Source organism: Pleurodeles waltl, chromosome 12, assembly GCF_031143425.1.
Source record: "Pleurodeles waltl isolate 20211129_DDA chromosome 12, aPleWal1.hap1.20221129, whole genome shotgun sequence".
Lineage (NCBI taxonomy): Eukaryota > Metazoa > Chordata > Amphibia > Caudata > Salamandridae > Pleurodeles > Pleurodeles waltl.
Window position 1 is genome coordinate 535,567,752 of NC_090451.1, and position 72,089 is coordinate 535,639,840.

Here is a 72,089-nt window from a genome sequence, read left to right on the forward strand (position 1 = left end):
GTTGCTTTCCTTTCTTCTGCTCTACTTTAATAGCTTGGAATGACAGAAACTATGCACTAAGGGTTTAAGTGGTTTGTGGGAAAGTTGATGGTTTGACCATGTATTATATGGGGTAAAATACCCCCTGCGTACATAAGGATTTTGCAAGTCACCTTGAAGTTCAAACCTTATAAACAAGCATTGGCAAAGCCAATAGGTCTCGCCTATGCAATTTCTATTGCCTTTGCCAATGTGTTTTAGCCATGCTGTACACTAGTAAGACTACTATTCAGCATGGCTCAAAGTTAATGGCATAAAGGAGAATGATGTGTCATCGACTGGTGTGGCATAGTGTCATGGAGCAAGTAGAGTGTCCTAGAGTGGAGCAGTAAACTAACTTTAAAGGAACAAGGGTCCCTTGAATAAAATGCAACACAACTCCCATAAACAATGATATTAAAGTAGTATGCAAATTGAATGTTTCATGCATTTATTCAATCAAAATATAAAAGATCGAATGTAGTGGAAAAACATCAACAGGGGAAATCAAGAAAGACTGGTATTCGGGCATTACACAAGTTATCTGGATGACTCAATGTCACCAATAACAAGAAAAATGTAAAAAGTAACCTTTATAGCACAGTGGTTTGGAGGAGGCTGGCCTGGTTTGTAGTGGGAACCTATGGTACGTACATGTTATACCAGGTCCAGCTATCCAGTATTAGTGAAATGTAGGCAGTGTCTAGAAGCCAGGCTCTCTAGGGTTAGTGTGGATGAGCAGCCAAGGCCTAACTAGGAGACACGCAAAGCTCATGCAATACCACTGTAGTAACACAGTACTCACACACATGAAAGAAAATACTCAGTGTTACAAAAATAAAGGTACTTTATTTTAGTGACACAAATGCCAAAAATACCATAGAGACTATACTCCCTTAGGAGGTAAGTAATACACAAATTATATACACTAGTATGCAGAAATAGGCATAAAAACAGTTAGAAAACAGTGCAATTAGTGAAAATCACAATAGTTGGAAATTGGCCTGGGGGAAACACAAACCCTACACTAAGAAAGTGGAATGCGAATGTCGGTTTCCCACCTAGGCAAGTGTGGTGTGTAGATGGTCGCTGGGAGTATTAGAAAACACTAAAGGTAAGTAATAGAACCCACCTCACAGCCCAGGAAAGCAGGAGTAAATCACAGTAACTGTCCTAGAACACACATGAACACGAGAAAGAAGATAATGAAAGAACCAGAAGATACTTCAAGACACAAAGGGTGGATTCCTGGACCTAAAGACCTGTGGAAGAATGGGACTAAGTCCAAGAAGCACAGAAGAGTCCAGGGAGGACAGGAGCCCGTGCTAACCCGAATCAAGGTGCAAAAGAAGAACCTCTGGTGAAGAACTACAGTCAGTACTGCACCTAAGAAAATGGATGCGGGTTCCTGATTGGTGCAGATGATATCCCACATAGGATGGAGGATTGCAGTCTGGTTTGCATCGCTGGATTCCGCCAACAAGCCTTGGGACACGCAAAGCTCACAGTTAGCGGAAAATGGCACTGACCAGGACCAGGAGGGACCTGGTGGACTCTACCCAGGAGGAGGAGTCAGAGGGGGCTCTCAGCAACTCAGAGAGCCCACAGAAGACCAGCCAGCGCACACAGGAGTCCCCCAGCACAGGGACAAAGGAGTTGCAAAAGGAGGACCACGCAGTACAAAAACAAAGGATCCCACGCTGCCAGAGAACCACTCAGGAAGATGTGCATCACAGGAAGGAGTGCTGGGGGCCGGAGCTACATTGTGCACAAATAATTTCACAGAAGGATGCCAACAAGCCTTGGCAACTGAAAAACACGTGGTGCACAGAGGTACTGTCCTACGTGGGAAGGCAAGCTCTTACCTCCACCAAAGTTGGGACCACTTCAGTCCACCACCTGTGATGCAGGATCCATGCAACTCGGCAGGAGAGGGGACCCACGCAGATAGTTGTTGTTAAAGAGAGGTGCCTGCCGAAGCAGGGGAGTGACTCCTTCAGTCCAAGGGAGATTCGTTGATTCTTCTGAAGACAGGCTGTCCTCTGAGGATGCACGACCGGGAAACAGTTGCTGGCAAGAGCTGAGGATACAATGTTGCAGAAGTCGTCTTTGCTTCGTTGTTGCAGTTTGTGGAGTTCCTGGAGGGTCCAGATGCAGTTTCATCGGTGAGAAGGTGAAGTAACAGATGCAGAGGATTCCTGCTGGAGTCTTGCAATCTGAATCTGAAGAACCTCCCAAAGGACAGACCCTAAATAGCCCTGAAAAGGGGATTGGTCAGCTAAACAGATAAGCACCTATCAGGGGACGGCTCTGACACCACCTGCTGGCACTGGCCACTCAGATGCTCCCAGAGTTCACTGCCAACTTGGAATCCAAGATGGCGAAACCCAGGGACCCTCTGGAGGACATCTGAGCACCACCCCTGGGGTGGTGATGGACAGAGGAGTGGTCACTCCTCTTTCCTTTGTCCAGTTTCGTGCCAGAGCAGGGACTAGGGGTACCTGAACCGGTGTGGGCTGGATTATGCCAGGAGGGCACCAAATGTGCCCTTCAAAGCATTTCCAGTGGCCTGGGTAAGGAAGCTACCCCTCTGTGACGGGCTAAAGCCTGTGCGCCCGCACATGGCTATCACTTGTGCTGACTCTGCCCCTTACTGAAGGTAAGTAGCTTGTTCATCTGATAGAGCCTTTTAGCCGCAGATTCCTTACCTTAGAATAGATACCCAAGCAATATTGCTCCCAAGGTGGGACTGTGAAACCGACATGCAGGACTGAATGGGTGAAGTGCCCATCACGGCGGACCTGACTATCCAGGTATTAGTGCTTGGTGAATGTGTGTGGTGAAGTCCTCGTTGCTGCCTGACAGATGTCCAGCACTGGGACGTTGCGCGATAAAGCAGTGGTCACAGCTTTGGCTCTGGTGGAGTGAGCTTGCAAGCTCACATGGGGTTGCTTCATTGCCAATACGTAGCAGATCTTAAGCCACAGAATGATCCAGCATGATTTGGCATTTTTCTACAGTGCCTTCTCCTTTTTGGCTCCCACATTTTCCATGAACAGTTGGTTCTCCACTCTGTTTATGTGAGATCAAGGTAGAATGACAATCTTTTTTTGAGTCCAGACGGTGGAGTCTCGCCTCCTGTTTGGAGGGGTGTGTCAGAGCAAAGAAGGTAGATATGGCAATGTTCTGGCCTACATTAAAGGGTCACCATGTTTGGAAGGAAGGAGGCTTGTGTCCAAAGAACCAGCTTGTCCAGGTAGAAGGCGGTATAAGGTGCACAGAGAGTGCCTGCAATCCGCTGACCCCTCTGGCTGATGTTATAGCCACCAAAATGGAAGTTTTCTTTGTCAGCATCCTAGTAGGGAACTACTGTAGAGGCTTGAATTGTGCACACATAAGAAAGGTGTGGACAAGGTTGAGGTTCCACTGAGGCATGATGAATGGCATAGGGGAAAACATATGGTAGGCCTTTAAGGAACCTAGCTGCAACAGGTGACTGAAAGAGATAAGGTTGGTCCAGCAACTACAGTAATGCAGAGATGGCAGAAAGATAACCTTTAACTGTACTCAGAGCAGAACCCCCTGCTGAGTCAAAGACAAAGTGGACAAGAGAACCTTGGTTATAGGTGCAGAAAGGAGATCAACATTGTGGGAAGCACACATGACCTAACATTTTCAAAACAGTAGGTGTATACTGACTTGGTGGAGGGACGTCTGGCTGTCAGAATAACATTACAGACATTGGGAGAGAAATCAAAAGCTGTCAACTGTAGCCACTCAAACTCAATGCATGACATTGGAGGCCACACAGATTCTGGTGCAGGACCCTCCCTTGCAGATGCGACAGAAGATCATCTTGAAGAGGCAGCCTGACTGGAGGACCGATAGTCATTGTCAGCACGTCGGGATACCAGACTCTCTGAGCCCAATACAGACCCTCAAGGATAACTTGGGCCCAGTTGTTCCTGATCTTCTTGAGATCTCTGGACATGATAGGTAATGGTGAAAGCTCCACTAAAGACGAAAAGCGTCTGTGAGCAAGAGTCGCCTTGGAAACTCCAGAGCTCAAAACTGCTAACATTGCGTATTCTTGGCGGTGGCGAAGAGATCTAACCAAGTCTCTCCCCACTGCTGAAAGAAACTTCACACCACTTACGGATGGAGTCGTCATTCGTGATCCGTTCAGCATCTTCGGTTGAGTTCATCTGCTCTGGCGTTCAGAGAGCCCGCCACATATTGAACCACCAGGTAAATGCCCTGATGTTCCAGTCATGTCTAGAGAGTAGCCTCTTTGAACGATCCAGAGGACCCAGCAATCTGTTGTCACTGACCACTGCGTATCCTGCCTCCCACTGGTGCGCATGATGGTCGGAGGGCAAACTAAAGAGGCTTGGAGGCAGCGGCTACCAGGGGCCTGGTGGACTTACCGACAGCTGTCTGCCTGTTCCATATTGTCTTTGGGACCCGTGCCTTGACCACAAAAAGATTGGGAGACCTGTTGGACATGGTGGGTGAGAGGGCATGTATGGTTGGAGACAACTTCTGAGGCCACAAAAGGGGCAGAAGGCAGATTGGGGTTGGTGAGGGGCCATAGATAAGCCTAAGGACTTGGGCATAGCTGTGCTGTCCTTGAAGCGCTCCAGCACTGAATCCTCCTCTCCAAAAAGGCGAGAGCCATCGAAGAGCATGCCCATGAGAAAAGCCTGAACATCCCCTTAAAAGCCAGTCGATCTCAGCCACGCATGGCGCCGAAAGGCCAGTGGTGATGAAATCGATCTGCCCAGCAAGTCGGTTGTGTCGAGCTCACACTTTAGAGTGAACTTAACTGCATCCTGCCCATCAGCAATAGCCTGGGTGAGTTTGGCTCCGGCCTCCTTTGAGAGGATAGGCAGCACTAGTGTAAGTGAGTCCCACATTGTAAGGGATGAATGGTCCAATAGGGATGCAGTGTTTACTGACCGCAGTGCTAGGTTGGTGGAAGATAACATTCTCTTGCCAAAGTTATTCAGCCTTCTGGACTCCGTATCTGGTGGAGTGATATGGAGTGCGTTGGGATTAATTCTGGATGTGGATGCTTGGACCACCAAGCTCTCTGGGGTGGGGTGCTAGGTAAGGGAACTGGGGTCCACAGGAGTGGGGCAATGCCAGCAGGCAACCGTCATATGCACAGGAGTCCCTGTGCAGGGCTTGGACCAGATCCTGAGTAGGACATCTGTAAAGGCTTCATTGAAGTGGGGTAAGAGTTCAGAAGGGAAGACTCCTAGCTGAAGCATTTCTGTCAAGATGTTCATCTTACCTGCCACTGTGGGCAAATGAAGGTCTAAGACGTCAGTCACCTTATGAACCACCATTTGAAAAGAGGCTTCCTCCTCCGTAGCCACGGTGAGGTTTCTAACCCACTGACCTCTGTCAGTTCCTCGTACAAGTTGTCCTGTTCCTCATCTGGGAGCAGGTAACCATAAGGGTCTACAGACCACTCGCATTTGTCTTCCTCTCCAGGCCTATCAAACAAATAAGGCAGTGTCTCCGCGAGAAACATGGACCCGGTTGGTGCTGGAGTGGGCATCGGATGACGACCATCCGACTCTGTGTCCAAGTCGAGCATATCGATGGGGGCACTGAGGCAGGGCTCAATCTTGCCGCCGGCTCTGCTCTGGAACTAGCAAGGGATTCACAGGTCCCACTGGCACAGAGAGCAAAGCCGCTGATGTTGACCTAGTAGGGGCCACTCCCATATCCGAAGGTGCTCTAGAGGACGGGCGCACCCAAATATGAGGCACATGGCCTCATAGTTCTACTTTAGTTGGATAGAGGTCGCTGCGGACACCACCTATGGCATGCAGGTGTACTGCTTGAAAATCTTCTGAATCCAGTTTGATGCTTGGGGATACTCTAAGGTAAGGAATATGTGGCTATAAATCTCTATCAGATATCATTTAGAATTAAATATTTTCTTAATCTAAATACATGAAATTCATAATTATTTTTTAAGATTTATTTAAAATAATCCTTCAAAAAGTAAAAGGTTGATATTTACTTTTTATATTGTAAAACTTGCAAAAGGCTAGGTACAGAATTCATTTAAATGAATTTATTTTTTAATTTAAAATAATTTATTAAACCATTTAATCATAAAATATTATTTATTTTTTTATTTATACATAATGTTTGAAAATTAAATTTAATTTATTTATTTTTTAAAAAGCTCAAAGTGAATTAATTTATTTTCTCAATTTTTTTTATAGGGTGCTATTTTAAGTCCCTGTCTCAACTTTTTTATATGGAAGGGTGTTGCGGTAGTAGTAGGTGGCCATGTGTGGCACTGGGTTACTCCTAGTCTGAACTCAAGTACATTTACTATTGTTTTGGGCCCTTTTTGGTTGTAGTAACTTTAGAATTACAGCTTGTGAATAGCAGTGGGCTTACTCTTTGGTGGTTAGGTGGGTGTCCCTCTCAAAACCCCTACTTAATCCATTCTAAACCCCTCCCATTTAATAGTAAGTTTTCCCCTTTTTTAAGCCACTCCTCAAGTCTCTTCTACATTTACTACTAAGTAGTAAACTTACATGTATTAGGAACTCCCTATAGAAAACACAGGAGACATGGAGCAAGAATTTACACTTGTAGGTTTGTGAATTGCATTTTGTGGTAAGTACTACTACTGCAGTACTACTTTATGCACCACAAATGCAGATTGCTAATTATTGGACCCTATTAGTTGCAGCAAAGCCCAACAGAAAAGCTAAAGAGACCCATGACTGTAAGCTATTAAGATAGGTAGAACACCTGGATGCACAAACTTGTTTCAAAACGCTTTAGATAGTGCCATGGCCAGAAATCTTTGAGTTTTTCTTGTTTGACAACTATTCTGGACATACCTAACATACCTTTTGCCCTCAAAGTAATCAGGGTCCCTCTAAAATGCATGGTTGCAGCCATGTGAAAGCAATTAAAAGTGTCTACCAGATTTCAAAACATTCAATTTACTTGAAGTCTAGGAAGATGATAATGGTGGACTGATATTGAGGGAATGGTGAATCAGTTTGCTAGGCTTCCTGAGAGCAAAGGAGAGCTGGCATAAATCTGGCATTTAAGAATATAAAATAGATTTTACCACAGGAGAGGGAAGGTTGTAATCTATATAGCTGTCTCAATGGAAAGCTCAAGAAGGTTGCCTTCCTAGACTTTCTTCCTCCTTCATTGAGCAAGAGGTTACACATGTGGCCGTAGGCTCAATCAATATAGCTCATATATTCATCATCTGCAGGTTCAACAACCCTTGTGGCCAAAGATCATTTACAGTTTGTATTGTTTGCTTCTAATATGTACAATAGTTATTTTACTTAAAAGTAGAGAGGGGTTCCTGTAGGCCTACAGATCAGACATCTAGTTTAACAGTGACTTTGGCGCTCTGTAAAACTGGCAAAAGGCACTGGAGAAAATAGACTGACCTTCTGAACTTCCTTACCGAATTAATTGGTAAATAGACTCTAAACCACGGGTCCCAAAATGCACTACTTCTATAGCCTCTAAAGAGTGAAAATCGTTTAGAACATTTTATTTTTGCATACCCCAAAATTAATGAAGTTACTCAAAGTAGACTTTTTAAACCCCAAAATGATACTGTGACCATTTCAGAGAAAGGGAAAAGTGGCACGTCTCTCACCACCATACTCCACACTTCTACTCCCACTGAGTTGTAGTAAGAGTGTTAGGAGTAAAGACAAACCTGACAGATAGGCTTCAGCCATAGGGTCCGGGGTAATTTGCCTCTGATGTCCCAGGGCCTGTCCTATTAAGGCTCTACAAAGTGGGCCAAGTACAATCACTTCAACACTTGACTCTCAGTGGTAGGAATGACGAGGAGTCACAAGCATTCCAGGAAGGCAGAACTCAGTCACCTGACAGCGCAATAACTGACTGTGAATCCCAGTACTTCTCTTTTATAAAAGGAAAACACTCAAATAAGGAAATAGTACACACTACAACATGCAGGTGCAAAAACCACTGGCGTAGAGACACTGTACCCAAGGATCATGGTTCCCTCCTTCCCACCTTTCCCCTGCCTGCCCCCACTTAAACTGAGGGTTGGCTCTGTTGTGGCAGGTGGCAGGCACAGGTGTCATGTTTTTAGAGTTTGGTCACTCAGCAGTTTCATTTCTCATATTACTATCTCACTAATGCAAGCTCTTTGGGAGTGCCTGTCACAGGGTGGACTTGCAGCAAGGGTCTGAGTCTCAGACTCTCTGGGATGAGATGTGCCAGCTGCAAGTGCTTTGGTCACACATGCAGTTTTTGGAAGCAGAGGCCATTACCTGGAGTCTGTCAATTGCTTTCTTTCACTGTTCAAGTCCTCAGAAACAGAACCCATCTATAGATTGGCATTACCAGCATGCAGCTCTTTAGATTGGCATCTTTTTATTTGGAAAAAGAGTCCAGTTCACATAACAAGGAGGCAGAGGGTTGGTGAGGAATCTTCACTTAGATAGAGTATCAACCAGAATGATCATTACCGAAAGTAAGTAACTTGTTCTTCTGATGGATACTTTTAACCACAGATACATCACTTTGAGAATAAATATCATAGCAATACCACTGAAGGTGGTGGATCTGTGAACTGGCTCACACCAGAAAGTCCTGGAGGACTGACCAGGCAAAATACCCCTCTTGACGGACCTAATTGTCGTGGGAGTAGTGAATGTATGTACAGATGTCCACAAAGCTGCCCGAAAAATGTCCAGAGGTGTGCTTTGTCCTCACTGTGCCATTCGACTCAAGATATATCTCACTAACGAGACCTATGTAGATTGAAACTGGTCTGAGGTTGCTTGTGGTCCATTCTGGAGCGTGCCTTGCCTGGCAGGTCATGACAGACTGCCCTTTGTCTAGAGTGGCAAGGTGGGTGAAAAACGATGGACTGGGTGATTGGAAATGGCTGCGATTAATTCAAGCATTCCATCCATCACCCTGTTATTGTAGCAGTTTGCAACCAAAATGATAAGGACAGGCACCCAGTATGCCAACACAGTGGTATGAGCTTTGGCTTGGGTGGAATGAGCCGATAAGCCTTTTGGGGGGTTCTTCCTAGCCAGTGCACAGTGGGTGTTAATGCAGAGAATATTCTATTGAGCAATGGTTTGTTTTTGCATTGCCTTTCCCTTTTTTGCTCCAGAAAACTCTACAAAGAGCTGATTGTCCACTGGATTTTCTTTGTGTCAATATAAATCGTAGTGGTCTCATAGGGTTCAAACAACTGAGTTTCTCTCTTCTTCTTTATAGGCATGAGGTGGAGCAAAAAATGCCCGATGGATGATAGCCTGTCTGAATTGAAACTGAGTCACCACTTTTGGTAGAAAGGAAGCTCAGGTCTTCAAAACCAATGTTTTGGAAATAACATTACATAAGGTGGGTTGACAGAAAGAGTCTGCAGCTTGCTCACATGCCCAGCCAGTGCCTTGACAATCAGAAAGACCTTCAACTTGAGAAGTCACAATAAACAACTCAAAAGGGTTGCATATCAAAAAAGTGAGGACTATGTTCAAGCCCCTCTGTGGCATCACAAATGTTTTGTTCAGAATAAATGTTGCAAATCGTTCCAAAAATCTCACAACAACAGGTGATTTAAATAAAGAGGACTGACCTCAAAACCAAGAAAAGCCAAAAGAGTGAATAATTACCTTTTAACAGTGCCCAAAGCCATCCCAGGAACAGAGAAAACAACAAAACTTCAGACAGCTTTGTTTGCAATGGGTCAATTTGACGGTTGTTGTACCAGTCCACAAGTTTGTCCCAACAACTGACACTGATTTTGTGAAAGAACACCTTGCTGCATAGATCATATCAGTGACCTTAGGGGCAAGATAGAAGGAAGTCAACTGCTGCCACTCAGTCTCAAGCATCCAGATGCAAATTGTGGGGGCCCAGGTGCACGACCCTGCTCTGCTGTTGTGACAGAAGATCCTCCCAAAATGGGAGCTTGATCAGGGAAATGATGCTCATGCCCCAGAGTTCTGGGTGCCACACTATCCAGGGCCAAACCAATGCCACTAGGATGACCTAGACCTGGCCATTATTGATCTTCTTCAAAACTTGGGGACAGGAGAGGCAGTGGTGGGAAGGCATACAGCGTTCCCAAGCTCCACTCCAGATGAAAGCCATCTCAGCGAGAGAGCTGCCTTGGAAACTCCAGTGCACAAAAGTGCTGACATTGCGTGCTCATAGAACTCACAAAAACATCAAGCTGGGATTCTCCTCATTGCTGGAATATGCACTGTGTCACCTCAAGGTGCAACTGCCATTCTTGATTCGCTAGGTGTCTGTGGCTGAGTTCACCTGCCCTGGCATTTAGAGATCCTATCAGGTGGCTTACCATCAGAGAAATTCCTTGGCTGTCCAGCCACATCTAGAGGTGCACCCTCCTAATACAAGGCCCAAGACCCCAATCTGCCCTCTTTGTTCCAGTACCACATGGCGGCAGTGCTGTCCGTGAGCACCTGCACCACCCTTCTTCTGATGGTGGGCAGGAATGCCTTCAACGCCAAGAGGATTGCCCTGAACACCAAAAACTGATGTGGAGTTGAGTCTTCCTCTGAGACCAGGGGCCTCTTCACCATTCCCAGATGGCCTCCTAAATTCTTTAGTGGTGCATTGTAATCACCATCAGCTCTGGGTGTGCTAAGGAGAGGGGTCTGCCACTGCCCTAATAGTGGTCTGGTAGCCACCACGGCAGGTATTTAGCAGTCTCCTCCAAGATCTATATACCATACAACAGTTTCTCCTAATGCTGTGCCCCCTGGAATGTGAGGTCTCACTGCAGAGCCAGCATCTGACATTTGGTATGTTTGGACACAGGATGTAGGAGACTTACAATCTTAGGTACCTCAGAAGTATGCATGCTGAGATCCAGGACCAAGGCAGAAACACTGGCATCATAGCCCAAATGTCCTGAACTCTCTTCTCTGGAAGAAAGGCAAGACACTGTACTGTATCCAGAATAGCTCAGATGAATGTGAGTGTCTGTGAAAGAGTCTGGTGGGACTTCAGCACATTGATAGTGAACCACAACTATGGTAGGAGGTTGGCCGTCGTACAGAGGTGGTTGACGACTGCCTGGGAGGAGCCCACCTTCAGCAGCCAGTTGTCAGGGTATGGGAAGACTGGTACCTCTAATCTGTGAAGTTGTGCTATAACCACCGCCATCACTTTAATGAACAACCAAGGGGGACAGGTGAGACCAAAAGGTAGTACCCCTCTGTGAACCACAGGTGGCTCCTGTTAGCCTACAGGGTGGGGATATGGAAATAAGCATCCTGCAGGTGCAGAGCCATTCACGAGTCTCCAGGGTCTAGGGCAGACTGGACCTAGACTAGCATGAGCATCTTGAATTTGTCCTGCCTCAGGAAGGCATTGAGAGGGTTTAGGTCCAGAATATGACAAATGCCTACAACCTTCTTTGGTACAAGGAAGCAGCAGAAGTATCACCCAGCTTCTGCTTCCAAGGCTGACCCCTCTTTCTGTCCCTTTGGCCAAAAGGGCCTTCACTTCCTTCTGCAAGGTAGTTAGATGGTTCTCAGTGATCTTAATGGTGGAAGGTGCGGCTGGGTAAAAAGAAATGAGAGTGTTGTCCCGATGGGGAATTTGGAGGACCTACTTGTCTGAAAGGATGGCCTCCCACCAATGGAGGAAATATTAGATCCTCCCACCAACAAGGTGCCTGCATGCCTGCAAAGACACACTAAAGTGGTTTTGAAGATGTTGGGGCAGTGGGGGACTGAGCAGTACATTTTTCCTGCTGTCCTGGGTGTTGTCTTTGAGAACTGCTGCCTCAGCCACTAAGGGGATAAAAAGCCGGCTGAGCAGTGCTTAATTTGCAAAGATTTAAGTGCCAGGGCCCTTGTCAGGAGGCCACTGCGGTTTGCACCACCCATTACCCCTGCCAGTGCCTTCAATGACAGAGCCAACATAACTACTAACCATTACGCCCTATAAGTGTGATAATTCAGACTGTTCCAGGCCTCCAAAGCTATAAAATGGTTTATGTGGTAGGTATTAATCATTTTTATTGTCTTTTAAATTAATAAACAACTGCTATTGAGCTCATCTATAATTTAGACAAACAGTGCCACCAAGAGGCAGACTGTCATAATTGCCGGTGTTGACAATTAAGAGCTGGTGCCAAGCACCAGAAACCACCAGCTCAAATTAAGCTCTGCTGCTGAGCTTGTGGAGGGAAATGGCATTGAAGAAATTGAAAGCCCCAACTGTAGCCATGGCAAGAGCAAAATTGATGGTGGAATCAGAAAGACCCAAGGAACTTGCTGTGGCCCTACTCTCTTAAACCATTCCATGGGTGAGTCTGCCATTTTCACCAAAGAGACGTGAGCCTTCAAATTGCATGCCCATCAGGAATGCATGGGCATCCCCCAAAAAACCTATAGACCTCATCCAGGTGTGATGTCGGAGTACCACATTGCACCCATTAATAAACCTAATCAGTTGTGTCCAAGTCAGAATGTATTACAAATTTCAGTGCATCACAACCATGCTGGATAGCTTAAGTAAAGGACGCCAGAAGGTGGTCCAAAACAGCCGGTAAAACGTGTGCCACTGTGTCCCAAAGGGTATGTCAGTAGGCTGAGAAGACAGCTGGCATTTACTGACCTCAGAGCAAGACTCGTGGAGGAGAAAATCTGCCTGCAAAATGACTCTACCCATTTTCACCATAAAGCTGCTGTCCTGGTTCGGTACAACAGTCCAAAGGTGCACAGCCAATAATCAGGCCCGTAGGCCAGAATGAGTCCAATAGCCCTTGTAATCATCATAATTTATACTTTTTTCAACAATAATTTTAGACGTCTTTAACCAACTTGATCCATGTTCAATCCGATTTGCATAATAAAGACACAAACCTCCCTAAATTCTTTGTTCCTTTTTAGAGTTGGTCAAGGGACCTCAGCAGGTCCAAGCTTCATTGGCTCATCAGGCACCTCCGAAGAAGGAACAACTGGCTCAGTAATTTGGTCAGTCTGTCTGAAAACATGTGAAGAAGAAGTCACAGTGAACCGCTGGCTTTTTTCTTTTTCCATTCCTCTTTTCTTAAGTCTGTGTTCAATCAGGAGAACCTGGTCCAGAGTTAAAGAAAACTAGGAACCTAGCAGGAACTCTTACCAGCTCTCTAACTCCACTTTTAACCCTACTCAGATTTTATCATCTGAGTGCATTCCACCCACGTGGTCTCAGCAGTGAGCTGTAAAACTGAGTACAACAGGTAGGAACTTTGGAATTTGCTTGAGAGATTTCACACAGGGTACCCTCAGCAGAAGTGCACAATCTAGTCTCTCAAACAAACAGTAGCGTAATTATTCCGGCAGGCATCTTCAATTACAACTACAGGAGTTGCCCCAGCCAGAGGTGCACAGGTCAAGGAACACCACTCTTAAAAAAATTCAGGCATGAACTTTAGTTAGGGCTATAAAATGGTAGTTTGATAAAATCCTCAAGTTGCTCTTTAAAAAAAAAAAAAAAGGGGGGCAATGTTGAACTCCTCTACAATGCAGGTATTATTTGTGTTTGAAGAGATAGTTGGAAAGGGGCATGTTGTAATTTAAGGCCAATACTCAATGCCCACCTTAAAGAGACTAGTAAGTAGGCCATTTGATGGAGATGCTCTCCCTGATAGAATTCCTCTGAATAGTTTAACACAATGTTTCTTATCGGGGACAATTTCTTGACTGAAAAATAAATCTACTTAACCCCATTCAGTGGACTTACTGACATGCTAGAGAGAAATTAGTTTAATCCATGCTTCCTGTGAAACATTACTCCCATTACTTGAAGACTATGCAACTTCCATATTAGTAACTAAGGACCAGAACTCCTTAGGTTCAGCCACTTTACAAATTTTAAGAACAGGAATCATTATCCAAAGGGATCAGCAAGCAACAAAGACCGGAAAATACTTGGTCCTAATAATTACATACCATACAGCACGCACTCCTAAAATTTCAAGTAGATCTTTGGCTTCACATTGTTCCTTCCATAAGCTAAAGCCCTAGTTCCCAATTGTATTTGCTTTAGCCTTTCAGTTTCAATTGTATTATTGTGATATGTAATAGGCTTTCCTTTGGTAGATATATTGCCTGGCTTTACAATTTGGGATACATGATCACTCCCCACCACAACACTTTCTCGAAAGGAACCCAATGCTGTAAAAGTGGAAGTAAAAAATGGATAGTCAAAACCTAACCTACGAACGGGTGTAAAAAGATTAAAATTTATCAGTACAACTGGCCTTACTGTTGTATCCTATTTCCTGTTGTTCCCCTCTCCCTTGGTATCTCCTTTTCTCCCCCCACCCACCATTGTCTTTATCTTGAAACACTCCATTGGGTGTGGATGAGTCACCACACCCAATTAGAAGCACATGTCTACACCACACCCAATTAGAAGCACATGTCTACACCTGCTCACATTAGCAAACAAGCATTGATAAAACCAATTGTGTAACACAGCACATTATGTTTACTTAGAAACATGAAGGTTTAACCAAGAACAGAGATATGATTTAACCCTAATCACTGGGGATGCTGACAGATAACACAGGAGGCACCTTGGGAATTCCGGACAATACTGAGGTGGTATGCACCTATGACACACTTTGTGAGGGTCCATCACAGACATCTGTTAGAGACAGTCCCTACACAACTTGAATCTTATTGTCATAGAAAGTGATATTTGTTCTTGCACACTGGTACATTTTGACAACCTTTGTGGCTTTAAAGACCAAAGAGAAGATCTGGATATGTGTATGAAGGTTCAGAAAGAAAGGAACTAACATTAGCATGCATGGGTGCCACTTACAGACAGCTCCACTCACCACTTTCGGAGCAAAACAACATCAACACAGAGTCACACAACACCACCTACATGGGACCAGCAGTACTGCTTTAGAGTTTCCAGATACAGTATGATGCCTGTGGAATAGTCAGACGGTAAGGAATCTAAGGTTATAAGTATCCATCAGAAGTTCAAGTTCACAGTGGCACTGACCACTCAAACACTTTTCAGGATGGTGTCACAATGCTTACCATTTCAGGATCACAGTAGTGCCATCCAATTAGGCATATGTCAGGGCAGTGCCATAGTGGGGACCACTTAAGGACAACTTCAAACTTACAGCAGCATTATCTGCACCAGCATTCTTTGAGACAGTGCCACCGTGCTGGTTGACTGGGTGAGAGAGTCTGCACTCTGGTCCTGGACAGTCATCTGAGTGCTCTGCAGAGCACTTCCTTCCCTGGTCAAAAAGAACTTGGAACTGAAACAACAAGTGGGTGAGCAGCTCTCAGTTTATACAGTCAAAGCAGACATGGGATGTATATTCTCTCTTTGCACTCTCAGAACCAGTGTGGGTTGTGCTTTCTCCAGGTATTTTTACTGGCCGTCTTATCCAGATACAGCCTTTTTTAGCGGGATGTTTCCCAGAGGAAGGTCTTCTCCGAGTTGGACCCCCCAAAATATATGCACAGAGAGGAGTATGTATTCTGCACCCGGCTGTGAACAGCCACTCTAAACAGTGAAAAGGAAATAGACAAAAGGCTGGCTTCACCTAAAGGACCTTCACACTTACAACAGTGACTGCAGTCCAACCCCTCACTTGCACCATTTGTGCAGTGGTCAGGGAGACTATTTAGTAGCCACTCTCAGCAAAAGGACCCAATCAAATTTCTAAAGGGAACCCTTTGTCCTCTCTCCTCACTTCAATGTCTAGGTCTCCTCCTTCCAGCTTCAGGGATGTCAGCAATACACTTCCACTGTCTGAAAAAAACAACTGTACCTCCCACTTGTGCACATAAGTAGTCCAGGGGCTTCGAAAATGGAATGCACATGTCTTTATTACCCTGATTCACTTGTCCACACAATGCATGCATCACTCAGGTTACACACATAACATGCACTGGGACATCAACCCTAGGACTCAGGTTAGTTCACTGATACAGAACTTTACATGAGTGGGCCAATAGGCCTCCACTCCAGTGACACAGATAAATGGTCTGGTCAGAAATACTGGTTCAAAAAACATGATATATATATATATCCACCACCTTTCTGTATGCTAAAAGCATGACATGGATTGTAATCCACTGACAAACAAATGAGGGCATGCTTGGTGTGCCCCCCTCAAGGTTCAAGGCCTCACACAGGTCAAGGAACAGACCTAGGCCTTCACCCACACTAGATTAGCACGAGGCTTGGACAAAATCAAAAACTAAGATGCCAGATACTCACTTTTGGGCACTCTGGGTAGGGGAAAATTACTGTACATCATTTAACAGACATTCAAGTTTCAATTGTAGTCTATAGAGTGAGGAGAAGTTTGCTCTTGTTCAGTACTTATATTTTTACACACACTGGCAAACAATGCTTTAATTCAGATTTCAGAAAGTGCATGGAAGCTAATGCTACTATGTCTCTCTACCTCCCTCTTCATACAGGAAATCATGCAATCATCTGTTCCTTCAAGACCCAAGCAACTACAAACCTATTCCAAATGGACAAAACTAATATCAAGAGCACCATACACTCAGAATGCTCAATTTATTGAAGATAACTCCATAATTTCCTACTTCTTAACAGGATTACCTCCAGAAAGAGGCACAGAATCTGCCCTAGTCGCTATCTTGGATGACCTTAAACACAGCAGACCACAATGAGGGTCACTGCACTACTTCTCTTGGACTGCCTTTGACACAGCTGATTATGACACTGTAATCCACAACTCAGCAAAGCAGGCATAGAGGGGACTGCTCTCAACTGGATCACACTTCACATTCAAAACAGAACAAATGTCACCCATACTCCTCTTTTCTCATTGAAACTCTACACGATAATAGCAGGGGTCCCTCAAGGCTCTGTCATCTCACCCATGCTTGTCAACATCTACCTGAAGGCATTACCGGCAATGATCAATGAATTTCAGCTCATATGCTATAATAATGCAGATGATATAGAAATTCATCTTAAACTGGAAAGCTCCAAAGACATTGGAAACTTACAAATCTTCACTTGCCTCCAACTTGTTGATCAGTGGATGACATGGAGCCATCTCAAATTGAATGCATCTAACACTGAAATACTCACCTGAAGCGATTGAAAAAAGTATGATCAACTCCCCACCTGGCCTGATGATCTGGAACCACCCACTAAAGTATCCAAGGATGGAAAAAAAACTTGAAATTACTATGGACTCTAACCTACCAATAAATGCCCAAGTGGGTAAGTTAGCAAGATCAAGCTTCAATACCATGAAAACTTTGTGATGCATCCTTCCCCACCTAGGTTTTCCACACAAGGTCCAAGCTACTATCTCTCTTTTACTTTCTAAACTTGAATACATTAGCCTCTACAACAGATCACCTTTATCAACTACGAAAAGAATACAACGAGTTCAAATCTCCTCAGCCAGACTACTCCTACACAAAGACACAAGCCCACATTTCCGCTGCCTTACAGCCCTACATTGGTTACCGGTTGCCATAAGATCCACTTTCAATCTGCTTTGTATCACCTCCAAAGCAATACGTGGAACAGGACCATTTTTCATCAGGAAGAAATCCAAAATAAATACAACAAAGAAACCCATGCTATAGATCTGCACCCCGCCTCAAAATACCAGCATACAAGAAAAACATGGGGGGGCGGCATCTTTCTCTGTTCCAGCTGCCAAACTTTGAAATTCATTACCCCAGTCAGACGATTACTCAAGAGCTGGCTCTTTCCCCCCACAAACACCATATTCAAAATACGTATGTACATCATTAGTATGCACAAGACACCAATGGTGCATATACCTGTTTGTAAACATGTATACTAGGATTATATGTGCATATTCAGATTTGTGCATTCCTTTGTACAAATGTGCACATTACTTATGAATGAAAATCGATTATTTGTTATATTTATGCTAAACAAATGTACAACTGTGTATATTACTTATGGTTGAAATGTATATACTTCTTATATTTATGCTTAAAATGTATATAGGTCTTTACATAAACAACATACATATTTGACTACATGCTTATGGATCTCTCTTTACTATGATCACTTGCATCACAACATACAAACTGACTCATCCCAAACCTAATTTACTACTATGCACTCCCAAATAATAATTTCTAAACTATTCCCTCCTCTATCCATCCTTTATCCGATTCATCGAGCTAACAGACTTGCATGTCTATGACTCCCATCACCCCCAAAAACAATTTATATTTACCTCTACTAATCCAGAACTAAACCATCCTTGGGTTCCAGAGTAGCGTTTTACTAGCTGAAAAGTGCTTCAACCCCTCCTCAAGGGTAGTAAGTACTATATAAATACAATTACAATTACAATTTATATTTTAGATCCCCAGCTACCGCCGAATGTAAAATGCAAAATGCCGTAGTGAGTAGGAAAATCCCTTTTCTGGTTGTTAACATGAGCAACTGAAAATACGTGACACTTGAGCACACATATGTAACTCTGCAGATAGAAAAGAGGCACAGGTTAGTACTGAATAGGCATGTCTTGTAGACTAAAACAGTGGTTCTCAACTCTTGACTTGTGTGGACCCCTACTTTATCTTTACTGGAACCTGGGGACCCCCACTGAATCCTTATTGGAATCCAAGGACCCCCCAATGAGTCATTACTGAAAGCTGGGGACCTAGGGCCAGATGTAGCAAACTTCCTAATTGCGACTTGCAATTTGCGAGTCCCAGCAACTCGCAAATTGCAACTCGCAATTTGGAATGCAGTACGGTATCTCAGACACCGACTGCGACTCGCTATGGGGTCGCAATGACCCACCTCATGAATATTCATGAGGTGGGTCGCAAATTGCGGCCCCATAGCGAGTCAAGGCACTCGCAAACATGGAGGCCTGCTGTAGTCAGCAGACCTCCGTGTTCGTGACTGCTTTAAATAAAGCAGTTTTTTTTTTTTTAAGTGTAGCCCGTTTTCCTTAAAGGAAAACGAGCTGCACTTAAAAAAAAAAACCGAAACCTTTAGTTTCGGTATTTTTTCAGGGCAGGGAGTGGTCCCTTGGACCACTCCCTGCCCTGAAAAAATATTTTTGGGTCCATTCACAAAGTGGAAGGGGTCCCATGGGGACCCCTTCCAATTTGCGAGTGGGTTACCATCCACTTGAAGTGGATGGTAACTGCGACTCCATTTGCGACCGCGTATGCGGTCGCAAATGGAATTGCATCCCACTGCGAGTCGCAAATAGGAAGGGAACACCCCTTCCTATTTGCGAGTCGGAAATGCATTTTGCGAGTCGGTCCCGACTCGCAAAATGTATTTCTGCATAGGAAACTCACATTTGCGACTCGCAAACGGCAATTTTTGCCGTTTGCGAGTCGCAAATCGTTTCCTACATCTGGCCCCTAATCTGTTAAAATGCTATAATTTTCTGAGCAGTCCCGGAGCCCCTGAGGAGGCTTCCAGGACCCCCAGAGGTCCCTGGACCACAGGTTGGGAACCACTGGACTAAAACATCCTTTCAGGCACCTCACGGCATTCAACTCGTGAACAACAGTCATGTGAACACACCGTGGCCTGTGCTCTATGTAACGTTAGGTCTGTAATAAAAACCACGTCACACGTCAAAATAGTTTTGTTCAATTTCATTTTTACCTTCGTCTCTGAATAAAGACAATAAATTGCTCGTAAGAGACAAGTAAAAAATCCGCAGTCCAGCAGTTCCTCCAGAACGGGGCGGTAGTTTGATGAGGTCCTCAAGTTGCCGTTTTTTAAATGGGGCAATATTGAACTTATCCACCATGCAGGTATTATTTGTGTTGGAAGGGATAGTTGAAAATGGGTATACAGTTATTTAAACCTAATACTCACTGCCCACCTTAAAAAGACAGTAAGTAGACCGTTTGATGAATGTGCTCTCCCTGCTTGGATTTCTCTGAATAGTTGAATAAAACGTACCTTATGAGGGCCAGTTTTTTAGATTAGGAGTGGAAGCTTAAAAGTATTGAATCCCACTCAATGGATTTACTAACATGCTAAAGAGAAATTAGTTTAATCAGTGCTTCCTCTGAAACATTTTGTCCATTCTTGGAGACTACCCTACTTCCATATTATTAACGGAGGACCAGGACGTTTTAGGATCAGTTGCCTTACAAATTTCAAGATCAGGAATAATTATCCAGGGGGATCAGCAAGCAACAGAGACAGGAAACTGTTTGGGCCCAGTAATTATATTCCATACAGCACGGATCCCTAAAATATCAAGTAGATCTTTGGCTTCCTATTGTTCCTTCCATAAGCTAACGCCTAGTTCCCAATTGCATTTACTCTAGCCTTTTAGTTTCAATCGTATTATTGTGATACTCAATAGGCTTTTCTTTGGTGAGTATATTTTCTAACAATACAATTGGAGGTACATGATCTCTACCCACCACAGCAATGTCTTGAAAGAACCCCATACTGTAGAGGAGGAAGTAAACAAAGGCATAGTCAAAAACCAACCTACGAAAGGGTGAAAAAAGAGTGAACTTTATCAGCAAATTTGGCTTGACTGTTGTATTCTATTCCCTGTTGTTTCCCTTTCCCTTGGTATCGCCCTAGCTTCCCATCCCCCGTCATTGTCTTTAACTTGGAACATTCTGCCGAGCTGTCAGCTGTAAGTACCACCTGATCTAGCTTCATACTGAGGTGGCATGCAGCTACTCCCCTGACTGGAGATGGTGATGTCGAATAAAACTCTTCTGTGTTTATTGTAAACCTGTAGGCTCGCCTTTGCAACACCGACCTCTCACTTAATGTGCCTAAATTCAAGGAGGAGACAGGCTTATATGCTTTAAACCCACCTTTCGCTTCGGAATAGAACAGAATGGTATAGCCTGTTGACCATTCCGCCATTCTGAGAGCTCCGCCTCGCCAGGATTGTGTGGAGGATTGGAACTAAAGTGACCCTTCACTATATGAAGTACTATTATTGGAAGTCAATAATCTTAATGTTTTAGGTCGCCATACAGTTTTATTAAGGTTTTTAGATCCATCATCAAACATAAGTATATGACATTTTATATACATATATACACACACACACATGAAAATATATATATATATATATATATATGAGCTAAAACTGGTGCATCACACTATACAAGTTCAATCTTTCATCCCCTTCTCCCCCCGCCAGTATCCAATCAGCAAAAACGGACGGTAAAACAATCGATCCTTATTAGATTTAGAAGTTCACTGTCACATTTCAATCGTAGTGTTTTTAAAAGGTGGGTGGTAGTGGTTTGCTTTATTAATGAACTAGGGGGAATATAAACATAAACTTTAACCACAGAGTGTACAGAACTGGGAGTTAAAAGTGCTTTTAAGTTAAATGCTTGAATATTAACACTATTCGCTTCAATCTGTGCAGCCAAGTAATTCGAGGGGTAGGCCACAAAACAAAACATAGTTTGCTTTTCGTCTAGTTTAGTGCCAGATTGCATATATTCAAATTCATGGAACACCTCAAGTTGTGAAAGGTTCATTTGTCCAGGACTCCTCTACACATAAAATGTCCTGTTTAATCAAATAGTCAACAACCTCACTGTCAGTCAGTAATCACTGCAAACCTATCACATTGCATAGCAGTCATTTTAATGTTTCCGTACCTTTGCAGTACTTACTTTGGATCAGAGTCATTCAGCAGGGGGACAAGTGCTTCTGCCAGCCAACTCCAATCATTTTTTTCCATTGGCCAATCAACTTAATTCTCAACATTGAAATAATTTCTCCCACAAATGATATCACTCTTCTAGATGAGGTTGCCTGTTCCCTTGTTACTGTGGGTGGCTGGCCTTTGTGGCTGTTCAGGAATTGAGTAACAGTCATACATACCTGCTCGCAAAGGACGACCTGGTTTGCATTCATTATCGACAGCTGTTAGTTAATGTAATGGGATATACATCGTGGATTGGATTGAACTGGGACATACAGCGTGACGCCCTCTCCCAATCTTGATACCCCCTTTTTTCAAAAAGTGGTCCTCTCTCAAAAATGTGTATAGCTTTGTCAGACCACCAGCATATATCACTGAGATCCCTTCCAGAACTACAGATCCACAAGGACTTAGTAACGGTGTCTCATTCAAAATGTTGTGCGTTCCCTGAGTCTGATATTTAATCTCATGAGGGAAGTCTAAAACTTGAATCAAGTGTTTGGGCGCAAAGTATTCACTGATAAACTTGTCATGTGGTTCTCAGTTAGTGACTAACATTGCTTCTCTATTCAAGGACCAGGCTGTAGTACGCCCTAATAACAGGTAATCTTCCCAGAATGGACTGAAATGGTTGCTCCGAGTTATACAGCTAACTCAGTGCTTAATTTGCCAATAAAGAGGTGCCGGTGTCCAAAGCCCGCCTCTTAAACACGCGGCTGCTGCAATTAAATGTGTGAACACGGAGTACTGAGGCGCCGTTCAATCGATATAAAGCCACTCACTCCCTGCCCCTTCAGCTCACTCTTGCAGCTTTATACTTTCTTCCCTTGTGACGCTTTTTCGTTTTTCCCGTCCTCCGTCTTCCCCATATGTGTCTTTTGCTTGCAGCAAATGCTTGAGGCAGAAGAGTAAGACCCGGCCCTCAAAAATAACTGCCGGTGCTCAGCACCGGAAAAAACAAGCACAAATTAAGCACTGAGCTAACTCCACATGTTAAATGTACTATCCCGTGTAGTACCATGCAATTTGGTATTGAGCCCCATGAAATGGGAAATTACTGTGTGCAATCGGATTTACGGAACATGAAACCATACAAAATCTCCAGATCCATGAACAAGAACATTTACCACTCAGGGTGGTAGCTTCAGGGGGGGATGTTACGCCCCACCAATAAAAGTATTTTCTGATAAATAGTCGGGTGCAGAGGTTTTCAAGTCTGTTTTGGTGAGGCGTCTGTCGGATTTCATAAGAAATGTTTACATAAACACAGACAAAAACGAACACGCACCTTCCTTCTCTCTGTTTTGAAAGTCCTAAAAATGTATTTTAACATTGAATGGAAGCGTGAATTTTGAAGCTCACCACCCCGCCCCAAATTTTACTGACCAAGCTACACCCCTGTTACCGCTTCCTGTGAGCATGTGGTAAATGTAGGTGAAGGCTGCTGTGTGAGGTGAGAGGTGAGTGTGGAGGCTGGAGGGGTTGGGAGCAGGGGAGTGAATGGGCAGATTGGGTCTGGCAGAGTGAGCACTCAATTCTCCCCACTACCAGAAAGAAAACAAGCACTGGCAAAGCCAATAGGTCTCATCTATGCAGGATCTATTGGCTTTGCCAATATGATTTAGCCATGTTGTACAGCAACTTGGCAGCTGTTTAGCATAGCGTAAAGGAAAGTGGTGTGGAGTGTCTTAAAATAGAGTGTCATGGTGTAGACTCAGGTGTTATGGGGTGAAATCGAGTGGAGTGGTGTAGAGGAGCGTGGAGAGGCACAGAGTGGAGTGGCATAGTGTAGAGGGAGTAGAGTGTCGTAGAGCGGAAGGGTGTAGAGTGTTGTAGAGTTGAGTAGAGTGGCATGGCATGGAGTGTTGCTGAGGGGTAATAGAGCAGAATGGAGTGGCGTTGAGGGTGTTGCGTAGAGTGTAGTAGAGTACTGTAGAGTGGTGCAGAGCAGAATATATTGTCAGAGTGGAGTGGCACGTAGTGGAGTAGAGTGGAATGGCAGAGTTGAGTGTTAGAGACTGTCAGAGTGTAGTGGCATAGAGTGACATTGAGTGGAGTAGAGTGGAGCAGTGTGTCATAGAATAGAGTGGAGTAAAGTGGCATTGAGTGGTGTAGAGGGAGTTGCATAGAGCAGCATAGTTTGGAATAGTGGCATAGAGTGAGGTAGAGTGGGGTGGTATAGAGTGGAGTAGATTGGCAGCATAAAGTAGAGAGTCATAAAGAGTGCTGTAGAGTGGCCTAGAGTGAAGTGGAGTAAAGTGCAGTGGTGCAGAGTAGATTGGCACAGAGTCCATTGGTTATGAGTAACGTGGTGTTGAGTGCATTGTTGTAGAGTGCAGTAGTGTGGAGTAAGTAGAGTGACGTAGAGTAGTTGTGCAAAGTAAAGTGGAGTGGTATAGAGTGCAGTGGTGTAGATTGGAGTGACGCAGGGTGGAGTGGCACAGGGTGGCGTAGAGTAGATTATTTCAGAGTTGAATGGAGCTGTGCATGGTAAAATGGAGTGGTGCAGGATAGAGTGCAAAGGTGTAGCATAGAGTCGCATGGAGTGCAGCGGCATTGGGTGTAGTGGTGCAGAATAAATGACAGAGGCTTAGACTGCATTGGCATAGAGCTGAGTGGTGCAGAGTAAAGGGCAATGGCATGGAGTGCAGTGGTGCAGAGTAACAGAGGTCAGTGGCATAGAGTGCAGTCTTGCAGACTACAGTGTCTTAGAGTACAGTATTGTAGAGTGCATTGGTATAGACTGCAGTAGCATAGAACATTGCAGAGTAGAGTGCTGTAGAGAGTTGTAGCATACACTACAGTGGTGCAGAGTAGCATAGAGTGGCATATATTGCAGTGCCGTAGAGCGCAATGGTGTAAAGTGGCATAGCATTCAGTGATCTAGAGTGTTGCAGAGTTGAGTATAGTGGCATAGAGTGCAGAGGTGCAGAGTAGTTGACATAGAGTGCATTGGTTTTCAGTAAAGTGGTGTAGGGTACATTGGGTAGAGTGCAGTTGTCTAGAGTCGATTGCAATATAGCTCAGTGGCATAGAGGGGTGCATAGTGGTGCATCATAGAGTAGAGTGGCGTAGACTGCAGTTTTGTACAGTAGATTGTTTCAGAGTAAAGTGAAGTGACGTAGAGTAAAGTGCTGCAAGGTAGAGTGGAGTTGTATAGATTAGTGGTGCAGAGTGCATTGGCATACAGTGGAGTGGTGCAGAGTAAAGTGGAGTGGCCTAGACTGGACTGGTACAGAGTGCAATCTTACTTACTAAAGCAGAGTGCATTGTCTTAGAGTACACCGGTGCAGAGTAGAGTATAGTGGCACAGAGTGCAGTGACGTAGAATGCAGTGGTGCACAGTAGATTAGAGTGGCATAGAGTGAAGTGGAGCAGAAAAGAGTGGTGTAGAATGAAACATTTCCTAGCTATCGTAACAGAAAGTTTCAACTCTATTAAGAACTCGGATGTGAGGATTATGCCTTCTTTCTCCACTTTATTAAACAGCAGCCGAACAATGCATAAAACTACTATTCCCATGCACACTTGAAAATTGGAGTACCAGAACTAACCAATCAAAATATAAAACAAAACCAATCAGGAACACTCAGTCCAAATATAGTCCATTAATTATCTTCAGGCTTCCTCTTTCGTCACACGAGCCAGGTTGTCATCCTGTTCAGAATCCTGTTTTGGTGTATCAGTTCCTATGAAGAAAAGGAAGTTTTAGAAGAAGGTATTCGGAGCATTGAAGAAAAAAGACCGAAAGGAAGAGACATGAGAATGAATCTAAACAATTAATTACATTCTATAAGTTTATTACAATAAATCTGAATGGATAATTATGAAGTACTTACTACATTCAGGCAGGGCTCATTTAAATTTAAAAAGGTTTACCCTGAAAATTATTCTAATATGACCAGGAGGGATAATCCTCGCCTCCGAGTCCTTAATAGAATTGAAACTTTCTTTTACAATAGCTAGGGCATTTATTATTCTATGTCAGGACCAGAGGCGAAGATTATGCTAGTTCAAAGCTTGTTCACCACCAACTGAGCAATGTCAAAAACTGGCTTGAAATAGAATCTCTTGAAGGTGGAATCCGAGAACCAGTTTGGGTGAGGAAACTGCTTTATGCGGTGTAAGGAAATGCCTCCTTGGCATGGTTACCCCCTGACGTTTTGCCTTTGCTGATGCTAAGTTATGATTTGAAAGTGTGCTGGGGACCCTGCTAACCAGGCCCCAGCACCAGTGTTCTTTCCCTAAACTGTACCTTTGTCTCCACAATTCGCACAACCCTGGCACTCAGGTAAGTCCCTTGTAACTGGTACCTCTGGCACCAAGGGCCCTGATGCCAGGGAAGGTCTCTAAGGGCTGCAGCATGTCTTATGCCACCCTAGGGACCCCTCACTCAGCACATGCACACTGCCTCACAGCTTGTGTGTGCTGGTGGGGAGAAAATGACTAAGTCGACATGGCACTCCCCTCAGAGTGCCATGCCAACCTCACACTGCCTGTGGCATAGGTAAGTCACCCCACTAGCAGGCCTTACAGCCCTAAGGCAGGGTACACTATACCACAGGTGAGGGCATATGTGCATGAGCACTATGCCCCTACAGTGTCTAAGCAAAACCTTAGACATTGTAAGTGCAGGGTAGCCATAAGAGTATATGGTCTGGGAGTTTGTCAAACATGAACTCCACAGTTCCATAATGGCTACACTGAAAACTGGGAAGGTTGGTATCAAACTTCTCAGCACAATAAATGCACACTGATGCCAGTGTGCAATTTATTGTAAAATACACCCAGAGGGCATCTTAGAGATGCCCCCTGAAACCATACCCGACTTAGACTGACTAGTTTCTGCCAGCCTGCCACACACCAGACATGCTGCTGGCCACATGGGGAGAGTGCCTTTGTCACTCTGTGGCCAGGAACAAAGCCTGTACTGGGTGGAGGTGCTTCTCACCTCCCCCTGCAGGAACTGTAACACCTGGCTGTGAGCCTCAAAGGCTCACCCCTTTTGTTATAGCGCCACAGGGCATCCCAGCTAGTGGAGATGCCCGCCCCTCCGGCCACAGCCCTCACTTTTGGCGGCAAGGCTGGAGGAGATAATTAGAAAAACAAGGAGGAACCACCCACCAGTCAGGACAGCCCCTAAGGTGTCCTGAGCTGAGGTGACCCTTACTTTTAGAAATCCTCCATCTTGTGAGTGGAGGATTCCCCCAATAGAATTAAGGATGTGCCCACGTCCCCAGAGGGAGGAGGCACAAAGAGGGTGTAGCCACCCTCCAGGACAGTAGCCATTGGCTACTGCCTTCCCAGACCTAAACACACCCCTAAATTCAGTATTTAGGGGCTCCCCAGAACCTAGTAAACTAGATTCCTGCAACCTTAACAAGAAGAAGGACTGCTGACCTGAAGCCCTGCAGTGAAGACTGAGACGACAACTGCTTTGGCCCCAGCCCTACCGGCCTGTCTCCCAACTTCGAAGAAAACTGCAACAGTGACGCATCCAACAGGGACCAGCGACCTCTGAAGCCTCAGAGAACTGCCCTGCAACCAAGGACCAAGAAACTCCCGTGAACAGCGCCCCTGTTCAACAACCTGCAACTTTCTTGCAACAAAGAAACAACTTAAAAGACTTCACGTTTCCCGCCAGAAGCGTGAGACTTTCCACTCCGCACCCGACGCCCCCGACTTGACCTGTGGAAAACCAACACTACAGGGAGGACTCCCCAGTGACTGCGAGCCCTTAAGTAGCCAGAGACGACCCCCCTGAGCCCCCACAGCGACGCCTACAGAGGAAACTCAGAGGCTCCCCCTGACCGCAACTGCCTGTAACAAGGGACCCGACGCCTGGAACCAACACTGCACCCACAGCCCCCAGGACCTGAAGGAACCGAACTCCAGTGCAGGAGTGACCCCAAGGTGACCCTCTGCCTAGCCCAGGTGGTGGCTACCCCGAGGAGCCCCCCCTGTGCCTGCCTGCATCATTGAAGTGACCCCTGGGTCCCTCCATTACTTCCTATCTAAAAACCGACGCCTGTTTGCACTCTGCACGCGGCCGCCCCCGTGCTGCTGAGGGTGTACTTTCTGTGCCTTCTTGTGTCCCCCCGGTGCCCTACAAAACCCCCCTGGTCTGCCCCCCCCGAGGACGCGGGTGCTTACCTGCTGGCAGACTGGAAGCGGGGCACCCCTGTTCTTCATTGAAGCCTATGTGTTTTGGGCACCTCTTTGACCTCTGCACCTGACCGGCCCTGAGCTGCCGGTGTGGTAACTTTGGGGTTGCCTTGAACCCCCAACGGTGGGCTACCTTGGACCCAACTTTGAGATTTCTAAGTGTTTTACTTACCTGCAAACTTAACCTTTACTTACCTCCCACAGGAACTGTTGATTTTTGCACTGTGTCCACTTTTAAAATAGCTTACTGCCATTTTAACAAAGATTGTACATGATATTGTGATTATTCAACAGAGTACCTAGAGTTCCTAGAGCACCTAAGTGAAATACCTTTAATTTGCACTATTACTTGTAAATCTTGAACCTGTGGTTCTTAAAATAAACAAAAATATATATATTTAGATATAAAAACCTATTGGCCTGGAGTAAGTCTTTGAGTGTGTGTTCCTCAGTTATTGCCTGTGTGTGTACAACAAATGCTTAACATTATCCTCTGATAAGCCTACTGCTCGACCACACTACCACAAAATAGAGCATTAGAATGATCTCTTTTTGCCACTATCTTACCTCTAAGGGGAACCCTTGGACTCTGTGCACACTGTTTCTTACTTTGAAATAGTAAATACAGAGCCAACTTCCTACATGCGGTTTACGCAGACCGAAAAGAAGTTGACGCTCTTCAGGAGGATGAATATCTGAGGTCATCTCCTCATAAGTTTTGAGGCAACGAACCACACACAACTTTGAAACATCTAGGAAAGCCGGATAAGAAATTATTCTGGTATTAGTTTTTGTTCGTCTACTTACCGTGAAGGATATTCCAGAAGGAGAGAATGTTCTATCAGAAACATCCAAGGCACGGACATCAGAAACCCTTCTACAGGATATAAGACAGAGAAGCATGGCTAGCTTGGCAGAAAGTTCCTTCCTGGAAAGATATTGATTACGTTGCTAAGATAAGAACAGATTCAGTACTTGACTGACATCCCAAAGGGAAGAATAACGGGGCTCAGGCGGTAAAGAAAGTCTAACACCTCGAAGGAGACGACATACTAGTTTATGTTCCCCTAAAGGAACACTATCAACCATACAATGACCAGCTGAAATAGCTGGCCTAAATGTATTAATGGATCAATATGCCATTCCTTTAGAAGCCAGACAGGCAAAAAAAGAACATGAACTACATCAGCTTCCACGGGATTGCAACCCCTTCGCAAACACCAACGGGCCCATCGACCCCAAGCTGATCTGTAACGCTTCGACGTACTGGGAGCCCACGCCTTTGAGAGTAGATCCTCAGCTTGTTGTGAAAGTCCTGGGACCGACCATTGTCCCCAGAAATTCGCCACGGCATCAATGATAGAGAACCTTCCAGAACTATCTGATGAGGCATATTGTCCGGATTGAGAAGCGGCGAGGGAAAAAGGGGGAGTCGGATTGGAGAATCCCAAGAAAGTTCTGGGTCTTCTGGAAACCAAACTTGCGACTTCCAAATTGGTGCCACCAAAACCAATTCACTTTGCTAGCGGTGAACATGAGCAGACGTTCGAGTTAGCATCGCAAAGGGAGGGAAAGGCATAATCTTTCTCCCGACTCTAGTCTTGAAGAAAAGCATCTGTGGCGGTTGCCAAAGGATCCGGTTTCCAGCTGAAAAATCTGGGAAGCTGGTCATTCAGTCTGGATGCAAAGAGATCTATTGTAAACAGGACCCCATAAATCCTAAAAATGAGAAAACACCTCCAGATGAAGTCCCTGAAATGTCTGGAGTAAAAATCCGCAATCTGATTTTGACTGCCTGGAAGGTATTGAGCAGTGGCTGAAATTTGATGATCCAGGCAGAATTGCCAAAAACTGGTCGCCAGATTTGAAAGAGCCTTGGAACGAGTGCTCCCTAGTTGGTTGATATAACAGACTGCTGAAATATTGTCCATCTTCAGGAGAACACACAAGTGGATCGAGTCTTTGGTCCAGCACTTGACTGCAAATGAACCAGCTAAAAGTTCCAAACAGTTTATATGTAAATTGTGTTCCTCCAGAGATCAAGTTCCGCCAGGAAAAAAATCTCTGCTTCGAGCGCCCCAGCCTGATCTGCTGGCGTCTGACTCCATTATGAGATCTGAAGCAGAGCCGAAGATTGCTCTTCTATTCCAGGCTTCCATATGTAATAGCCACCAATGTATTTCTTCAATTGATTCTTCTGAGAGAAGGACTTTCTGAGAATAGGTGAGACCTCTGCGAAGGTGATAAGCCTTTAAACGCTGAAGAGCCCGATAATGGAGAGGGCCGGGAAAGATTGCTTGTATAGATGAAGAGAGGAGCCCTACTAAGCGAGCAATCTGTCGGAGTGAAACCTTTTGCTTGGTCAAAGTACGTCGCAGTTCGTGACGGAAGGAATTAAAAGAGATTTGGACTCCTTTATGACAAGACCTAGGTCTTGCAGTAAGTTGATAGTTGTCTGAAGTTGGTCAGAGAGTTTCCTGGGACACTGAGCCAGGATTAAGATGTCACTGAGACAGACGATTAATCAAATACCCTGTGTTCTGAGATGTTCCACAACATACCTGAGAACCTTTGTGAAGCACCATGGTGCTGAGGAGAGACCGAATGGAAGGGTTGAGAACTCAAAAGTCTGATTTCTCCAGATGAATTGAGAAAACGCTAGCGCGGCGGAAAGATGGGAATGGTCAAATAAGCATCCTTTAGATCTAAACGAGCTAACCAATCCATAGGGCGCAAGACGTCTTGAAGAAGATGGATTCCTTCCATTTTGAAATGGCGATAAACCAGTCATTCATTGAATTCTTTTAGATTGATGACTGGTCTTCGACCTCCATCGGCTTTCTCTACTAAAAACAGATTGCTGATGAACCCTCAAGGATGCGGCATCGCTGGACAAATAGCTCCTTTGTCCAACAGTGCTGCAACCTCCACGTCCACCAGAATGGTATTTTGAGAGGGAAAAAACAGAGGATTTGGACAAAAAACTTGTTTGGGAGTGCCGACAAACTCTATGTGAAAACCCTTGACTGTAAGACCCATGCATCCTTTGTTAATGATTCCCATGCCTTGATAGAATTCGCCAAGTTGCCCCCTACTTTTAGAAGGGAAGAAGGGATAACACTCACCGGAATTGGATGTTGAAGCTCCTCTGCCACCTCGATACCTGAAGTGTCTGCCTCTTGTGGGGTAAAAGTTGGCAAATCTTGAGATAGTTCCTTGTGCCCAGCCAGTCGAGCACCCCCTGCCTCGACTGGCCCTGTGGAAAAAATGGGTTGGAAAAACCCTCTTCATAGATGATTGCGCCTTATCTAATGAAGTGAAAGTGTTCACAAATATCCCCAGTTCTTTAATGAAGGGTTTGCCAAATAATCCACCTTGAGCTACGGCACCCACTTCCGAGTCAGCCAAATCTCCTAATTTCAGTTTGACTTTGATCAGAAGAAAATGGCGCCGCTCAGTAGTGAGTGCACAATTTGCATTGCCCAGGAAAATGATACTGCATTGAGCCCAACCTGAGAGAATATCAGGAGAGACAAGCACACAAGAGGATTTTGCGTCCTCAGCCATGTCAAGAATTTTAGTTAAAGGGCCCAAAAATATCTAAGAGCTTATCTTGACAAGCACGCCACGCCCTATCTATTCCCTTTTTTGGATCTTTTATGGATTTCTGTAAGAATGTAGACATTCTGGAATCCAGCTCAGGAGTTATGGCTACTTTATCAGGTAAAGAGGGACGGGGACACTCAGCCCTATGACAATTACGATATTCTTTCTCTAAAGGTTTCCTAATGCGGCCCGCCACATAATTTGCAACCTTATCAGATGAGGCCCTGTCGTGGGTTGGTCAGTAGACGTCGTGGCAGAGCGTATGCAGAAGAATAGTTCTGACAACTGTTTATGGTAATAGGGTATTGTAATTGATTTTATTTTGATTTTATTTGTCCATATAAATCATTCTTTCCGGGTTTTCTGTTTAACTGTTCCTCTTTTATGTGTCTCTGTTTCTTTCTGTATTTTCTGTTCTTTCAGTTCTTGTGGGCTGTTTCTGTGAACGTTTTTTTCATAATTTCTTCTCTCTTTTAACTTTTTTTGTATCTTCCCAGGGTCTCGTTGGTAGACGGTCCCACCGCAGGATGTATCCAAGAACAGGGAACAGATGGGAAAAAAGGTAAGTAAGCTTTGTTTTCTTTATTCTGTGCTGTCTCTTTATAGAGGGGGAGGGGGAAAAGAAGACCAGAGGAAGTAGAAGAAGTAAGTAGAAAAGGAAAGACCCCTGCAAATATGTGACTTCTCTTAGATATTGTGACGGATAGCGTGCAATTCTTGTTGTGATACTCCTTTACTACTTTTCTAAGGTGCCACAAACCTGTGCCGGTGAAATACATGCAGCCTGGTAACCACAGTACCCAGCGTTGTAGGAGAAACTCCCTTTATAGTTTAAAATCAAGATTCCTTCTTTCTCTCCTTCTCCCCGTCTTTCCTTCCTCCCCACTTCCACAAATAATTAGCAGGATTTTGTATGCAGGCATGTACCTGCATGAGCCACGTCCCGCCAGGGTTGTGGCGGGTTACTTTGTTTCCTCTCGCAGGTTCTCTTTCTCCTGTCTCGAAGGCCGCTTCCCTTTTGATTTCTCCTCAGAGCGTGCCTCTTCTCTCCGCGTCTTTCTTCTCCGTCGCTCTCCTTCTCATCCCTCCTCCTGATGGTGCCTTGTTTTCTGCTTCTGTCTCTCTGGCGTTCTCTCTGTCTCCTCCGTCGTGAGTCTCTCGCTGCACTTTTGAAACCCGGATATCCGTGTTCGTGCGCATGATCCACTTCCTCTCACCTTCGATAGTGCCCCCAGGGTATGCTGGGTCCTACCCTCGTGATGGTGTCCAAAGCCAGAGTAACTCTGTTACATACGCTCCCTATTGGAAAGGGCTGATTGAGGCCTGTTTCAATGGGTATCTTGACAAATAATCTGCAGTATTTTTTTTTTTTTTTTTAGATGGGCTATGTTGGGTGCGCATGCCGCAGTCCGAGACGCGCTGGACTTGTGTGGCTGCTGGGGGCGGGACTAGAGCCCCATTAAACCTGCTTTGCGTGCCAGCTTCGCGGGATGCGTTGGACTCAGCTGCAGGGGACGGGACGAGAACCCCTTTAAACCTGCTTTGCACGCCCGCTTCGTGGGACGCGCTGGACTTGTGTGGCTGCTGGGGGCGGGACTAGAGCCCCTTTAAACCTGCTTTGCGTGCCCGCTTCGTGGGACGCGTTGGACTCTGCTGCAGGGGGCGGGACCAGAGCCCCTTTAAACCTGCTTTGCGCGCCCGCTTCACGGGACGTGCACGACTTGTGTGGCTGCTGGGGGCGGGGCTAGACCCCCTTTAAACCTGCTTTGTGCGCCCGCTTCGCGGGACGCGTTGGACTCAGCTGCAGGGGGCAGGACCAGAGCCCCTTTAAACCTGCTTTGCACGCCCGCTTCGCAGACGCGCTGGACTTGTGTGGCTGCTGGGAGCAGGACTAGAGCCCCTTTAAACCTTATTTGCACGCCCGCTTCGTGGGACGCATTGGACTCGGCTGCAGGGGGCGGGACCAGAGCCCCTTTAAACCTGCTTTGAGCGCCCGCTTCGCGGGACGCGCTGAACTTGTGTGGCTGCTGGGAGGCGGGACTAGAGCCCCTTTAAACCTGCTTTGCGTGCCCGCTTCGCGGGACGCGCTGGACTTGTGTGGCTGCTGGGGGCAGGACTAGAGCCCCTTTAAACCTGCTTTGCGTGCCTGTTTCGCGGGATGCGTTGGACTCAGCTGCAGGGGGCGGGACCAGAGCCCCTTTAAACCTGCTTTGCGCGCCCGCTTCGCGGGGCGCGCAGGACTTGTGTGGCTGCTGGGGGTGGGACTAGAGCCCCTTTAAACCTGCTTTGCGCGCCCGCTTCGCGGGACGCGCTGGACTTGTGTGGCTGCTGGGGGCAGGACTAGAGCCCCTTTAAACCTGCTTTGCGTGCCCGCTTCGCGGGACGCGTTGGACTTGTGTGGCTGCTGGGGGTGGGACTAGAGCCCCTTTACACCTGCTTTGCGCGCCCGCTTCGCGGGATGCGCCCGGGCAAAGCCCGGGCCAAGGTCGGGCCAATCCTGTGCCCGTCAGCGCCCGGAAGAGGCTGGGCTGGGCCATACCTCTTTATTTTACGTATTGGGGTCCAGCGATCAGAAATTGAATACATAGCAGTGAGGTCTGAGGAGTTTAAGTTTATTGCAGGTGAGTGTAATATTGCAGTGTTCTAGCAGAGCTCTAGTGGGGAGCAACAGAAGAGCCAAGCGTGCACAAGTGAGATCTTGATCAAGGAGCCTCCAGAAAAGCGAGACAATGTGACTGTCGGCTAGGGGAATGGCAGGATCTTGCTGGTGGCGGCTGGGGGTGGGACCAAGCCCCTTTAAACTGAACACTGCGCTCCCGCTTTGCAGGAAGCGCAGGATCTTGCTTGTGGCGGCTAGGGGTGGGACCAAGCCCCTTTAAATTGAACATCGCCCATCCTTTGCCCGTTATTGATAGGAAGAGACAGGGCATGGCCGATTCTCTGGGTTCTCTTTTCCCTGTTATATTTACCCTTGAGAAATCTTATTAATTTAATTAGGATGGGGAAAAGGAAAGCTAGTGGTAACCCTATTGGGCAGGGAGGGGCGAAGAAACTACCCCGACATGCTGCTGAAAACTGCACACTGACTCAAATTGCCGACCTATTAGAGGAAGTAGAGAGCCTGCTAGCCAATAAATCTTGCAAGTCCTCCAAGAGAGGGATTGACGTTGCAACTAAAGACATAAAGGGGCATATTTATACTCTGTTTGCTCCGGATTTGCGTCGTTTTTTTTTAACGCAAATCCGACGCAAAACTAACTCCATATTTATACTTTGGCGTTAGACGCGTTGAGCGTCAAAGTTCATGGAGTTTGCGTCATTTTTTAGCGTGGACACCTTCCTTGCGTTAATGATATGCAAGGGAGGCGTTCCCTACAAAAAAATGACTCCGAGGCATGTGCGTCGTATTTATACTCCCGGGCAAAAATGACGCCCGGGAGTGGGCGGGTCAAAAAAAATGACGTCTACCCTCGTTAGCGTAATTTTTTAACGCCTGCTCAGGGCAGGCGTTAAGGGACCTGTGGGCTCGGAAGGAGCCCAGAGGTGCCCTCCCATGCCCCCAGGGACACCCCCTGCCACCCTTGCCCACCCCAGGAGGACGCCCAAGGATGGAGGGACCCATCCCAGGAAACTTAAGGTAAGTTCAGGTAGGTATATATATTTTTTTTTGGGTGGCATAGGGGGGCCTGATTTGTGACCCCCTACATGCCACTATGCCCAATGACCATGCCCAGGGGACATAAGTCCCCTGGGCATGGCCATTGGGCAAGGGGGCATGACTCCTGTCTTTGCTAAGACAGGAATCATTTCAATGGGTGTTGGGAGTGAAAAAAAATGACGCAAATCGGGTTGAGGCGAAAAATTTGCCTCAGCCTGACTTGCCCCATTTTTTCACGCCCAAACTCCATTTTCCCCTACGCCGGCGCTGCCTGGTGTAAGTCATTTTTTTTTACGCACACCACTCCACAGCGCCGGCTAACGCCGGCTAACGCCGGCTAACATCATTGAATAAATACGGCGCCCGCATGGCGCGTTGGAATGGTGTTAGCCGGCGTTCCATTTTTTGACGCACAACTGCGTTGGCGCAGTTGTGCGTCGAAAAGTATAAATATGGGCCAAAGTCTTTCTTTAGCCCTGAGAATAGAGAGCTGCTGCCAGAATCACCATGGGGAACTCAGTTGGAGTCTATTATATCAGAAACCCCTGCTAACTTTGTAGAGAGCGCTAATCTGAGCGTGTCTAACCACCAGGCCAGCGCGTTACCTCCCATAAATTCTTCTAATCGTTTCTTACCCGTTGTCTCCCTGGCAACCGCTAGTATAGAGAAGAACGTACCAAGGGAAGCTGAGGAGGCATTAACACACTTAGGGGGTCATTCTGACCCTGGCCGGCGGCGGAAGCCGCCGGCCTGGCTGGGACCGCCAGAATACTGCTGCGCGGTCAAAAGACCGCCGCAGGTATTCTGGGTTTCCCGCTGGGCTGGCGGGCGACCGCCAGAAGGCCGCCCGCCAGCCCAGCGGGAAACACCCTTCCATGAGGATGCCGGCTCCGAATGGAGCCGGCGGAGTGGAAGGGGTGCGACGGGTGCAGTTGCACCCGTCGCGATTTTCAGTGTCTGCATGGCAGACACTGAAAATCATGGTGGGGCCCTGTTACGGGGGCCCCTGCAGTGCCCATGCCATTGGCATGGGCACTGCAGGGGCCCCCAGGGGCCCCACGACACCCCATACCGCCATCCTGTTCCTGGCGGCCAAAACTGCCAGGAACAGGATGGCGGTATGGGGGTCGGAATCCCCATGGCGGCGCAACAAGCTGCGCCGCCATGGAGGATTCCCCAGGGCAGCGGAAAACCGGCGGTACACCGCCGGTTTTCCGTTTCTGACCGCGGCTGTACCGCCGCGGTCAGAATGCCCGAGGGAGCACCGCCAGCCTGTTGGCGGTGCTCCCGCGGTCGTTGGCCCTGGCGGATTTTACCGCCAGGGTCAGAATGACCCCCTTAGTCATTCAGGGGGAACGCCCTGTTGAGGTACAGCTAGTACAAATAAGAGCAGAGATAGTGAGCCTAAGAGAGTATCTTACATCATTCAGTCACATGATACATGAGAAGTTGGACGCAAAGCCTTTAGGAGTAGCTCAATTTCAATTGTGGATTGACGTAAAGCCCCCATAGCGAAGGCAGTGAGGGATGATGTACTCATCAAAAGGTTTCTGGAACCCCGTGCCCTAAGCAATCTGTCACTGGGCATTGTGGGAGCAGAGGTAGGAACACATTGCAATGGCCAAGTAGACGGGAGGGACTGTGGACCAGCATCCTCTATAAATAAGACCAGCAAGAGATTGCAAAATACTGGGGATGGCAACGATCCCCTAATTAAACTCTTATCCTGGAATGTGGCAGGTGTGCTATCAAAAACAACTAATCCAGAATGGTGCAGTTTCATAGACCAACATCATATTATTCTATTAGAGGAGACATGGGCCCCTTCTATGATTTATAGAGCAGGTTACTGGACCTTCCAGAAGGCTGCGCTCACATCGCCATCTGGGAGGGCATCAGGGGGCCTGATAACTTGGCTAAAGCACGATCTGTTCCCCAAGGCAAAGGAGCTATTCACCCCCACTAGGGATATATTAGCTGTGGAGGTTGAATTTAGCAGTCCAAGGGGGCCTACTCGTATAGTATTTGTAAATATATACATTAGACCTGGCCCACAAAACACTCAGATTGCTCTGCTAAATTCGCTCACAGATTTTTTTAACCATTTGCCAGGGGGGCAAGGCTTAATCGTTGCAGGAGGCTGCAATATACAACTGAGTTGTAAGGATGATTACCAGCAAGAAGGAATCCAGTTTGCAGACCCCTGGGACAGATCAGGCCCGGTCCAGGTCACAACAAAGAAAACAGGGGGAGCATTAGATTTATTTGAGAACCTAAAAAAAACTATGGGGCGAAGAATAGTAAATGGAAACACGAAGTCGGACACTCCGGCGTTGCCTACATATAGAAAAGGACCATACTCGAGCCATCTAGATTATATTTTAGTGGATGATATACTTTGGAACTCTCTCATTGATATGGCTGTCTCTCCACGAGACGATAGTGACCACCAAGCTCTCTTAATTTCCACATTTAATTGTAATACACTGACTAAATGGGTTAAGGGTAATGCTTTTATCGCAACAAACGATTATAAAAACGTGAGATGGGAAATGGTGGCAGAAGATGTAAATTTTCAGATATCAATATATAAAGTGGTTATATCGACGCTCCTCCCCCTGAAGTACACTGACTTTGTACTGGTTGACCTGATTAATTTGCATGGTAGTTTGGTCAACCGATTAAGACCATATTTTCAGGTAGTAAGGAGGTGGATAGAAACTAGGGACAGATCACTGAGATGGTTCTCTAGCTCCTGCCGACAGGCAAAAATACAGCTATTGGGAGCATTGAAGGCAGGGAGTCGCCGAGAGATAAGAGCAACCAGGACTGCATATAAAACAACACTAAAAAATGCCAAAAAAGAGTGGAAAACCAAACACTGGAACGCTTTGGTAGATGCTCTCCATGAGAAGGATACAAAACTGTTCTGGAAATTAGTGGCAGAAAAAGGACATTCCCAAAACGTGGAGAGCTATCCAGCAATCCAGCCAGAAATTTGGGTGTCACACTTTGGGAATTTGAACAGAGTGGCTCAGACTAGCTGCATCATTGTTCCTCCACCAACATCAGAGGGGTCTTCTACTTCTTATACACAAACTATTGGGGCAGCTATTTCATCTAATTTTGATTTGGACCTTTTCACCCTAAAAGAAACAACTTTTGCTCTTTAAACATTACGTAAAGGAAAGGCTCCTGGGTTAGATGGTATCCCAGGTGACTTGTATTTGTCTCGAACCAGAACTTGGTCTTTATATCTAAATGCCCTTAGTAATGAGATTCTGAGGGGTGGTGGGCTTCCCCCCACATGGCAAGGAGCAATCATAGTCCCTGTTTTTAAAAAGGGGTCAAGGGAATTACCAACTATCTATAGACCAATAAGTTTAATTGATGTGAGCCAAAATGTATTCTGTAAGCAGGTCCTGGTCAGACTGCAGACATGGATAGAGGACTTTCAGATCCTCTCCAATTTTAAGACAGGATTCAGGAAAGGAGTGATTACAGCAGACCAGGTGTTCAGGTTTAACCTCCTTTGCTGGAAATACCTGATACTCAACAAGAGCCACTTGTATGTGGCCTTTATTGATCTGAAAGCCGTCTTTGATATTGTCCCACAGGACCTATTGTGGAATGTCTTGGGGTCTTACCAACTTGACAAAGAATTGCTGAGATTGATAAAGTATCTCCATGAGGGTACTTATGCTCAGGTACGCTGGTCTCAAGGTGGAGATCTGACAGAAGCCATACCCGTTGATAGGGGGGTTAGACAGGGGTGTGTTTTGGCTCCCACACTGTTTAACCTCTTTATCAACGGTGGACCAGCTGATGAATTGCAACCATGATGCCCCGAAACTAGCAGGAGTCTCTGTCCCCATTTTAATGTTTGCGGATGATACTCTATTGATTTCAAGAACCCCAATGGGCCTCCAAAACGAACTTGATGCTTTTTCGAATTTTTGTGCCAAGAGGGGCCTTGAAATAAATCCAACTAAGACCAAGTTTATGGACTTTAATCCGCATAAGTCATTCAGGGGGAAAATGACCATAGCTGGACAATTGGTAGAGAGAGTTAGCCAATTTGATTACTTGGGGATCGGACTAACGGATGACCAACAGTGGTCGGCATAGATTGGGAAGAGTTTGTCTGCCCTCCGGCAGAGGTCAGCAGTGATAGGGAAGAAAATTGCCAGCATCTCGGAAGGGGAAATTTCACCTGCCATTACAGTGTACAAGGCAACGGCAGTGGCTGCTTCAATTTATGGTGCCACGCTATGGGGCTATTGTAATTCCAGAAGTTTGACAACAGTAGAAAATCGCTTTATGCGTAACTTTTTGCGGTTGCCAATGAGTACTCCACTCACACTCCTCAGATTTAATCTAGCTCTAAACGAGATTCATATTGAAATTGCCCTAAGACCTCTTATGTATTGGGTCCGTCTTTGGACATCCGAACATCTGTCCACCTATCAAGCAGCAGCAGTTGAGCTTCTAGTGGATGGTGGCGCATTAAAAATTCCTTGGTTTAAATACATTAGATACAAGAGTCAATTCATTAAAATGGAGGAGGTGTGGAGAGATCCTTGCAAACTAACCAAGGAAGTAAAAGCACGCATAAGGCAGTGCTACTGAGAGACTATTTTGGTGCAGACTTGGACCAAAAAGGCCCAAGGTAGTAGGACATTACAGTTCTTAGATCATAAGTGCAGTCCCAAGTTTGAGGCCTATATGGACAACATAAATCCTCCCTATATCAAAAGCCTTTTTATTAAATTTAGGCTAGGGATTTTGCCACTCAAGACATTCACTGCAAGGTGGAGTAAGGAGGATAACAACTTGAGTTTTTGCCATTTTTGTCATGAGCAACCAGAGACACTTGCACACTTTGGCCCTCATTCTGACCCTGGCGGTCGGTGATAAAGCGGCGGCCAAGCCGCCAACAGGCCGGCGGTCTAAAATATGCAATTCTGACCCTGGCGGGAACCGCCAACACAGCCCGCCAACTTAACACTCCGCCCGCCACAGCGGTACAAACAAACAGCGCGGCGGTTCCCGCCAACAGCCAGGCGGCAGACAATGTACCGCCCACCCTATTACGACCCACCAATCTGCCTCCTTTTCCGGGGCGGGAGCACCGCCGATAAGAACACGGCGGAAACAGACTACGAACGGGAAAACGCTCACCTCTACGCACTCCACGCGAGATTCCGGCAGTATGGAACCAGAGTTGCAGGTCATCCCCGCACTCCTATTCCTGCTCATATACCAGGAGCACGCCCGGCGGCGCGGAAGACATCGGTGAGTACTGCACCTACGACACAGGGGAGGGAAAAGATTACCGGCACACACCCACCCACCCACACCCACTACAACACACACATCAATGCATTCCCACAGATCACTGTCACAACCCACAAACCACCCCCCTCCGAAATAATGCAAAGACCAAAAGAAGAGATCATAAACGGGCAGATATATTGAAATATGTACACCAGTAATCCCAATAAATAAATAAACTATGTACAAAATATATACAGCTACTAAATGTAGTCCAACCACTGTCCGTGGATCACAGGCGTCCTGTGCAAAGGGGCAAGGCCCAGTCCCACGACAAGAACTCCACGGAGAGAACACTGCAGGGGCATCATAAAGAAAATAGGACAGGCACCTCAGGGGGAAGGGAAGGGGGGGCACCTCAGCCACTTGAGTACACGACGCCAGATCCACGAGGGGACTCCATGACCACTGGGCCATCCTGGGGAGAGCAAAGCCACAGTCCAAACAGTCCATACAGTGGGTGGCCTGCCCACTGGGCCATCCTGGGGAGAGCAAAGCCACAGTCCAAACAGTCCATACAGTGGGTGGCCTGCCCACTGGGCCATCCTGGGGAGAGCAAAGCCACAGTCCATACAGTCCATACAGTGGGTGGCCTGCCCACTGGGCCATCCTGGGGAGAGCAAAGCCACAGTCCATACAGTCCATACAGTGGGTGGCCTGCCCACTGGGCCATCCTGGGGAGAGCAAAGCCACAGTCCATACAGTCCATACAGTGGGTGGCCTGCCCACTGGGCCATCCTGGGGAGAGCAAAGCCACAGTCCAAACAGTCCATACAGTGGGTGGCCTGCCCACTGGGCCATCCTGGGGAGAGCAAAGCCACAGTCCATACAGTCCATACAGTGGGTGGCCTGCCCACTGGGCCATCCTGGGGAGAGCAAAGCCACAGTCCAAACAGTCCATACAGTGGGTGGCCTGCCCACTGGGCCATCCTGGGGAGAGCAAAGCCACAGTCCAAACAGTCCATACAGTGGGTGGCCTGCCCACTGGGCCATCCTGGGGAGAGCCAAGCCACAGTCCATACAGTGGGTGGCCTGCCCACTGGGCCATCCTGGGGAGAGCAAAGCCACAGTCCATACAGTCCATAACAGACCCCACTGCCACTGGAGGAGGCAAGTTGGCCAGAGGACATCCTGCAGCCCTGCCCGAGATAGATCCTGCCCTGCCACGTCTGCCAAAGGGCCAGCGGTTCTTGCCTTGAAGGGCCCAGTTCAGCGGTTCCTGAGACGGCGGGGCCCAGTTCAGCGGTCCTTGCCCTGAAGGGCCCAGTTCAGCGGTTCTTGAGACGGCGGGGCCCAGTTCAGCGGTTCTTGAGACGGCGGGGCCCAGTTCAGCGCTCCTTGCCTTGAAGGGCCCAGTTCAGCGGTTCTTGAGACGGCGGGGCCCAGTTCAGCGCTCCTTGCCTTGAAGGGCCCAGTTAAGCGGTTCTTGAGACGGCGGGGCCCAGTTCAGCGGTTCTTGAGACGGCGGGGCCCAGTTCAGCGGTCCTTGCCTTGAAGGGCCCAGTTCAGCGGTTCTTGAGACGGCGGGGCCCAGTTCAGCGCTCCTTGCCTTGAAGGGCCCAGTTCAGCGGTTCTTGAGACGGCGGGGCCCAGTTCAGCGCTCCTTGCCTTGAAGGGCCCAGTTCAGCGGTTCTTGAGACGGCGGACGGTCTATGGCCAACTGCTAATTGCCTGGTGGTGCCCTCCTGGGCAGCGGGGATGGTGCTCCTTCACTGCCCACCTGGGCTGTGGGTGGTGGGGCCCTCCTGGCCAGCTGGGCTGGGTCCTCCCTGGGCAGCGGCTATGGGGGTGGTGGGCTCTCCCGGGGCAGCTGTGCCGGTTCCTCCCGGGGCAGCGGCTATGGGGGTTGTGGGCTCCTCCTGGGCAGCAGGCCTGCTGCCTGACCTCTCCGACTTGCTGCCCTTGCCCTCCTTAGTCGTCGGCCTGTGGCCCTTTCCTCCCTTTGGAGCTGTGGCTGGTGACTGTCTCTGGGTGGTGTCCGGGGGGGATGTAGAAGGCGGGCTCCTGCGGCGCCCCTTCCGCCTTCTGCTCCTCTTCCCAGGGGGTGGGCTGGCTGTCCCCTTGCTGCTGGGCGAAGATCCAGACATGCGGGCTGGCGGGCTCCAATACCCCTGCACCCTTGTCAAGGGGGCTGCAGGGCTGGTGGTGGCTGAGGTGCTCTTCTTACCCCGACGAGAAGGAGGGGGGGGCTCAGGGTCACGAAAGAAGTTAGTAGTGGCGAGGAAGAGCTTCTTGGGACAATGGAGAGTGGTAGGTACAGTGGGAATGGGAGTGGAGGGAGAGGATGTGGTTGTAGGTGAGTCACGTTTGCTGTCTTTGGGTGCAGGTGCAGGAGGGATAGGCTGTCGTGAGGTGGATGGCTGTTGGGTGGGTGGGTGGCTGCGTTTGTGTGGTGTGGAAGAGGGGGTGACAGACACAGTGGGAGAGGACACAGGGGACGTGTAAATGGCAGTGGGGGTGGTGACTGCACGTGTGCGGACTGGAGTGGAGGGTGTGCTGGTGATGGAAACACTGGTTGATGGTGAGGTGAATGGAGGTGTGAGTGTAGACGTCACAGGGAGGGAGGAGGGAGACGAGGAGGAGGGGGTCACAGAGGTGGTAGTGACTGTTGGCATGTCTGCATCGGAATGTTGCGTGTGTGAATGTCTGCGTGATCTGTGGTGCTTATGTTTGGATGAGCTTCTCTTGGGTGTTGAGGTGTGTGCAGGCTGGTCTGATGGTGTGGGTGGGACAGGCAGAGGAACAGGAGACTGGGAGGAGGGAGTTAGTAGAGGCAGGCAGGAGACAGGGACAATGGCTGCCGTCAGTGCTGAGGCCAGAGCCTGGAACGATCGCTGATGGGCAGCCTGACCCGAATGAATGCCCTCCAGGTACGCATTGCTGCGATGAACCTCCCTCTCCACCCCCTGGATGGCATTCAAAAGGGTAGTCTGCCCAACAATGAGCGTTCGGAGGAGGTCAATGACCTCCTCACTGAGGGCAGCGGGGGTAACAGGGGCAGGGCCTGAGGTGCCTGGGGCGAAGGAGATGCCCGGCTTCCTGGCAGAGCGGGCACGGGGCGAACGCGGAGGGGCTGCTGGGAGGGCGGAGATGGTGCGCTGGGTGGCGGCTGTACCTTTAATGGCGGGGGGCACGGATGGTGCCACCCCCGCAAGGGAGCCCCCTTCCGAGGACGTGTCCGTGTCGCTGCAGGGTCCAGTCGTCCCCGTCGTGGAGCTCCCCTCGCCCTCCGTCTCACTGGTCCAGTCTGACTCTGTGGCATGGCCCTCCTGGGCCATGTGAGATGCAGCTCCCTCCTGCCCCGATGCCACTTCTCCTCCGCCTGATGATGCTGATGCACACAAGCACAGAAAGACAAACAAAAAGGGGGGGGGGGGAGAGAGAAATAAAGGGATATTGAGTACATGGATCTCCGGTACAGTTAGCGGACATGACAGACACAGATGCCCCCTGCACTAAGTTGCGCACTTGGGGTCCGCTACGCATTCCGTGGAACATGCCCTACACGCCTAGAGTTGACAACTGCACCCATGGATGACACGGCCCAGGGATGGCTGTACTGACAAACTACTGAGGGTGGTGGCTGGGGACACAGGGGCTTACGGGGGTGCCCAGCCTACAGATATCGCCCTGGCCTAGGGGGACCCCCAGCCCTCCTCCCCCAACCAGACACCTCCACTGCGCGACAACAGAGTAGATAATGCTTGTACTCACCCCCTTGTGTCTGCTGTGCTGCCCTCACGCGCCCATCCAATTCAGGGTAGGCCACCGCCAGGATCCGGAACATCAGGGGGCTCAGTTGACGGCAGGCACCCCGCCTACGTTGGGAGGCCATCCCCAGCAGAGACTCGGCGGTCTTCTTGGTCCCGCGGCGGATGTCCTCCCACCTCTTGCGGCAGTGGGTGCCCCGTCGATGGTGGACCCCCAGGGTCCGGACTTCCTTGGCGATGGCACGCCAAATCCCGATCTTCTCATGGGCGCGGACCTATGTGACACGTACAGGGAGGGAGAAATACCACGTTCAAGTTTGTCAGCATTTTCCTTTCCAGTGGCCCAACGCCCCCCATCCCCGCCAGGCCCCCCGCCATGACCCCCGCCAGGCCCAACATGCCCCCCATCCCCGCCAGGCCCCCCGCCAGGCCCAACATGCCCCCCATCCCCGCCATGCCCCCCGCCAGGCCCAACATGCCCCCCATCCCCGCCATGCCCCCCGCCAGGCCCAACATGCCCCCCATCCCCGCCAGGCCCCCCGCCAGGCCCAACATGCCCCCCATCCCCGCCAGGCCCCCCGCCATGCCCAACATGCCCCCCATCCCCGCCAGGCCCCCCGCCAGGACCCCCGCCAGGCCCAACATGCCCCCCATCCCCGCCAGGCCCCCCGCCAGGCCCCCCGCCAGGCCCAACATGCCCCCCATCCCCGCCAGGCCCCCCGCCATGCCCAACATGCCCCCCATCCCCGCCAGGCCCCCCGCCAGGCCCCCCGCCAGGCCCAACATGCCCCCCATCCCCGCCAGGCCCCCCGCCAGGCCCAACATACCCCCCATCCCCGCCAGGCCCCTCGCCAGGACCCCCGCCAGGCCCAACATGCCCCCCATCCCCGCCAGGCCCCCCGCCAGGCCCAACATGCCCCCCATCCCCGCCAGCACCCCCGCCATGCCCAACATGCCCCCCATCCCCGCCAGGCCCCCCGCCAGGCCCAACATGCCCCCTATCCCCGCCAGGCCCCCCGCCAGGCCCAACATGCCCCCCATCCCCGCCAGGCCCCCCGCCATGCCCAACATGCCCCCCATCCCCGCCAGGCCCCCCGCCAGGCCCAACATGCCCCCCATCCCCGCCAGGCCCCCCGCCATGCCCAACATGCCCCCCATCCCCGCCAGGCCCCCCGCCAGGCCCAACATGCCCCCCATCCCCGCCAGGCCCCCCGCCAGGCCCCCAAGCCAGCCAGTGGCCCCAAATCCATATTGAATTAAACTCACTTGTTGGTCTGGAGGACCGTAGAGTAGCGCATACTGGGGGAGGACCCCATCCACAAGTTTCTCCAACTCCTCTCCAGTGAAGGCAGGGGCCCTTTCCCCAGGTGCAGCAGCCATTGTCCCTTCCAGACCGAAGGTCACAGCAACACTTGCAGTATAGGTCCTCTCCTGTGAAAGTTCAAGTCGCAAGTGGATAAGTAGATAGAAAATGGCGGTCACGTCCGCGGCGGTGCGTACCGCGGCGGTGCGTCCCGCCACCGCCGGCGCCCTTCGCCATTGGCTCCTGAAACCCATAGGCTTCAATGTTAACCAATGCGGCTTGGCGCCGCGGTCTTGGCCCGCCGCCCGCCGCGGTGTGCCACGCCAGCGCATTGACCTCACATCCCATTGTCACACTTCACAGGTCAGGCAGCCGCCATTTCCAGGGCCCACATGGCTCAATTTCAACTGCGTCACACAGGCCTAGGCCTTGCTTAGCCACTCAGACACGCCATTCACTGCATAGAGAATCGTTTACTGTGCTAGCTGTGAGTACGTACCTGTGGGTTGCTTGACTGTGTGCTCCATGTTGTCCTTCCTAGGCACCGTCCGCTGGGTTGGGCGAGGAGACGGATGAATCCTCCCGTGTACCGACCGCTGGTGGACCTGTCGACAATGGAAGAACGCCACATTATCCTGACCTACCGTCTTAACCGTGCCACTATCCATGAACTGTGTGCCCAGCTGGAGCCCGACCTGATGTCCCCCATCCGCCAACCCACAGGGATTCCCCCTCTGGTGCAGGTCATGTCAGTACTCCATTTCTTGGCAAGTGGGTCATTTCAGACAACCGTGGGAATTGCTTCTGGGATGTCTCAGCCCATGTTTTCGAAGGTGTTATCCAGAGTGTTGTCTGCCCTGATGAAATCCGTGAGGAGCTACATCATTTTCCCTGAGGTGGGCGAATTGGCTACAGTGAAGGGTGATTTCTACGCCCTTGGACATATTCCCAACGTAATTGGTGCCATTGATGGGACCCATGTGGCTTTGGTTCCCCCAAGAGACAGGGAGCAGGTGTACAGGAACAGAAAAAATTACCATTCAATGAACATCCAGGTGGTGTGTTTGGCTGACCAGTACATCTCGCATGTAAATGCCAAATTCCCTGGGTCAGTGCATGACGCCTACATCCTCAGGAATAGCAGCATCCCTTACGTGATGGAACAGCTACAGAGACACCGTGTATGGCTAGTGGGGGACTCTGGGTACCCCAACCTGTCGTGGCTACTGACCCCAGTAAGGAATCCCCGGACCAGGGCAGAGGAACGGTACAATGAGGCCCATGGGCGTACTAGGAGGGTGATCGAACGCACCTTTGGCCTCCTAAAGGCCAGGTTTAGGTGCCTGCATATGACAGGTGGATCCCTAATGTACTCACCTAAGAAGGTGTGTCACATCATCGTGGCCTGCTGCATGCTTCACAACCTGGCTTTGCGCCGCCAGGTGCCTTTCCTGCAGGAGGATGGTCGAGACGGTGGTGTTGTGGCAGCGGTGGAACCTGAGGAGAGTGACGAGGAGGAAGACGACGGGGCTGAAACAGACAACAGGGACAGAATCATTGAACAGTACTTCCAATAGGACACAGGTAACATTTCAAAGATAATTTAGTAAATGTTAACTACTCTCCAGCATCTCTGCTGCCTGTCTATTTGCCCCAGTGTATGATGACTGAGTTTTGGCTTTTCCCTCCCTATTTCAGATCTGGGGTCCCCACTACGAGTCCTGTGCTTCGTTTCCCCATGGACTACAGCTTTGTGGCAGCTGTTTGTTGACTTCACCATGTACAAGGACATATTTGCACTGTCATGTCAATTACAATCTATTGAAATCACAGCCAGACTCCAGATATTTTGGTGCAAAATAGGTGTTTATTTAAGTGCTCAAAATGGGATGGGTGGTTTCAAGTGGGTGGGGGCTATGGTGAAGGAATGTCCATGGCAGAGTCCAGAGTAACAGTCACACAGGTGCATTGTCCAGAGGCCTGTGGAGAGATGGAGCATGGGCAGTTCAAGGATGGACAGGGTGACAATGTGGAACAGTGGGATGACATCAGGTGGTATCCATTGCTGGCGGGGGTCTTGACATCCTACTCTGTCTTCTTGCGAGATCTCAGGGCCCTCTTGCGGGGTGGTTCTTCTCCTGCAGGAGGTGGGGGTCTGGTGGGCTGCTGCTGTGCGGGGGCCTCCTGTCCACTAGCGCCGGCGGAGGTGGTTGGCTGTTCTTGGTCCAGGCTAGTGGCAGGGGCCCTTGGGTGTTGTTGAGTGTCCGCCCTGTTGTTGACGAGGTCCTGCAGCAGCCCTACCATGGTAACCAGGGTGGTGTTGATGGCTCTGATGTCCTCCCTGTACCCCCGATAGTGTTCCTCCTGCAGTACCTGGATCTCCTGGAACCGGGCCAGTACCGTCGCCATCGTCTCCTGGGAGCGGTTGTATGCTCCCATGATGGTGGTGAGGACCTCGTGGAGAGTGGGTTCCCTGGGCCTCTCCTCCCCCCCCTGTCGCACAGCTGCCCTCCGAGTTCCCCTGTTTCCCTGGGCCTCTGCCCCCTGGCCGGTGTGCCCACTACCACTGCCCCCAGGTCCCTGTTGTTGTTGGGGTGGTGGGTTATCCTGGGTGCCCTGTAGTGGTAGACACACCGCAGATTGACGCGCCCTGGAGACAGAGGCATGGGCCCGCTGGGTGGGAGCTGTGCTGGTGTTCCCAGAGGGGTTTGGGTCTGTAGTGGCCTGGGCCTGTGTGAGGGGAACCGACTGTCCAGAGGTCCCCGATGGTCCGGGCTGGTCATCGGTGTCCAGGTCGACAGAGCTGCTGTCATCGCTGACGGCCTCTTGGGTGGGGGGTGTGGATAATTCTGGCCCCTCCGCCGCGGTGTGTTGACGGTCGGGTCCTGCAGGGGTATAGAGGTATGGTTATAGTTTCAATGTGTGGCATATGGGTGTATCTGTGGGTTCTCGTGTCCCCAAGTGCTGGCATTCGTGTGTGGGGGCTTTGGTGAGGGTGGCTTGTGGGGGGGATGTGTATATGCATTGGGCATGCTTTGGTGATGGGTGTCCATGCTTAGTGGACGCATGCAGGCCTAGGTTTTGGGATGTGTGGGTTGTGATGGCGAGACATTGGCGGGGAATAGGTGTGCTGGGGGTGGGGGTGAGGATGGTGGTGGGGGTGAGGATGGTGGTGGGGGTGAGGATGGTGGTGGGGGTGAGGGTGGGGGTGAGGATGGGGGTGGGGGTGAGGGTGCGGTTCGAGGATGGGGGTGAGGGTTGGGGTCTGATTTGGCATGCAGGTGGGGGGGAAGCAGTATTGAAGCTTCAACTTACCAGTATCCATTCCTCCGCCGACTCCTGCGAGGCCGTCAGGATGCAGGATGTTCAAGACTTCCTCCTCCCATGATGTGAATTGTGGGGGTTGAGGTGGGGGTCCTCCGCCAGTCTTCTGCACGGCGATGTTGTGCCTGGATACCATGGAACGCACCTTCCCCCGTAGGTCGTTCCATCGCTTCCTGATGTCTTCCCGATTTCTGGGGTGCTGTCCCACTGCGTTCACCCTGTCGACAATCCTCTGCCATAGCTCCGTCCTCCGGGCAATGCTGGTGTATTGTATCTGTGTGCCGAACAGCTGGGGCTCTACCCGAACGATTTCCTCCACCATGACCCTGAGTTCTTCGTCTGTGAAGCGGGGTTGTCTTTGGGGTGCCATGGGGTGGTGTGTATGATGTGTGGGGTGGAGTATGTGTATTTAAGTGAGTTGAGTGTGGTGGTGTGTGTTGTTTTGTGTGTGGATAGTGTGTGGGTGATGGTGTTGAGTGGCTGTGGCTGTTATTTTTTGGATGCTGGTGTCTCGCTCTTGCCTTCTTTACGAATTTTTTAGCGTAGGGGTTTGTGGGTGATGTGGGTGGGTGTTTTATATCGTATTGTGTGTGTGGGAGTGGTGTGTGTATGTGTATCAGGTGTGTGGGATTCAAATCGTCCAATGTGGCTGAGTTTTGTTCGTTTGTGTGTATTCTGACCGCGGCGGTGTGTCCCGCCAATGGAATACCGCGTTTGAATGACCGCCGCGTGGATTCGTGGGTCGTAATGGCATGGGCGTATTTCTGTTGGCGTGACAGTGGAGGTTTTGTCACCTCCACCTTTCCGCCGACCGCTGGTCTGGCGGTCTGTTGTGGCGGTCGGATTTTCGGAGGTTTGCCTTCTGCGGGTCAGAATGACCGTGGCGGGTTTCCGCGACCGCGGCGGGATTATGGAGGATTTCTGACCGGCGGTAGGCGCCTTTTACCGCCGAGGTCAGAATGACCCCCTTTATGTCCTTTTGCCCTAGATACTTGGTTTCTAGGAAGAAGTGGATCATTCCCCTATGTAGATCAATGGGGATAAGAAAATACAATACATCCTTACAAATTTTGATAAGCGATACAAGTGATAAGGTAGTTTTCGCAGTCGCAAAATATCTTCAAAGTGCATGGGCTGTAAGAACTAGAGAAAATCTTGCTGAATGATTGGCAAAACCAAAAGTACTCAAGACAGAAGTAGATTATTAAGCAAAATTAAGATAGAATGGTTTTTAGTTTTCTAAAATTTGATGTCCGTTCCGTATTGTTCTCATAACTGTGTGTTTTAATAATCTATTTTAGAAGAAACTGTCAGGGCTTTTTAATGTACTATGTGGCATCCTCTTTTTCTATTCTTAATTATTTTATTGTACGATTATGGTTTGTTGTTTTATTGGATACGTTTATGGCTTTTAGCCGAAATAAAGTTATTTATTGATATTGATTGACTCGTACATCCTCCCAGACTGATTGGATCTGATCTTTTAGTTGCTGTGTATATTCAAGAATGTCCTTATCGTCTATCTCTTTTTCTCCCCATCTTTCTGCAGCCATATCTAACAAGGTTCTGGGTTAATGTCCAAATACCAATTCGAATGGACTATGTCCTATCGAGGCTTGTAAATGGTTCTATATTGAATGCAGTACTAGGGGTAACTTCTTGTCCCAATCTTTGCCAGAGTTAGAGATTGTCTTTTTTAATAATGTCTTAAGGGTGCGATTATATCTCTACACCAAACCATCTGTCTGTGGGTGATAGACGGAGGTGCGAATTTGTTTTACTCCTAGTATCTGACATATCTGAGCCATTAATCAGGACATAAATGGTGTACCCTGATCAGTGAGTAATTCTCTTGGAAAACCTACCCGCGAAAAGAACACTACCATAGCATATGCCACGCTTTTAGTGGTCATGCTAGTAAGAGGGATAGCCTCAGGATACTATGTTGCATAATCCAACAAGACAAGAACATACATATAGCCCCTAGAGGAAGGGGTTAAGGGGCCGACTAAATCCATACTGACCCTAGAAAAGGGTATGTTTATAACAGGCAAGGGGAAAAGGGGAGCTTTTTTTTACTGCTCCTGGGTTGATAACGTGACATTTCGGTCATTGTGCACAAAATTTGAGAATGCCCGAAAATACCCCAGGCCAATAAAACCGTTGAAGTAGATATTCTTCTGTTTTCTCTCATCCAAAGTGTCCCCCTCCCACCAGACTATGGGCCTGATTACAACTTTGGCGAAGGGGGTTAATCCGTCCCAAATGTGACAGATATCCCGCCCACCATATTACGATTCCATTATATCCTATGGGACTCGTAATGCGGTGGGCGGGATCACCGTCACATTTGGGACAGATTAACCCCCTCCGCCAAAGTTCTAATCAGGCCCTATGTGCCAAATGTAGTGCTTGAGTACAATATGGATGCAGTATTACTAGCTGGAATTTTTCCTGGTCATTGTGTCGTACAACGCTATATATTAAACCATGATGAAATATGGACTCACCTGCTCACCAGAGTGGTACATAAACCTGAGAAGACGTTTGGTGGCATTTCAAGCAACCCCACAAAATATGCTGCTCTCTGCTGATGACGGGCGAAACCCAGAAACACGTGTCCAGAGATACACAGCACTTGCTGCACCTACTAAGGTAAAAGACTTTGATTACTTTTGTTAATGTGAAACAAATCTGACTGCATTTATCAAGATGCATTGGGGCCAACTTTTTGCTGGAGTGTGAGGCAGTGTGCTCCCTTTTTTTTTTGCAGTGTGTCGAATGACGGCTCCCTTGAGCTAACGGGCTGACGAGCCTTGGTGAGGCACCTGCTCACCAGAGTGGTACATAAACCTGAGAAGACGTTTGGTGGCATTTCAAGCAACCCCACAAAATATGCTGCTCTCTGCTGATGACGGGCGAAACCCAGAAACACGTGTCCAGAGATACACAGCACTTGCTGCACCTACTAAGGTAAAAGACTTTGATTACTTTTGTTAATGTGAAACAAATCTGACTGCATTTATCAAGATGCATTGGGGCCAACTTTTTGCTGGAGTGTGAGGCAGTGTGCTCCCTTTTTTTTTGCACTTTGTCGAATGACGGCTCCCTTGAGCTAACGGGCTGACGAGCCTTGGTGAGGCACCTGCTCACCAGAGTGGTACATAAACCTGAGAAGACGTTTGGTGGCATTTCAAGCAACCCCACAAAATATGCTGCTCTCTGCTGATGACGGGCGAAACCCAGAAACACGTGTCCAGAGATACACAGCACTTGCTGCACCTACTAAGGTAAAAGACTTTGATTACTTTTGTTAATGTGAAACAAATCTGACTGCATTTATCAAGATGCATTGGGGCCAACTTTTTGCTGGAGTGTGAGGCAGTGTGCTCCCTTTTTTTTTGCACTGTGTCGAATGACGGCTCCCTTGAGCTAACGGGCTGACGAGCGTTGGTGAGGCACCTGCTCACCAGAGTGGTACATAAACCTGAGAAGACGTTTGGTGGCATTTCAAGCAACCCCACAAAATATGCTGCTCTCTGCTGATGACGGGCGAAACCCAGAAACATGTGTCCAGAGATACACAGCACTTGCTGCACCTACTAAGGTAAAAGACTTTGATTACTTTTGTTAATGTGAAACAAATCTGACTGCATTTATCAAGATGCATTGGGGCCAACTTTTTGCTGGAGTGTGAGGCAGTGTGCTCCCTTTTTTTTTGCACTGTGTCGAATGACGGCTCCCTTGAGCTAACGGGCTGACGAGCCTTGGTGAGGCACCTGCTCACCAGAGTGGTACATAAACCTGAGAAGACGTTTGGTGGCATTTCAAGCAACCCCACAAAATATGCTGCTCTCTGCTGATGACGGGCGAAACCCAGAAACACGTGTCCAGAGATACACAGCACTTGCTGCACCTACTAAGGTAAAAGACTTTGATTACTTTTGTTAATGTGAAACAAATCTGACTGCATTTATCAAGATGCATTGGGGCCAACTTTTTGCTGGAGTGTGAGGCAGTGTGCTCCCTTTTTTTTTGCATTGTGTCGAATGACGGCTCCCTTGAGCTAACGGGCTGACGAGCCTTGGTGAGGCACCTGCTCACCAGAGTGGTACATAAACCTGAGAAGACGTTTGGTGGCATTTCAAGCAACCCCACAAAATATGCTGCTCTCTGCTGATGACGGGCGAAACCCAGAAACACGTGTCCAGAGATACACAGCACTTGCTGCACCTACTAAGGTAAAAGACTTTGATTACTTTTGTTAATGTGAAACAAATCTGACTGCATTTATCAAGATGCATTGGGGCCAACTTTTTGCTGGAGTGTGAGGCAGTGTGCTCCCTTTTTTTTTGCACTGTGTCGAATGACGGCTCCCTTGAGCTAACGGGCTGACGAGCCTTGGTCAGGCACCTGCTCACCAGAGTGGTACATAAACCTGAGAAGACGTTTGGTGGCATTTCAAGCAACCCCACAAAATATGCTGCTCTCTGCTGATGACGGGCGAAACCCAGAAACACGTGTCCAGAGATACACAGCACTTGCTGCACCTACTAAGGTAAAAGACTTTGATTACTTTTGTTAATGTGAAACAAATCTGACTGCATTTATCAAGATGCATTGGGGCCAACTTTTTGCTGGAGTGTGAGGCAGTGTGCTCCCTTTTTTTTTGCACTGTGTCGAATGACGGCTCCCTTGAGCTAACGGGCTGACGAGCCTTGGTGAGGCACCTGCTCACCAGAGTGGTACATAAACCTGAGAAGACGTTTGGTGGCATTTCAAGCAACCCCACAAAATATGCTGCTCTCTGCTGATGACGGGCGAAACCCAGAAACACGTGTCCAGAGATACACAGCACTTGCTGCACCTACTAAGGTAAAAGACTTTGATTACTTTTGTTAATGTGAAACAAATCTGACTGCATTTATCAAGATGCATTGGGGCCAACTTTTTGCTGGAGTGTGAGGCAGTGTGCTCCCTTTTTTTTTGCACTGTGTCGAATGACGGCTCCCTTGAGGTAACGGGCTGACGAGCCTTGGTCAGGCACCTGCTCACCAGAGTGGTACATAAACCTGAGAAGACGTTTGGTGGCATTTCAAGCAACCCCACAAAATATGCTGCTCTCTGCTGATGACGGGCGAAACCCAGAAACACGTGTCCAGAGATACACAGCACTTGCTGCACCTACTAAGGTAAAAGACTTTGATTACTTTTGTTAATGTGAAACAAATCTGACTGCATTTATCAAGATGCATTGGGGCCAACTTTTTGCTGGAGTGTGAGGCAGTGTGCTCCCTTTTTTTTTGCACTGTGTCGAATGACGGCTCCCTTGAGCTAACGGGCTGACGAGCCTTGGTGAGGCACCTGCTCACCAGAGTGGTACATAAACCTGAGAAGACGTTTGGTGGCATTTCAAGCAACCCCACAAAATATGCTGCTCTCTGCTGATGACGGGCGAAACCCAGAAACACGTGTCCAGAGATACACAGCACTTGCTGCACCTACTAAGGTAAAAGACTTTGATTACTTTTGTTAATGTGAAACAAATCTGACTGCATTTATCAAGATGCATTGGGGCCAACTTTTTGCTGGAGTGTGAGGCAGTGTGCTCCCTTTTTTTTTGCACTGTGTCGAATGACGGCTCCCTTGAGCTAACGGGCTGACGAGCCTTGGTGAGGCACCTGCTCACCAGAGTGGTACATAAACCTGAGAAGACGTTTGGTGGCATTTCAAGCAACCCCACAAAATATGCTGCTCTCTGCTGATGACGGGCGAAACCCAGAAACACGTGTCCAGAGATACACAGCACTTGCTGCACCTACTAAGGTAAAAGACTTTGATTACTTTTGTTAATGTGAAACAAATCTGACTGCATTTATCAAGATGCATTGGGGCCAACTTTTTGCTGGAGTGTGAGGCAGTGTGCTCCCTTTTTTTTTGCACTGTGTCGAATGACGGCTCCCTTGAGCTAACGGGCTGACGAGCCTTGGTGAGGCACCTGCTCATCAGAGTGGTACATAAACCTGAGAAGACGTTTGGTGGCATTTCAAGCAACCCCAAAAAATATGCTGCTCTCTGCTGATGATGGGCGAAACCCAGAAACACGTGTCCAGAGATACACAGCACTTGCTGCACCTACTAAGGTAAAAGACTTTGATTACTTTTGTTAATGTGAAACAAATCTGACTGCATTTATCAAGATGCATTGGGGCCAACTTTTTGCTGGAGTGTGAGGCAGTGTGCTCCCTTTTTTTTTGCACTGTGTCGAATGACGGCTCCCTTGAGCTAACGGGCTGACGAGCCTTGGTGAGGCACCTGCTCACCAGAGTGGTACATAAACCTGAGAAGACGTTTGGTGGCATTTCAAGCAACCCCACAAAATATGCTGCTCTCTGCTGATGACGGGCGAAACCCAGAAACACGTGTCCAGAGATACACAGCACTTGCTGCACCTACTAAGGTAAAAGACTTTGATTACTTTTGTTAATGTGAAACAAATCTGACTGCATTTATCAAGATGCATTGGGGCCAACTTTTTGCTGGAGTGTGAGGCAGTGTGCTCCCTTTTTTTTTGCACTGTGTCGAATGACGGCTCCCTTGAGCTAACGGGCTGACGAGCCTTGGTGAGGCACCTGCTCATCAGAGTGGTACATAAACCTGAGAAGACGTTTGGTGGCATTTCAAGCAACCCCAAAAAATATGCTGCTCTCTGCTGATGATGGGCGAAACCCAGAAACACGTGTCCAGAGATACACAGCACTTGCTGCACCTACTAAGGTAAAAGACTTTGATTACTTTTGTTAATGTGAAACAAATCTGACTGCATTTATCAAGATGCATTGGGGCCAACTTTTTGCTGGAGTGTGAGGCAGTGTGCTCCCTTTTTTTTTGCACTGTGTCGAATGACGGCTCCCTTGAGCTAACGGGCTGACGAGCCTTGGTGAGGCACCTGCTCACCAGAGTGGTACATAAACCTGAGAAGACGTTTGGTGGCATTTCAAGCAACCCCACAAAATATGCTGCTCTCTGCTGATGACAGGCGAAACCCAGAAACACGTGTCCAGAGATACACAGCACTTGCTGCACCTACTAAGGTAAAAGACTTTGATTACTTTTGTTAATGTGAAACAAATCTGACTGCATTTATCAAGATGCATTGGGGCCAACTTTTTGCTGGAGTGTGAGGCAGTGTGCTCCCTTTTTTTTTTGCACTATCCCGCCCACCATATTACGATTCCATTATATCCTATGGGACTCGTAATGCGGTGGGCGGGATCACCGTCACATTTGGGACGGATTAACCCCCTCCGCCAAAGTTCTAATCAGGCCCTATGTGCCAAATGTAGTGCTTGAGTACAATATGGATGCGGTATTACTAGCTGGAATTTTTCCTGGTCATTGTGTCGTACAACGCTATATATTAAACCATGATGAAATATGGACTCACCTGTCCCGCTTTTTCTGTAACAGTGGATGTCCAAGCGTGTTGTAAGGTGGAATCTTCTCTTTGACTAGCCCGGAAGGGTGGTAAGGTCTCCAAGATAGGCTTTTCTGTAAGGGTTACAGGGAGTGAATCGGAAGAGTTAGTCATAAAGGATTTTTTTTTTTTTACTTCTCTATTCTCACTCTTGCTTAACTTTATTTTGTTCTTACCCGGAATAATGGGTTTTTAGGCAAATGGAGCTTCACTTTGCCAGGAGTCCGTTCTCTGAATGGCACGTACATTGTCTAATAGTTCAGGAACATTGATATAGTTGGTTCCTATGATAACTTCCTCCACCAAATGCTGTATCAACCCCATCATAAGAGGTTATTTTTGTCCTCTCCACTCAATGGTAATTTCTGCCATTGGATATTGTCGCATTTCCTCATGGATACAGCAGATGGATACAAATTCATTAATCTTTATTTTGTCTTTTTGTACTAACTTTGCCCGAATCACTGACTGACTGCACCCTGAATCAAACAACACCTGGGTAGATTTTTCGTTTACTAATAATTCTTTTATATATTTAGACCCTTCTTTGCCAGTGGAAAATACCCTGCCTCGGGTAACTCCTATTTCCATTGGCCCGGGTTTTGTTATTTTGTGGGGGCAGTTACCTGCTATATGTCCCCATTTGGCACTGTTATAACACTGGGGCGTTTGATTTGGGTATCTATTGGGTACTATAGGAATCAGGACTTCTTCTGGGCTTTTCACCGGTCACATTCGGGAAGATGAGATAGGTTATCGCCCTCCAATGGTTTGTCCCTTCTGGGTCCCTATTCGAAACTCAGGAGCTCGATGAAACGCACACTCTAACTCTATAGCAATGGTTGTATCAATATTAGGATGTTGTTTGATCCAGTTACCTGTTCATGGAGGTAGAGCGTCTAATAATTGCTCTAATAATATCTGTATTACTTCTTCTCTGTCCGTACCTATGGGACTTAACCATTTCAATCCCAAGTCTTGTATTCTATAATATAGGGCTCAGGGATTTTCCATAGGAATCCACTTTGTCTACCTAAATTTACAACACCGAAAAGCACCATATTTACAAAAAGGAGAGACGAAGGAAGAAGAATCGTCTCTCCTCAACTATTTACAAGTCTTTGGCCCAATTCTAGTTTTACATTTCTGAACTTGTTTGTACTGGATCCCTTGATGTACTATTTGTAACTGTTTTTACTCAGCTACCTTGTATTTAAAATAAATTTTTGTAAATATGGTGCTTTTCGGTGTTGTATTATTCATGTTGTATTATCTTTTTATTATCACTTATGGTTATATGTTAATTTACAGCCCTGAGGAAGCCCAAGTTTATGGGGCGAAACGCGTTGGCTGTCTGTTCTGTATGAACTGCATGTTATAACAAGCCTTCAATACCAATTAAAGAAGTTCTTGGAAGGCAACCTGAAAGAAGTTCTCATCGTTTTCATTTCAATTGTATTGGACTGTATCAGTACACTACCATTGCTGGATTCTCTTTGGGTTGTGCACCCCTGAATGTTTATGCATTTTGTAGAGTCTCACGGTCGTTCCAGGCTTCTCACTGTTGTTCCTCCCAAACCATCTGTAAGTGTTGTTGTCCTTCAGGCAGTTTATCATATCTTCTAAAGATGGTTTTCCTTTCATCTTCCCAGATGTGATTGTCCAAAGAGGACTTCTAGAATCCCACTTCTGACACCAATTTGTCGTGGGTCGATTAGTAGATGTCATGGCAGAGAGTATGCAAAAGAATAGTTCCGACAACTGTTGATGGTAATAGGGTATTGTAATTGATTTTACTTTGATTGTATTTGCCCAAATAAATCTTTGTTCCCAGATTTTCTGTTTAACTGTTCCTCTTTTATGTGATGGGTTTTTTCATAATAGCTTCTCTCTTGAAAAAATGTAAGTGAGCTTTGTTTTCTTTAATCTGTGCTGTCTCTTTATAGAAGGGGAGGGGGAAAAGAAGACCAGAGGAAGTAGAAGAAGTAGAAAAGGAAAGAACCCTGCAGATGAGTGACTTCTCTTAGATATTGTGACGGATAGTGTGCAATTCTTGTTGTGCTACTCCTTTACTACCTTTCTAAGGTGCCACAAACTTGTGCCGGTGAAATACATGCAGTCCGGTAACCAAGGTACCCAGCGTTGCAGGAAAAACTCCCTTTATAGTTCAAAATCAAGATTCCTTCTTTTCCTCCTTCTCCCCGTCTTCCCTTCCTCCCCACTTCCACAAATAATTAGCAGGATTTTGTATGCAGGCACGTACCTGCATTAGCCACGGCTGCGTCTCTTTTGATTTCTCCTCAGAGCGTACCTTTGCTCTCCGCGTCTTTCTTCTCCGTCACTCTCCCTCTTGTCCCTCCTCCTGATGATGCCTTGTTTTCCGCACCCGTCTCTCTGGCGTTCTCTCCGTCTCCTCCATCGTGAGTCTCTTGCGGCGCTTTCGAAACCCAGATATCCGTGTTCGTGCGCACGCTCTACTTCCTCTCACCTTCGATAGTGCCCCCGGGGTACGCAGTTGTCGGCCCTACCCCAGTGATGGTGTCCAAAGCCAGAGTAACTCTGTTATCGGCCCATTCAGAAGACCTAGGATGAATAATCTCATCAGGGTCTAACATATCAGAAATATCCAAAATGGACTCTTGAGGAGTAGGATGAGAGGAGGAAGGAAGCCATGGTCTGGATGGACCGGCATCTTCATCATCTTGGTCCCCAGAGGAGTCAGTATATTGGAGAGACGGAGAATGGGGTTGAGACTCTATGGAAAGAGAGGGATTAGCAAGAGATAAAATGGAATTTTTTACACAATTGAAAACATCATGGTCAATCCCTGCTAACCGACCGACCCTTTGCTGGAGCCGCGGCAGTGGTAGAGGATTGAGAATCGGTAACGGATATACGTGGTGCTATCGGAGTTATTTTAGAGGTTGTAAATTTCACACATTCATGTGCAGTCCGCTGAGAAAGTCTGTCCTCAAGGGGACCAATTGCCTCAGAAACAGCCTTATACATAGAGGCATCAACAGCATCAAATAACTCCTCATCAGCTGTTATTTCCATAATAAACTGGATGATGCAATTCAAATAGACAAAAATTAAGTTCTTAAATATATATGTATATAATAACAATAATAATAATAGTTTATATGAACTGGGTGCCAGTTAATGTTTAAAGTATGAAATCACACTAGTGTACAATGGCCTCAGCCTGGGGCACCTCTCCCCAGTGCACAGAAATATTTAAATGGGGTAGAAACCTCTCTATAATATATTAAATATATACTATATAAATGACTAGAGAAAACTGCCTGGGAGCGTGTCCCAAAGAAAGGCAGAATGCCCAATGCCACCCTTTCTTAGGTCGTAAAAAATGAAGACAATATAGACCCCTGTGAAAACGGGGTGTAAAATTAAGATTACAGTCCCTTTCTTATAAAGGGCGTCACTCTCCAGGCAAAGAGGACCAAGAGAGCGCAGCTTCGTCTTCGTAAACTGAGAGGAAATTAAGCTGCGCGTTCTCCTCAGCACGAGTGTTCGAATGAGCGCCACCTTGTGACATTCGAGCAGCACTAGTGCACTTTAAAATAATGAAAAACGATCGCGAAGGAACGAAAAACGTTCCCGCAACGTTATTGAATAGACAATTTAAAATAACACTTCAAAATAACAATAAACGTCAAAAGTGTCAGAATTAAATACACAAATAGCATAAATAAAGCGAGCAGAGTAAATGAAAGGAACTTATCTCAGCTGCGAGTAGCGAAGAAAGAGGAAGCCTGAAGATAGTTAATAGACTATATTTGGACTGACTGTTCCTGATTGGTTAGTTCTGGTACTCCGATTCCGAAGTGTTCATGGGAATAGTAGTTTTATGTATTGTTCGGCTGCTGTTTAATAAAGTGGAAAAAGAAGGCATAATCCCCGCCTCCGGTCCAGACATAGAATTCAGATGTCAGAGAGTGCAGTGTTGCAGAGTAGAGTGTTGTAGAATGCAGTGGCATAGAGTAAAGTGGCACCAAGGGCAATGACACAGACTACAGTGGCATAGTGATAGAGGAGATAATAACCTTGTGTCCTATAAAAATAATTGAAACAGAAGCAGTAATTAATTTTTAATATGTTATTGATGCCAGATTGTCCTTGTTTGACTGCACTTGTTGCACAAATAGAGTGAGTGACATAAGTATGTGAGCAAAAGGTAGGGACGGAAGAAAGAGACGTCTGCTAAAGTGTTATGAAAAATCCTGATGAAGATTTGTTGATGTTTTGAAAGAACACATTGGTGTAAGTTAGAAGTGATAACGCAAGTAGGTCTAATCTATTTTAACAAAAAGGCGCTCTATGGCAAAGGTAGTGTGTCCTGAGTTGTAGTGGTATTGGTTAAATATGCAGCTGTATTTTATTGCAGAACAACAGATTATTATTGTATATTGCTCTTATTTTTGGCATAAGGTGTTGCTGCACTAAGGACATGTAATTAAGGTGCACTAAGTAATGTTGTACAGGCTAGAGCTGGAAAAGTAATACAAGATGAGACACCTGTTTGTGCTCCTTATGTGATTTGATGAGTAAAAGACAAGGTCTGAAAACGCATATATCTTTAACTGTTGGTCTGTGGTGAACGGGCATTAAGGATGCAGTTTAATTGTTGTCAGAGTGTGTGGTGAGGTGCCAAGCAAAGTGTTAACAAAAACCTAAAGGCAAATTATGAAGCTTTGAAGTTGGAAAGGTAGAGGGAAAGGGGCTTAGGAGTGCTTTGACCTATGGATGGGTGGAGGAGGATTGTCAGAGTGGCTCTAAGATTGTGGTGTCTGTTTGTTTACAAGTAGCAGGAAGGTTAATGGTACAACTTGCACATTTGTGAATAAAAGCACAAAGGAGTTAAATTACCGTCCTGGAACTAGTAGACTTGCTGCATGAATGGAAGTTAGGACTTTGTAAATGTATGGGAGAGTAAGGAGGGGAGAGGTGAGTTTAGGGACATAAGAGTAATATGTGAATGGGTGAAATGAAGTTGTGGTTTATGTTTGTGGTGTTGAGCATGGTGCCACTGTACCTGCTGCACAAATGTAATGTCTGGTAAGTGTAGTTCAGAATGACCGCTAGATAGAGAGGTATGGTGTTTGCGTGTGAGCACCCCAAAGCAGGATAATAAGTTGTGGTGTTAGTAAATGTGTATTTTAACATGGAGCTAGGGTCAAAATGTATATTGGTGTTGGCAGTGTGTGGTATCTCCCAGTACAAGTAAATGAACTGTGTTCTTTTTGCCTGTTTAAAATGGAAATAAGCATTCGAGTGGGTTTAATATTTTCATGCATTCTTAATGTCCTGGTATCACTGCACTTGCTGTTTGAAAATAAAGTAAACTCCTGGAAGTGCGTGTTCAAGGGATATGGAAGGACGAGGTAGTTTGAGGTGCTTAGAAGAGCAGTAATGGGTGTGTTGTTTGCAAAGAACAACTTTGCCTTTTTGCCTATGTTGGACTTGTCACAGCGTAATTTTCAGACAACTGAACACGTTTAGCAGCACCTGCACATTGTCTGCTTACATTCTAAACAGCAACATGCAGGCAAAGAGGGGAACTTTTTTAAAATGTATTTTCACCTCCAATTGGGCCAAAGATAAAGCCAGAAGTTAAGAGGCCATCAGACCTCCTTTTGTTCCAATCTGATATCACTTCAGAGGTGCTTAAGAGAGACATGCTTTTGACTTTGTTCAGTACCTGTTTATGAGAGAAATGCATGCACTCCACGAAGGTCAGATGTGTTGGTCTGCCCCAGAATCTGCACAAATAACAATGTACTTCTTTTAAAGCGATATAATCCCAGTGCAAAATATCAGAGAACTTTACATAACATACATATTTACTATCTAGCTAAAATAAAAATCTGTCATACACGTTACATGATGTGCTATTTAAGAGTTATGTTACATTCTTGTAAATGGAGCATAGGAGTGGCATGGGTCGGCTCCATGGGAAGAGGAATTGCATTCCTTTTACCTATAAACTCTCGCACGTTGAAGACAGACAAAAGCAAACACCAACACAAACACCAAGCTCCCTCGAAGACACAGCTTGACATTTAACCTCTGTCTTTGCATGCACAGCAAATGTGACAAGTTAAGAACAAGGTTTAAAGGTCTGTTTACAGAAAATGAGGTTGAGGAAGACTACAGTAGACACGGTTTAGGTAACTGGAGGTAGGAAATTAACCTGGAGAGCCTAAAGCAAACAAAGCCACCAAACAGAAATCCAGAAAATGTGAGTTACAAACCACAAAGTCAATGGTAATCAACAGACAGAATGCATTCCTAGGTCAACTTTCTGAAAGTCCCCCAGATGTCTTTAGCAAACCAGACAGTTGTGTGCAGCCTGGCAGGCTGCAACCTAAAACTCAGGGGACTATGCTTGGCTGCTGCTGCAACCAAATTCTCTTGTGGTTTCATTGGGTGAAATCAATGCTTGGTAAAAATAGGTCTAGTGTTTCAACACTTTGAAAAAAAAAACAGGTGTGGGTACTCTGGTCCACACAAAATCAGGGGGAACAGAACTCCATACAGTAATTCCACTCCGCTTGACTCATAATCAGGGCTGAAGTATGTTTCTATTCTTTTTCAAGAGCGGACTAAACACTCAATACTATCAGCCTTGTCATTCCCCAGATTCTCGAGTGACTAATCTTTGGCTTGAAATAAGACATAGTGGCTGTGTGAGTCTATATTCTTTTTTTACAAGAGCACATCAATAGAGCATTTAATTAGTTAACATAATTTAAATAAAAATACAACTATTACTTTCACCCATCCCTACAGTGTGATGAGACCTGAAATGGTTCAAAATATCACACTAGTTTGAGTGTGATTGTTAGTAAGTGATGTTGAGACTTGATTTAGCAGTAGTGGCAGGAGTGGCGACGGAGGCCAGCTGCAGTGGGCTCTTGTTAAATATTTTGGGCCCTGCCACCTAATTTACTTTTTGTACAAATCAAGCACTGAACTAGACTGTCCCACAGGGCCCGTCGCTTGATCAGTAATATATTCACCCTGATTAGGAGTGTGGAGGCTTATGCGTAAGTGGAGAGTGGCCAAATTTATCTCCATTAATCAGTTGATAACATAGTTGATAAAGTACTAATAACATATTACTTAGATAACACAATGTGAATCAATTGGGGAAGAAAAATGTGGCTTAGATATGCAAATGTTCAACTTCATTATCAAGTTTGTCAGATTACAAATATAATGCTTGAAACAACCAAAATATGCCAGGAGCATTGTTCGAATCAGATCTTACAAAAATTGTTAAACTGTCATTTCGATTGGGGCTAAGCCCTATCCAGCTGACATCAATGAGCTGTCTGATCCATATTGATGGGTAATAATCCCACATGTCCTGTGCCATTTTCATTCTAAATTGATTTAACCAGATCTGGAGTTACCGTGGTGTGATTCTTGAAAAAAGACAGTAGAAAGGATAGAATTGCAAACAGATATAATAGCAATATTATTCTTCATGAACTGAACTGTTCTTCCGTTACTGCTGGTACTCTTGCCCTCTCCTGTGGAATTCCTAGACATTGAGCCTCTTCATTTACTTTTTAATTACCTAACACTGAATAAATCAAGGAAGCTGAGGTTTTTGCGATTTTGTTCTCCTTGTTTGTCAATTTCCCAATCTGCAGTTCTGCCAGGTCTTCTTGTCTCCATGCCAGACGGAAAGACACTTCCACCACTCCAGTGTTACGTGCTTCAAATATCCTGGCCACCAATAAGAGCACCACTGATACCTGAGCTCCACCTCTCTTTGTTGCTGTTCATCACACCACATTATCAGCAGCACCTTATCAGGCCTGTGAAGAAGGTGACCACTATAGAAGGGGAAAGTTTCAAAAACCAAATTAAAGTGCTGCAGTGCTTCACCGGCTGAGGCAATTCATGTGTGGCACTTTGTATAAGAGCATCAAAGAGGAGATTTAGAGGGGGTAAAGAAGAGCCTCATTGAAGTCATCTCCACGCTCAGATGTAGAGTAAGTTAGGGCCAGGACAGTTGATGGATAAGACGTTGGTGAGTGTGCTTAAGGCAGACACCCCACAGGCTTGAGAATGGCAGCAGCTGAAATCCATACTGTGAAATCTTGTTGGTGAAGTGTGAGAACTCGGAGCAGAGAAAATCTCAGGACATTATCAGAATATACATTGTTAAAGAAGATGTAGAAGTTAACAACTTGTGGTGTATGTGGACTTTATCTCTGCATAGAACCTGAACTTAAAAGAGGGAAGAATGAAGGAACAGAGAGGCCTTATTGGGTTGACTCCAGAACAACCTCTCACAACAAACATCCAAGATACATTTTGGTTGAGAATGACAGAGAGAGAAGCTCTTGAAAAAGACACAAAGGGTGGCACATCTTTTCTTTCTCAATGGCTATTATCTGACAAAAAAGACTTACCACAGAGTATGCTCATGAACAGTAAGGGCCTGAACCCATTGGAGGAAGTTCAAAATAAGAGAGAGGTGCCCTTCTGATAACCATTCCCAAGTGGCATGCAATTTGAGTTTGATCAGACCAGCCATCAGATGACCTCTTTGAAGGAGGAATAAGGCTACTAAATATTGCTGTGAAGGATGATATTTCAGGTGTATCTGAAATGAACTCACTACCACCCAAAAGGAGAATACACGGGTTAAGGAGGAGACGGTTCCTGACATTGGAGATGAGGGCCTAAGTACACTGGGACACTTTCTTAATTTTTTTTTAAAGGGTTATAATGAATGGAATATGTTTGATATCTGACATTTTCTGCAGGTGCAAGGTGAAAGACAGAAAGGGCTCAATCAATGGTCTTGTCTCTGCCTGTCAGAGGACGATGAAGGAACAGTGGTAGCCTTCCAAGGTCTAGGGCCTCAATGAACCATTTAGTCTTGCAGTTGCAAGGGCCCCTTAGGTTAATGGTGGATGACTATTGTAGTTAGACATAAGCCCTGGAACACCTTGGATAGCTACAGTTTTGAGCTGTGGTCCTTTTCCAGAGCGATAGGGAAACAGCCCATTTATGGGCCACAAGTCACAAAAACTTTACAGTTTTGTTATTATGGCTAGGCAGGCATATTTTGAGAAAGTTGGACATCACATGGGAGATTAGGGTGTGGTTGTCTAACGAATGCAGGGTTCAGAATCTTAACTCTTAATGTTGAACTCCCCAGTTAAGCAATCAAAGAGTCAATCCTATATGTGACACTGTAAGAAACTCACCTGCCAAAAAGTAATGTTTGCAGATTCACATCAACAGTCCTTTACAGATACTTTGCTCCATATGTACTTTCAATGTATTGTACAAAACAAAGGGCCTTATGAACAAAGAATGCATTCAGTAAAAGTAGTAGCAATTAGTGCACCGACTTTTACTGATTTAATTGGTATTTTGTTATCTGACCGATGTACTAATAGATTCATAAAATACCGATTTGCAAAGGGTTCCAAATGGACCTACCTCATGAATATTAACCCCTTCTGTGCCGCGGATGTAACAGTTACGTCCTGCGGCACAGTGCTCCTGTCCTCCGTGGGGTTCCCCCCCAACACCCCCAAGGCAGGGATGGAAGGGGAAGACCTTCCCCTTCCACCCCCATCCCCTCCGCCCCCTCCACCCCCTGGGATTTTTTTTAAAACTATTTTGAAAATGTTTGTATTTGGGAGCGGCCTCTTGGGCAAGGGTCGCTCCCTTTTGGGGGCATGTTTATTGTAGCCATTGGGCAGATCGGCCTATTATTTTTAGGCCGATCTGCCCCCAAGGAGGGCAGAATCCACTAGATGCCAGGGATTATTTTTTTTATTTACTTTGAAATGTTTTACGTTGGGGAGCGGCCCCTTGGGCAAGGGTTGCTCCCATTTGGGGGCATGTTTCTTGTGGCCATTTCTGCCCCCCTTGGGGGCAGATCAGCCTATTATTTTTAGGCCGCCAAGGGGGGCAGAAGCCACTTAGACACCAGGGATAGTCTGTGTGTGTTAGTGGAGGGGGGCAACCCCTTGGGCAAGGGTCGCCCTGCATTGGGGGCACGTGTACCAAGGCCATTTCTGCCCCCCTTGGGGACAGATCGGCCTATTATTTTAAGGCTCATCTGCCCCCAAGGGGGGCAGAAACCACTAGAACGCCAGGGATTTTTTAAATATGTTTATTTATGTGGGGGAACGTCCCCTTGGGCAAGGGGCACCCCCCCCCCCCAACGGGGGCATTGAACTGTTGGCCATTTCTGCCCCCCTTGTGGGCAGATGAGCCTATTTTTTTTAAGCTGATCTGCCCCCAGGGGTGGCAGAAACCACTAGAACGCCAGTGATTTTTAAAAATATGTTTATTTATGTGGGGGCGTCCCCTTGGGCAAGGGGCACCCCCCCAAGGGGGGCATTGAACTGTTGGCCATTTCTGCCCCCCTTGGGGGCAGATGGCCCTATTTTTTTTTAGGCCCATCTGCCCCCACGGGGGGGGCAGAAGCCACATAGGCACCAGGGATAGTGTGTGTGGTTTGTTTTTTGTTTGGTGGTGGGCCCTTGGGGACACACTACTAAAGGTATTTTCTGCCCTCCTTGGGGCAGATAGGCCTATTTTTTAGTAGGCCCATCTGCCCCTATGGCAGAATCCAGTTAGGCACCAATTTCTAAATGCTTGATGGTGGGATGTTTGTCAACTGACAAAGTATTTGCATTTGTGATCATTTTTTTCCTCCTTTTTGTTCTAGTTCAAAGCTTTTGCTTTCTTTGCTGTGGCTCCTTGCGGTTTTGGTGGTGGTTGACCTGTGGTTTGCATAGTTGCATGTTTTAGGTAAGTAAAAACAATTTACTCCAAAGGAGTATTGTTGCCATGCATGAATTACATGTTTGTAGGTGGTGTACTAAATGCAGGTTTGTGTGAAATTGTCCTTAGATTTGTGCACAATGATATTTGTGTTGTCTTATTTCTAATTTGCTTTTCTTTCTTTCTTTTTAGTGAGATATCATTGGTGATTGCTGTGTCTGTGCAGAGTAGTTGCTGGTGATTCAAGCTTTTTTAGGCAAGTGAGCGGTATAGTTTTTGAGTTTATAACGCTTACTAATAAAGCTACACTTTATTACTTATCTTACACAGTGCTGGTTGTTGGTGGTGCATTTGTCCAGTTAATTTTAGTAGGAAAGATCATGGCTAGCCGCAGGATGACCGCTCAGCAGGTGGTTGGTATGCTTTTTGAGTCATTGTCTGATCATGATTATGAGACGGACTCTGCATCTGAGGCAGAGGAGGGAGTGAAGGATTCTGGCAGTGAAGTTTCTGCCGAAGAGGAATCTTCTGATGAGGAAGCCACACTCGGTGCAGATGAAGGGCCTGTTTCAGAGGACACTGATGTGCCATTAGTGCAGCAACCTGGGGCTGAAAGGTTTCCCGTTAGAAGACCTGAACTCTGGGTTGCCCCAAACATGGAGCAGCCAGAGTTGCCTGCCTTTACTGGTCTACCGGGGTGTAGAGTCAATACTGAGAACTTTTTGCCTGTCAATTTCTTTGAGTTATTTGTGGATGATGTGTTTTTGGAAGAGATTGTTGAGCAGACTAATTTGTATGCAGAGCAGTATTTGAGGGACAACGCTGCTAGACTTAGGCCGCACTCTAGAGCTGCCCAGTGGATTCCCACAAATTTGGAGGAGATGAAAAGGTTTTTAGGTTTCACTCTTTTGATGGGGTTGATAAGGAAGCCATTACTGGCTTGTTATTGGTCTACTAGTCCCTTGATGGCAACAGCTATATTTCCTACAACAATGAGTCGTAATCAGTATTTGCTTCTTCTTAGGAATCTGCATTTTATTGACAATGCATTAGCCTTGCCACAAGATCACCCTGATTCTGACCGTCTTTTTAAGATTAGGCCTGTCCTTGATCATTTTGTAGATCGGTTTTCAGAGGTCTATGTTCCAGGCAAAGAAATAGCTGTGGACGAGTCTTTGGTCCTCTTCAAGGGTCGTTTGGTTTTTAGGCAGTACATTCCTAGCAAGAGGGCACAATGTGGAATTAAATTGTACATGCTGTCTGAAATTAGTACAGGATATGTGTATAATTTCCGTGTCTACACTGGTAGGGATTCCAGTATTGACCCCCTGGTTGTCCTCCCACTTTTGGAGTTACTGAGAAAATTGTGTGGGGACTTGGTAGGTGACTGTTCAACAAAGGTCACCATTTGTATATAGATAACTTTTACACTGGAGTGCAGTTGTTCAAGGAATTGTTTAGAGTGGACACTGTTGCTTGTGGCACAATTCGTTGTAACCAGAAAGGCTATCCAAGGGAGCTTGTCTGTAAAAAACTTGAGAGGGGACGGTGCAGTGCCTTGTGGAATGATGAGCTGCTAGCTTTGAAGTTTTCAGACAGGAGGGATGTCTACATGCTAAGTACCATCCATGATGAGAGTACTTCCCCCGTGACTGTTTGGGGCCAGGTTGCTGAAGTGCTCAAACCTGTGTGCATTTTAGATTATAATAAGCACATGAGAGGTGTAGATAGAGTTGATCCAAGGTTGGAACCTTATACTGCTATTCGTAAGTCTTACGTTTGGTATAAGAAGTTAGCAATTCACCTCTTCCACTTAGCAACTTTTAATGCTTTTATTGTGTTTAAGGATAGGTCTCCAGAGTCAAAGATGACATTTGTAAAATTTCAGGAGTCAGTGATAGAGAGCCTTATTGTGGTGGAACAGGCCAGAGTTCCTAGAAAAGCAGTGGTGGAGGATGTGGCTAGATTGAAAGATCGCCACTTTGCTGAGCACATTCCTCCCACACCCAAAAAAGACTTTCCAGCTAAAAAATGTAGAGTGTGTTTTCGAAGAGGTATCCGGAGGGATACTCGAATGTACTGCCCAGATTGTCCTTCAAAGCCTGGGCTGTGTGTGGGTGGTTGTTTTAAGAATTACCACACCCAGAAGAATTACTGGGAACAACCATGAGTGTAAACTCATGTCTGTTTTGTATTTTCATGTGTTCAGTTTCATGGTTAGTATTTCTGTCATGTACTTAGTTAGAGCTTTTGTGTTTGTAGTTTTGTAATTATTTCTAATTAGTTAGAGGTTTCTTTGTTTAAAAAAAAAATAAAGTGATGCCATTGTGTGTGGAGTGGGGCTTGGCTGGGGTGTACATAGTGTACATATTGACTTGCTGTTGGCTACTGCAACACACTGCCAGCCAAACACCAGTCCACACACTCCCATCAGCTGGTTTGATTGTTGTATCAGGCATGTGGGCGTATGTAAGTGATGAGCCCTTGAGTGGCGCTGTCTGTCGATGTGAGTGTTGTAATGTGCTGGGCCCGTGGCTGGCGGTGTGAATGGTCTTGTGCGTGTCATGTATGAAAGGTGTGTGAATGGACTGTAAAACGGTTGGTGCCTTGCCGTGGCTTTACAGCTCACAAGCTGTGAGTTATTGGTTCAGTTTTTTTGCCTTTCAGTTATTAACAGTGCATTTCATTTTTGTGAAATCTCTTGTTAATAAAATTTGATCCACCGAACCATTACTCGCCCTCGTGCCAAATCCAACCAGTATGTGTGGTAAAAATGACAAAACCTGCTCCGCTGTAATCAGGCATAGCAGCACACCTGTGACACGCTAGGTGCCTCGGGTGGGACCCCGATGATGAAGCATGCCACCAACTTGGTTGGTGGGTGAGGGTCTTTTTCACATAACCTAAGTGTGTTTCTTTTCACGATTTTAGTGTTTGGCACATCACAGTCGTATGTGGACACATCAAAATGATATATTACAAAACTACCTGTATTTGGGGGGGAGAGGGCACCTATGTTTTTGGTCCTGGGTGCGGCCTTCATCTAGGGAAACCAACCAAACCCAGACATTTTTTAAAACTATACACCCCAAGGATTCCAGGGAGGTGTGGCTTGCGTGGATCCCCCAACATTTTCTTACCCAGACTCCTCTGCAAACCTCAAAATGTGCTTAAAAAAGCATATTTTCCTGACTTTTGTAGTTATGATCACCGCTCCAGCACAAAATTCCTACTCCCCAGCGTTCCCCTAAGTCTCCCAAGTAAAATGACACCTCACTTGTGTGGGTCCCCAAAGCAGAGTCAGCCTAAAGATGTATAAAAGAAGAATATGTCCTTATCAACTTGCTGTGCTATCCCCTCTATCTCTACAAGTTTTGGGCCTTATTCTGTTGCAGGCACCTGGCCTACCCACACAAGAGAGGCATCATTTTTACCGGGAGACTTGGGGGAACGCTGGGTGGAAGGAAATTTGTGGCTCCTTTCAGATTCCAGAACTTTCTGTCACCGAAATGTGAGGAAAACTTGTTTTTTTTTAGCCAAATTTTGGGGTTTGCAAAGGATTCTGGGTAACAGAACCTGGTCAGAGCCCCACAAGTCACCCCATCTTGGATTTCCCTAGGTCTCTAGTTTTCAAAAATGCACAGGTTTGGTAGGTATTCCTAGGTGCCGGCTGAGCTAGAGGCCAAAATCTACAGGTAGGCACTTTGCAAAAAACACCTCTGTTTTCTGTCAAAAAATGGGATGTGTCCACATTGTGTTTTGGGGAATTTCCTGTCGTGGGCGCTAGGCTTACCCACACAAGTGAGGTATCATTTGTATCGGGAGACGTGGGGGAACGCTGGATGGAAGGAAATTTGTAGCTCCTCTCAGATTCCAGAACTTTCTGTCCCCGAAATGTGAGGAAAATGTGTTTTTTTTAGCCAAATTCTGAGGTTTGCAAAGGATTCTGGGTAACAGAACCTGGTCAGAGCCCCACAAGTCACCCCATCTTGGATTCCCCTAGGTCTCTAGTTTTAAAAAATGCACAGGTTTGGTAGGTTTCCCTAGGTGCCGGCTGTGCTAGAGGCCAAAATCTACAGGTAGGCACTTTACAAAAGACACCTCTGTTTTCTGTCAAAAAATGGGATGTGTCCACATTGTGTTTTGGGGCATTTCCAGTCGCAGGTGCTAGGCCTACCCACACAAGTGAGGTATCATTTTTATCGGGAGACCTGGGGGAACGCTGGGCGGAAGGAAATTTGGGGCTCCTCTCAGATTCCAGAACTTTCTGTCACCAAAATGTGAGGAAAATGTGTTTTTTTAGCCAAATTTTGAGGTTTGCAAGGGATTCTGGGTAACAGAACCTGGTCAGAGCCCCAGAAGTCACCCCATCTTGGATTCCCCTAGGTCTCTAGTTTTCAAAAATGCACAGGTTTGGTAGGTTTCCCTAGGTGCCGGCTGAGCTAGAGGCCAAAATCTACAGGTAGGCACTTTGCAAAAAACACCTCTGTTTTCTGTCAAAAAATGGGATATGTCCACATTGTGCTTTGGGGCATTTCCTGTCGCGGGCGCTAGACCTACCCACACAAGTGAGGTATCATTTATATCTGGAGACTTGGGGGAACGCTGGGTGGAAGGAAATTTGTGGCTCCTCTCAGATTCCAGAATTTTCTGTCACCAAAATGTGAGGAAAATGTGTTTTTTTTAGCCAGATTTTGAGGTTTGCAAAGGATTCTGGGTAACAGAACCTGGTCAGAGCCCCACAAGTCACCCCATCTTGGATTCCCCTAGATCTCTAGTTTTTAAAAATGCACACGTTTGGTAGGTTTCCCTAGGTGCCGGCTGAACTAGAGGCCAAAATCTACAGGTAGGCACTTTGCAAAAAACACCTCTGTTTTCTGTCAAAAAATGGGATGTGTCCACGTTGTGTTTTGGGGCATGTCCTGTCGCGGGCGCTAGGCCTACCCACACAAGTGAGGCATAATTTTTATCGGGAGACTTGGGGG

The 72,089-nt window shown here is 47.1% G+C and overlaps 1 long non-coding RNA gene across 1 annotated transcript; it reads right to left on the reverse strand.

The window, feature by feature from the left end:
* Positions 1–25,191: 25,191 nt before the first annotated feature.
* On the reverse strand, positions 25,192–51,485 carry LOC138267492 (uncharacterized). Its single transcript, XR_011199813.1, has 2 exons — positions 51,350–51,485; positions 25,192–25,428 (listed from the first exon to the last, which is right to left on the reverse strand). It is a non-coding gene; the product is annotated as an uncharacterized lncRNA (long non-coding RNA).
* Between the last annotated feature and the right edge of the window lie 20,604 nt (positions 51,486–72,089).